The 72089-nt window shown below is 36.8% G+C and overlaps 1 long non-coding RNA gene across 2 annotated transcripts; it reads right to left on the bottom strand.

The window, feature by feature from the left end:
• Positions 1 to 28721: 28721 nt before the first annotated feature.
• Positions 28722 to 53471, bottom strand: LOC149783182 (uncharacterized). Of its 2 annotated transcripts, XR_016413573.1 has the most exons (5): positions 53135 to 53471; positions 52080 to 52879; positions 32649 to 33441; positions 32169 to 32393; positions 28722 to 30230 (listed from the first exon to the last, which is right to left on the bottom strand). It is a non-coding gene; the product is annotated as an uncharacterized LOC149783182 (long non-coding RNA). The 2 variants fall into 2 exon arrangements; XR_016413572.1 differs by lacking the exons at positions 52080 to 52879; positions 53135 to 53471 and adding an exon at positions 33697 to 33847.
• Positions 53472 to 72089: the final 18618 nt, after the last annotated feature.

Genomic DNA, 72089 nt, shown 5'->3' with positions numbered 1-72089 from the left:
GTTTCCTACCTTAAATATTCTCAGCATGTTGTTTTAATGTTTTCTAATTTCATGGTGTTTGTTTTTGGAATCATATCATTATATGTTTTTATCTTATAGGTGTTGTGTAATGTTGTAAAGCGCTTAGAGCTTCTAAAGATTAGGCGCTATACAAAGTCCTCATTATTATTATTATTATTTTTATTATGATTCGGGTCTCAAATAATGAAGCAACAGCTTGAAATGCATATAAAAAGACTAACTCAAAACTATAGGAAATGTTCCCCACACCACCCCATCTCTCTCTCTCTCACTCTACCTGTTTTAGCTTTCGTAACTCTCTTTAATTTTTCTTTAATTGAATGAGGATAAAATACGTATTTTTTGTCAGTTATTTGAAAACACAAATATGTGTATCATTATAGCACATAGCAGATAGAAGAAATCCTGTCAGTCATTAAATATTAATATATGTAAGTATGCAAATGACAATGCCAGAAACGATGGTTTTCATTGGACATTGTGATTTTAGAAACTTTTAACCTAATTAATTTCAACATTCAGACTTATACTAATCGAAATTAATTATTATATTATTTGACCGGTAGTGTATATACTTTAACCGTTACTAATAATTCACTGTACGGTTCATTTCAGCATTGGTAATTACATTTTATTTTGTTTGCTATTACACTTTTTGAAGTACGATTTAAAAATAGACCACCATGAATGTTGCTATAAATGTTTGATGGCGTTATCAGATTTCGTGGATTATTTGAATAGAAAGATCGTTATTATTAGACTAGCAGTTTTGTTGTTGTTATTATTATTATTATTATTATCGCGAGTTCTATGTTATCTCAGTAGTGAAACATTTTTTAAAAATTTTTGTTAGCTCCATCTATCTTATACTTATATATACTGTATGACCATAATTTACTAGTTTTACATCACCGGTTGATTTTGGGAAAATGTCAGGAATGCTGAAGAGCACATTTCTTCAAAAATACTTTCATGAATATCTCTGTTTCTAAACAATATATAAGCCCTATTTTCTCATAAAGAATCTACATCTTCTTAAAATTATTATCACTGTAACAACTGGGTAAACCAGTTTGTCGTCTGCTAAAGTCCAATAATGTTATGCAAGTGTTAGTTCACATGATTCCCGTATTTGTCAAGGGATCGAATTTCTGGTAGCAAAGAAGGGTCAAAATGTGAATTATGTTAATGTTTTTGTTTACTGTTGGCTTTCGCTACTGACAGCTGCCGAATTAAAAGCTTTGTTGTACACGATTTATTACGTTTCATTAAAACACCGGAGTTGTTTAAACAGTCTTAGGTCAACATGCACTTTCATGTTCATGCTGCTCGTCTTTTTTTGGGGCACCAGACAGATGCCCCCCACCAGTTCCCCAAAAAAAGGAAAAGTTGTTATGTGGTCTGTATCCCCCGAAGGTGTGTATGTTTGTATTATTTATAACAGAATTTTGATCAAAAATTTGATTTTTTGAAATTTTTGATGGGGTATTTATTCCCTAGTGTTATCTAAAGGGTTGTTCATCCGACACTGCTTTAGACCCCGGTGTCGAAATCCCTTCCCTTGTTTGTTTTGTGATCTATGCCAGAGATCTCTAAGTCCCATGTGTGCTATATGTGTATGCTATGTGTTTGTGTGCTATATGTTTCTATGTTGGGACGGCTTCTATAGTCAAATTTCCCCAGTTGTCTTCTCGAATACTTGTTGGCTAATAATTTTTTATTTCATTAATTATATTAGATTTAATTTTTGAGATTTGATAGAGAAAACGGTGTGATATTTTGGTTTTTATAAATGAAACTTATTGTTTTAAATGATTGATCATGTGTGTCGTTTTCTCTCTATTTTTTGTTTCCGAAGGAGAGGCTTTGACCGGTGAAGGCTCCACATTTTTCTTTAATTTCTTAATGTTTCACCTGCAGCGGAGTGTAGCTCTCTCCATTTTGTTTTTTTTTTATAGAAAGTGTAACACGAAAGTTCCAAAAAGTTTTTATCTTGAGTATTTAGTATAGGTTTTGTTAGTATTGTTAGTTTTGTTTCTTCTCTAAATGTTATTATTCCCATGTTTCTGTTCTGTTTGTCCATTTCCTCTGCATGCGTTTTTCTGTCACTATTTTGCAGGCCTGTTCACTTTGCGTAGCGCCTTGTGACTTAGCCCTGCGACGTCTATGCAACTTAATTCTCCCATGCAGAGGTTCCCTGTATCCCTTTACTTAAATGTTGAAAACGTGAGGGGGAAAAAAAAAAAAAAATAATAAAATTTTTCCTACCTACCACTCTCTCGTTCTCCATCCTTCCTTTACTTTTTCTTCCCTTTCTAAAGGAACATTTGGAATTAAATTCTTTTTTGAGATTTCAAGAGATATTTGGAGGGAGATGGGGGTTGTGCCCCGGCGCCCTGACCCTTCCAGGTCAGTTCTCTCGAAGACCCCACCCTCCCTCTCCTCAAACCCAACAGAAACAATCCCAAGAAACTAAGATGAGTATGGTCAGGCGTATTTCATTTTTAGTATTATGCTTGTTAAATTTATCCTAAGCTTCAAGTAAGAATTGGGTGTGTGATGGGGGCAGGGTCATGGCTGGCATATGCGTTACCGCTGATCGGTACTACCACAGACCCCGCCCCCCTTTTCCCTCATAACCGCAGAATTAGTGTTAGAAGGCTCTAGGTTAGTATATTCAGACGTTGCTTTGTTTTGGTAGATCTTTATTGTTTTTCTTATTTGGAAATCGTAATTATTTGTCCACAAGACATCACTGTTGCTATTATATAATTTATTATTTTTAAAACAGTTTTATTATCGTAATCTACATCTAGATATAAAATATTTTATTTATGATAATTATATGTTTTGCTAATTTCCGTTATTAACATAGTCCTATTATTTTTACTTTTGTCGCATTGGGTTATCGTATGTAGTTTGGTGAAGTTGGCCTTCTTACATAAAGGGCATTTTGGCATTATACTAATCATACGTCGTTTAATTGCTTCTTCGCCTGTAAGCCAGGCGTCGTGTAGATACTTGAAAATTATGCTTTGTATTTTTACAGATCTTATTTTTCCCCAGTTTTTCCCAAGTTTTTGCCCAATTTATCCCCCAGTTATTCTGCTCTACTCAACATATTATATATTTCATTTCTTCTTCTCTGATCCATGCATAACTTTGACTTAAATCTAAATTCCATGATTCCATTTTGTCTCTATATTTTAAAAGTATTTCTTTGATGTATCTAAATTTTCTAGGTACTTCCAGTTTTTTTAGTGAGCTTATTGTTTTTATATATATCTGGTCGGTTTCTCAATGTGAAACCAAACCAGTATATATATAGTGCTTCCCATGCTGTGACAGGGTCTGGTTGTATCTTTTTGAATCTGTTCATTATATTTGTTAGTTTTAGTAGTAGGGGGCTTGGCAAACCCAAGCCCCCTCTACTTCTGTCTCGATATAGTGTTTCTTTTTTTACGTAGTGCATTTTAAAATTCCAAACATAGTCAATTATTTTTTTATCTATCCTATTTAAAACTGTGTTATTTATATCTATAGATTTAATTATGTAATTAATATTGGAGTATAGGTATGTCTTTGCCACTTGAGTCCGCTCCATGATGCATAGTGGCGCCATGGCCCAGATTTCCACATTTTCTCTTATTTTCTTGATTGTTTGTTTGTAGTTTTCTATGGTCTCTTTTTTCCCCAAATGTACCCCTAGAGCTTTTACCGTATCTCTTTGGAGGTGGGGGGGGGGGGGCAGCCCGGGGTGGTTGCCCCTCCATTTTCCTATTTTTAAAATTTCAGTCTTGTCGTGGTTTATTTGTGAACCCGATGCTTTACCAAATTTTTCAAATTGTTCTTTTAAGTGTTTGTAACATTTGCCCTCCCTTATAAAGTTGATGCAATCGTCTGCATGTTGGAGCATTTTTAGTTCTATTTTTAGGTTAGGTATTTGTATACCTTCAATTTCTGGGTTATTCCTTATCTTGTGGCCTAAGATTTATATTGCCATTACGTATAATAGCATTGATAGTGGACATCCCTGTCTCACTGATCGTTGTATTTCAAATTCTTTTGTGCATTTCCCATTTACCTGTACACGTGAAGTTATCCCTGTTTATAGAAGTTCGGTCCGAAGCCAAATTTTTTTAATACACTCTGTATATAGTTTTGTTCTAATCGGTCAAAGGCTTTTTCTTGGTCGACGAGTACCATAGTACCCTTCGTACCTGCTTCGTTTACATAATCTATTATGGTTTTGATATTTAAAATATTATTTTGTATATCCCTCCCTTTTCCCCCACAGGTTTGGTTTACATTTATTGTTTTATTTATCCCCCCCCCCTTTACTCTGTTTGTTAGTATTCTGCTTAAAATTTTGTAATCTGTATTTAGAAGTGATATTGGTCTCCAATTCTTTATCGCGTCTCTATCTCCTTTTCCTTTATATATCAGTGTAATAATCCCCTCCGTCATTGATTTAGTCATATGTTTCTTACTTAAAAATATATTATTGAATAAGGCGTTTAGGATCGGCGTTAGTTCACCGTGGAATTTCTGATAGAATTCCACGGTTAGTCCATCTTTTCCTGGCGATTTTTTCTTAGTTAGTGTAGCTATGTTCTTTTGGATTTCTTCATCTGTGATAACATCATCACATATGTCTCTATGTTCTGATGATATCCTAAAGCAATCAACATTATTTAAATAACTATCGATTGTGATGGGATCTATGTTTTGTGTAGTGTAGAGTTCTATAACGTAGCTAAAAATATTGTTTAAAATGTCTTCTTTTTCCGTGTAGGTTACATTGTTTAATTTGAATTTGTTCATAATTTTTCCACACCCTTTTCTAAATTCTTCCCTTTTGTACAAGTCGTTTGCTTTATTGTATAATTCTGTAAATTTACCCGCCCCTGTTATTCTTCCTTGGTACTCATCTTCTTCGATTTTTTTTAATTTTGTCTGTCAGTTGTTTTTTTACCTCGTCGTTTTTTGTCGTTTTTTGTAATGTTGATTTAAGTTCATTTTTTTTCTTTTTTTTTTGTTTCTCCGCTCGTCTGTTTGAGTATTGAATCGAAGTTCTTTTTATTTTGTTTTAAGGATATCCCACTCCTTTATTATGTTTATATTTTCTGCATTTTGGAAGGTTTTAATTTCTTCTTTTATTAATTCAATATATTCAATTTCGTTTAAGATTTTGTTGTTCAATTTCCACTGTCCCGGTCCCCATTTTTCCCTTGTCCTAATTTTTAGGTCCATAGTAACCATATAGTGATCTGATAGTTTCGTGTTAGTTATTGTTGTATTGATATAGGTTAGAGTGTCATAATAATTGCCACAGAATGTGTCAATTCTGCTTGCTTGGTTTTGTTTGTAAGTAAACGTGAATTCTCTCCTTGGTAAGTTGAGTTTTCTATAGATGTCCTGTAATTGATGTTTATTCAGTAAGTTTATCATATCAGTCCTGTGTGTTTTGTCGCTTGCTGTTAAGTCTTTCGTTCTGTCAATTTCGTCCCCTGCCCGATTGAATGCTCCCCCTATAATTAGGTTTTCCATTGAATAAGATTGTAGATAGTTTGATAGATGCTGCTCGTCCATTCTCAGCAACAATCCGAGTTCTACTCCCCTTATAACAGTTAGTTACATATGTATTTTTTTAATTCTTGTAAGCTTATCTTGAACTGTTCATGACAAGTATATGCCATTATTAGAATATGTTTAAAGTCTTACTGATGTATCAGAGTAACTCCCCTTTCATATCCTGGAATCTACATGGCATCTGTTTATCAATCGTTTCCAGGAGTCATCTGATTTAAGCTTGAAATTAAATGCATTTTAATATAAGGCAAAGAACAACAAATAGACTGAAATAATATATTGAAGGTCATTGTTTTATTTACATATTTGCCAATCGCAGACTTCATTGCACTCCATTATTCTATAGTTGGTTGTTGTTGTTGTTGTAGGATTAACGCCATTTTTCAGCACACGATAGGCTATACATGGCGGCCAGTATTGGTGGTGGAGGAAGAACCCGGGAAAATCCAAGGAAAGAACCACCGACCCACGAGAAGCTACTGGCAATGCTTTCTCACATACCCATATTGGCTGAGACCCGAACCCACGCAGACAGGGGTGAGATGGCAGTGATCCGTAACGGAGAGTGCTTTAGACCATTCGGCCACTCGGGGCCCCTCTATTATGGGTAACAAGAGAACAGAAACTCAAAAGAGAAGAAACTTCTAATTTTGAATCATTTTGAATCATGAACTGAGTTGTCTGATTTCATATAATCTGAGACGTAACTAAACAAGTTTTAAGATCATTTTGATCTGCTTAAATGAAAAATATACTTTCTACAGCCACATCACTCAAATGTTTGGTACCATTCTGGTTGTATAGACTTTGCACCCCATTCAATCACCTATATCTGACCATATCGGATATGTACCGAAATCTACGCAAATCTAAAAAAAAATAAAAATATTACAACCTTGATAGTAATCATATTGATATTTTACAATCAGCTGATCATTACCATCAGAACAGTCTGTTCAGATGGTGCAGTAAGTTGAATGATAACACTTTGTCAGTGCTCTTCCGTATCTGGCAACAATAACAATCCTTAAAGTTTTACACATAACACACAGATATAAATGAACATTAGCCTGTATATTATATAATCATTTATGTAAATCTCATAATAGTGAAACGTTTCGTTCGTTTTGTTGTTTAAGTTATTTTCTCCCGTGTTAATGGAGTATCAGACAAATGGGGTTGAAGGGTTTTGAGATATATGCCTGTGTTTGGGGCAGGGGAAAGGGTGACTGTTAATAAGTATGTTCTGCAGCGGAAGGGGTCAATATCGCTTGATGACTATGACGTTTATGCATAGTATGTTGAGCCAGTCATATTAGAAGATGTGTTAGACGTAAAGTGGGTGGTATGCCATTTCAAGCAGAGCCTATATCCACTTAACATTGCGAAGTGTAACTTATTGTGGTGTTGTTCCACGTGGCGCAACTTGTGAAAAACTTACTTACCTCCTTGTTTTCTGACAGGACCGATGTGATATCTCATGATTGTGACAGATGATCCATTCCAGACTCCGAAGCCACGTGCGAATTTGTGAAGCCACATATTGCCACATTGGTACAAGGTATTTCATTTGAATGAACAAAGACGCACATGGGTTACCATTTTTACACATATTATCAACTACCTTTTGAATAGTGAGATTCAGAAGTGCATATGTCAGGCCCGCATGAAACGTAACATAATCGCACACAACTTACAACAATTGTTGATGTTCAAGATTTGGATGATATCGATGCTGATCGTACAAAGTGGAATCCAGTCATTCCAAACAATGACATGGATGCTAATATTCCAATTATCTGCAGTTTGATTGGCTGAAATCAGAATTTGAGACACATGCTTATATTTGACTATTAAAGTAGTTTAGTATGTTAAAGTCTGCTAAATTATAGCTGCTGACACTTTTTTGTACTATTATTAGAGTTAATTATTTACATTTACGTTAGACAAGTATTGTTTACGAGTTTATGTAAACTTCAAGCTACGTATTATAGTTGATGTTAATGTTTTCCTACTTTCGTTTCAAGTATTACTTTGGTTAGGATGTTTCGTTAGATAGGCTTTGTTTAAATTTGTGCTTATTATTAATGAGTGTATTAATAACTTCATCTTTCAAACTTCAATTGTCCCATCTATTCTTGAAGGGTGGTGACTCACCAATGTACATACAACAGTATGCTGTGTGACGGCGTGACGGTTAGATGGGAAGTGGGTAGAAAATCAACGATTTTTTGCTTACCTACTTTATGGACTACACCGAACATCATTATCACCCTAATGATTTATAATCATCAAAGTTATTGTTCTTAGGTGAAACTATTGGATCGATTAAATATTATTGTTAACAGTTTTTACCAGCAAACCATAATGTCGTTATGTTTCATTTGTGCGTGAAATATCATTCTACATTATAATTTTATTCTCTCTGTTTTGTTAACCTTGTTTAGAGATTAGTGTAGATTTCGGCTGATTCGGGTAATTATATGGACTCCTTACAGATGGGACTTGTCACCTGACAGCCGAAAGATGTTCACAAGACATCGTTCCCCTGATAAAGGTTTGTGGATTAGTCAGTAGCTAAGGACAAGCTGAGAAATGTGATATAGCAATGGTATATATTCCATTTAATATATCCAAAATGGCTGTGGCAGTTACCATGATTCATTCTAGAATAATGTGGGTCTCTCTTTTGACTATCCGATACACAGCCTGAGACAAAAAGCCATATAAAGTTGCCATCCATATCTCGTAACATATACGCTATATATTAATGTGTATAAGGGGAAATATTGTTCATTTTTTAATAGCGTGAAAACATTTTAATTTGTCATGAAGAATGGTACATTTTGCTTACCTTAAAATATGTGGGCATTTTTTAATTTTATATAATGTTTTAGATATTAACTTGACAACTTTGCAATAGCTGTGGGATTACTCCAATTTCCAACCAACTAAATAAGTTAACACCTTTTATTTTATTTCTGCAAACACAAGAGCAACAAGTGCCATGTTTATATTAAATGCATTAATTTGATTATGTCTAAGATATTTCACTTTGAATTGTTGAAGTGTAATTAGATGGTATTGCTCATACATTGCATTATTAAGTGCTTTACAAATTTAATCTTTAATACTTTTCTTATTTATTGTGATGATTTAGTATCATTTCATTTTTAGCTTTACTTTCTGAGTACGCAGACGAATTTGAATGTTTGTGATCCGCTAACTCTTTTAACAGCTGCTGTTCTAGTACATTGAAGGCATTAGTCAAAACAATAGAGCAAACAACATTTTACCTTAGGTTGTGAGTGAAATCAAGTTTACATTGTAGAACTCTGACTAACGTTGTATGATGGCCAGCAGAAATATTGATTCACGTTCAGTTTTCAAAGCTGAGCCAGTTTTTGGTTACAAAAAGTTAGTTGTGTTAACATATGAATTGTACGTCATGGGGACAAAAGTGCGATAAAATATATTAAGTACAGTGTTGAAGTCAAGATTGTAATTGATACTAGTCACTAAGTTTAATATATCGTTACCACATTTACCGTATAAGAATGAGAGCATGATATGTACACAGGCCTTTAATAGCAAAATGGATTTGTTATTGGTGTTTATGTCACCGAAACATAATGTTGGTATACTGCTCTCCACGTTCAACTCCTCCAGGTTTTAGCCAATATTACATATCCCCTGGAGAATAAAACGGACAGTAACACTTGCATGTTTATTTCTACTCTTAAACCATCTTTAGTTTTAAAATCCCCTTCTTATTCAATGTATTTTTTTTCCTTTGATGTAACAATTTATTAACGTGTGAAGAGTTCCATTATTTCCTATTTAGTTTTATATATCCTTACATATAATAAATGTTTCCAAACTAAATTTAAGTAAACTGTAATGTTAGCCTATCCGTTGGAACTGTTGCTGTTTTTTATCTAGTTCGAAGATAATCATGCTATCACAAAACGGTTTGGTTTCTGAGTACATAAGCCAATTTGTGTTACGAACTATATGTAGCTCACTGCCCAGAAGAAGCCGATTGGCTTTGATTGAACAAATGGGGGCATGAACTGAAGTTATGATATTTAAGCTGCTCACGCTTCTGCAGGTAGGTGATCGTGCCCACTGCCTCGATGGTAATGCCATTTACTACGATTGTAGGCTCCACACAAGGCTTTCTTCGTAATAGCGATTGTGAGACCATAATTGTAGCAAGCTGTGTTGTGGATATTGGAAATATAGTTGATGCTGGTGACCCGAAGATTGTCTTCAACGTATCTTAAACGTTCTTCACGAAAATTCTGTCTGTGTAGGGATGAATCACATACTTGTTGTTCAGCCATTGTTATTTGCAATTAGGTGCTTGAAGTGGACAGTCCCTTTGATGTTGTTGAATGCTGCCACCCTAGATGATAACATGCTGCCTTCTAAAGGAGGGTTTGTTGCTAATGTTTCAAATTTAACAGTCTCTGAAAGGCAGCATGGTTATCATCAATGCACAGGGTCTCTGAATGAAGGCCAGGACTCATTGACTTTCATGGAGTTTGCAAGACTTGTTTCTATTTGGAAACACACTTTCTCCACCAATCTCTATTTCCCATTCTCGCCTATCATTTATAGACATTATACATTACGCATTCTGTGTAATGGTTGGCCTTGAGTTCGTCTGCTACATTTTGATGTCCAAACTAATTCGAGTCACGCAAATAACACTAGAAAAAAACCAGCAAAGGCGTCGTATACAATGAATTAATTCTACACACACTGATTTGAAACAGAGGCAAATCATCGATATGTTTGAAATATTCTACCTGAGATTCAGTTGTTTGAAACGGACTGATTACCAGGAACAAGTACCACTTTAGAATGGGACATCATTGACTATTGCTAGGCTCGAGATTACAATCGAGACACGTTTATCACGTGACTTATACTCCATGAATTCGATATATATGAACAATATCTAATGAATCAAGTGTTTAGATACTGTGTTTTCTTTACTTTTGCATATATATATATATATATATATATATATATATATATATATATATATATATATATATATATATATATATATATATATATGGTTCCAAGGGTTGTCATCGCCGGTGGCGGATGTGGGAGATAGGCACCCACTTCCCTTCGAAATCTCCCAATGGCTTGCTTATGATAGAGCCTCTGACAACCAAATCCAGTTCCAGGCCTTCACGAGTGCGGAACCTGCTTAAAGTGAGTGGAGACGGGATAACAGGCGAGTTTCTGGCGCCTCAAAACCAGATGCACCGGGCAGATGGGTCTCGTTAACCTTGGGTGGTCGCCCACCTAGGAGAAGGTAAACTCCGATTTCAAACCTTCGCTGCCTTGCGACTATACCCTCTCGTGGGGAAGTCTAAGGGAGTAAACCCCAACAGAAAATCCGGAGACGGAGACTCTAAGGCGACTTGGCATTGACTTCAGTGTCATCTTGGCAACTCCTGCGACTCGGCTGGTGCCATGACGTATCGGCTTGTCCTTTCCATTGGATCCATCAGCTGCGTGGAAGGGGGGGATCAGATGCATGGGCAACAGTTGATTCTCCATATAACTCTGCCCAGGCTTGCGCCCTGGAGAGGCGGTCAGCCATGAAGGCTGTGCTTCTTACCGCTACCTTCCACAGTGCTGACTGAGACACGGACCACTCTGCAAAATGAAGCTTCAGCCGAAGAAGATCCACGTCTCTAGGCATAAGGTAAACCACGCATTGATGTGAGAACAACATCATATCCAGACAAGGCTGGGGAATTCACCTATGCTCTTTCCAAGACGGTCTATTCAGAACCACCCAACGGCAGTGCCAAAGAAATATGGGATCACATCAGAGAGACTGTGTACAGCACAGCCACACGGATCTTTGGTAAAAAGCAATCAAAGAACAATGACTGGTTTGAGGCTCACTCTACCACACTCATGCCAGCCATAGAAGAGCGTTGCAGTGTTCACATGCAATACAAGCGATCCCCCTGCCAGAAGGCACTACAGGCACAGAGATCTACCAGAAGCAAAGTGCAGAGATTAGCACGGCAGTGTGCCAATGCATACTGGTTTCAGCTCTCTCAGAGCATCCAGTTAGCAGCAGATATTGGAAACATCAGAGGCATGTACGATGGCATAAAGAAGGCAATTTGTCCCACGAAGAAAGTGACAGCACCCCTGAAGTCTGCCACAGGCAATACCATCCACAACAAGGGCAAGCAGATGAAGCGTTGGGTGGAATACTACTCCGAACTGTACTCCAAAGAGAACCAAGTGCCCAATGATGTCCTCAACGCCATTGAAAACCTTCCTCTCATGGACGAACTGGACGAGAAACCTACTGTAGACGAGCTAAAGAAGCCCCAGGGAAGGTAGACAACACAACAGAACTCATCAAGTGCGGATGTAGCGTGCTGCTCACACACCTGCACGACCTCCTGTGCCAGCGAGGGTGCAGTGAGACATGAGAGACGATAAACATCATAACCCTGTGCAAGAACAAGGGCGACAGAAGCGACTACAACCAACACCTACATATCACTTCTCAGCATCGTGGGTAAAGTTTTCGCACGCGTCATCCTAAACAGACTAGAGACGCTTGCTGACAGAGTGTACCCAGTGTCTCAGTGAGGGTTCCGCGCAGAGAGGTCTACAATCGACATGATCTTCTTTGTCAATCAACTGCAGGACAAATGCAGAGAACAACACAGACCCCTCTTCCTAGCCTTTATAGACCTCACCTAGGCATTTGACCTGGTCAGCAGAGACGGACTCTTCACAATCGTGGCGAAAGGTGGTTGCCTTCCAAAGCTGCTAAGCATGATCCAGTTCTTCAACGATGATATGAAAGGCACAGTGCAGTACAATGGCTCAACATCCGACCCCTTTGACATCCGCACTGGAGTTAAACAGGGCTGCGTCCTTGCCACCTCGCTATTCGGCATCTTCTTCGCAGTCCTGCTCAAGCACGCATTAGGGACGTCCACAGAAGGGATTTACCTGCACACGTTATCAGATGGCAGACTGTTCAACCTGGCACGACTGAAGGCAAATAGCAAAGTGAGTGAAGTAACCATCAGGGATATGCTCTTCGCAGACGATGCTGCTTTAGCCACCCACACAGAAGCTGAGCTTTAGCGCCTGATGGACCGCTTTGCTAAAGCATGCGATGAGTTTGGGTTAACCATAAGCCTAAAGAAAACAAACGCAATGGTTCAGGACGCGGACCCCCCAAGCATCATCTTCAACAACTACAAACTTGAGGTGGTGAGTCAGTTCATGAACCTCGGCTCTACCATCACCAACAACCTCTCGCTCGATGTTCAGCTCAACAATGGGATCGGAAAGGCGTCAACAACTCTCTTCAGGTTGTCGCAGAAAGTGTGGAACACCAGCATGCTGACCCTGAACACTAAGATCACCGTGTATCGTGCCTGCGTGCTAAGCGCTCTCATGTACGCCAGTGAAACCAGGATTCTGTACGCCTCACAAGAGAAAAGACTGACCGCCTTTCACATGCGATGTTCCGATGCCTACTCGGGATCACCTGGAACGATCGAGGAAGAAACAGCGAGGTGCTCGAGCGAGCCAAGATTCCCAGCATGGTCACACTCCTCCGCCAACGTCGCATCAGATGGCTGGGCCATGTACGTCGGATGGATGACGGACGGATCCCCAAAGACATTATTTTATCGGAACTCGCCTCTGGCAAAATGTCGATCGGACGGCCACAGCTCCGCTTCAAGGATGTTGGCAAGCACGACATGAAAGCCCTTGATATCGATGTCAACACATGGGAAGAGCTCTCTCTAGACAGATCAAGCTGGCGACATGCTCTGATCACTGATCTGAAAGCCGAAGAGGACAAGCTCAGCTTGCTAGCTGATGAATGACGATAGCAGAGGAAGAAGAAGCAGTTCCAACCAACACCAGACGCAACCTTCAAGTTATGCAAGTGCAGAAGCGACTGCCACTCCCGCATTGGACTACATAGCCACAGCAGACGCTGCACAACCACCAACCGGGACATCTCTCATAGAAGCAGTTCCATCGTCTCTCGAGACTAACGGATGCCAACAACAACAATATATATATATATATATATATATATATATATATATATATATATATATATATATATATATATATATATATATATATTACATGTTTAGTGTGTTGTAAATCCATTAATGTCATGCTATGTTCCTATCTTTATTTGTGTAATATTGAAAAATAACTGAATGAAATCTCTTTTGAAGAGGAAATAAGGAAAATTAGTCAGTCAGTCATAGATACATACATACATACATACATACATACTAACATACATACATACATACATACTGGGTAAAGGGGGCTCTGGATAGAGGTCGTACCTTTGTTGGCGGGCAGCTTCATGCTCTGAGTGGACGGACACACTGGTCCTCATCCATCTTCCCAATCTCTCACGAGAGCCTCCAAGAAGGAATTATTCCTGTGATACCCCGGTACACCGTTTCAGCTGTGGGGTCAAACGACGTTGAGGGAGTGATGTTAACGCTGCATCACTAGGCGTATAAACGTGTACAGAGAAGTCACCGGCTAGGGCGGAAGGTCTCTACAGATGAACGGCCACTCGTTCGTGGCCAGGGCGCACCATATGTATTAGTGGATTGCGGCTCTGGGAGAACAGCTACAGTTCGAAATAGCAGGGAAGGCAGATCTCTTCAGTCATGGTTGGCCATCTGCCTAGGAGCGGGAAACTCCGATATAAAATCTACGGCCTGGGGACCTCGCTGTCACCGTCCTGGCTTGCTAGGCCATGGCAGATGAATCCCATTGTTTAAAGGGTGGGGCCAGTTTTCGCAGTCTGCACTCCATCTAAAAGGTCCATTGCGCAGGCATAAAGGAACTGCCTAATGTCTACTGTTTAGGTTCGAGTCTATCAAGCACTGCAGCGATGGGAAAGGGGCGAAAACGGCAGGTGAAAGATGTCACTCGAAGCCGCAGTCCCATCCCTGCATGCAGGTGACTCAGGCCTTTGGCCGTCTGGTGTTGATCCGGAGACAACACCATCACCCGGCAGCAGCCTGATTGACCAAAGAGCCTTTTGTAGGGACACCACTGCTTGCTCCGCATGGAGAGGAGCCTAGACAATATGGCATAACCAACGCTTGTCGCCTTACCCCCCCCCCCCCCCTCCCCCACCCCGGTGGCATGCCGCAGCCAACAGGCATCTTCCAACGGGGTCAGAACTTAACAGAAAAAAACAAGGCATGCCAAACCTGATTCACGTCGTGGCAAAAGACTAAACGTCGCTTGTTGGAACATCAGAACAATGCTAGATTCAAGTGACAGTAACAGACTAGAACCGCACTCTGCCTTAATCGCACACGAACTCTCTCGTCTTGCAGTTGACATTGCTGTACTTAGCGAAGTCCGCGTTTCAGAGGAGGAAATGTTGAGAGAACTCAGCGCTGGATATACCCTGTACTGGTCAAGAAAACCAAAAACTGAAAAACGACTTTCAGGAGTGGATTTCATGGTCAAGGACTCAATCACCACCAAGTTAACAAACCTTCCCAGTGGTCACATCGACCGCATCATGTCCATGCGTCTCCCGTTATGGAATCAACAACACGCACAACTGACTTGGTGTTCGTCCTGAAACAGATCCAGGAAAAATTACGAGAACAAAACAAAGGACGGTGCATCATATTTGTAGACCTGATGAAGGCATTTGATACGGTGAGCAGAATGGGACTGTGGAAAATCCTTGAATAACTCGGCTGTCCTATTAAATTCCTTACCATGGTCATCCAACTACATGAAGACCAGCTTGGTCATGTCAGAAACAATATCGACCTGTTACAGACCTTCTCCATTGCAAATGGCGTGAAACAGAGCTGCTTTTCAGCCCCCACACTGTTCTCAGTCTTCTACAGCATGATGCTCCATAAAGCAACAGAAGACTTTGATGACGAAGATGGCAACTATATCCGATTTCTGACTTATGGCAACCTCTTCAACTTAAGGCGACTTCATGTCCTTACCACGACCTTGGAAAAACTGATTAGAGAACTTCTCGTTGCGGACGACACAGCCCTTGCTGCCCACACGGAGGCTGCCTTACAGTGAGTAACATCCTGGTCTGCAGAAGCTTGCCAGCTCTTTGATCTTGTGGTCAGTCTAAAGAAAACTGAGGTACTTCACCACCCTGCTCCCAAGGAAGAGTACCGACCACCAAGCACCTTCATTGACCAGACAGAGCTGATCGTAGTCCACCAGTTCACCTACCTGGGCTGTGTAATATTCACTGATGCCAAGATTGACAAAGTAATAGACAACAGACTGGCCAAGGCACATAGCGCCTTCGGCAGACTCTATAAAGGAGTCTGGCACAACGCCAGTCTCAAGAGTGATACAACGATCACCGTCTACAGAGCTGTCGTACTGACCACCGTTCTATATGGCGCCGAATCCTGGGTCACCTACAGCCGCCACCTCCGCCTCCTTGAACGCTTCCATCAGCGCTGCCTCCGCACCATCCTCAACATCCACTGAAGTGACTTCGACATCAACAATGAAGTCCTGAAACAAGTGAGAATCAATAGCGTTGAGGCCATGTTCATGACGATACAGCTTCGCTGGGCAGGGCACGTTTCTAGGATGGATGATGATCGCCCGCCAAAGATGACACTGTATGGTGAGCTGTCAACTGGCCACCGTGATAGAGGGGCACCTCAAAAGAGATATAAAGACACCTTGAAGAAAAACCTCACCTCTTCTGGCATCGATCACCGCCAATGGGCATCATAATCTGCTGACCGTGAAAGTTGGCGACGTACAGTTCACCTGGCCGCTGACACTTTTGAACAAAACAGGCAGGCCATCTTGGAGGAAAAACGATGGAGAAGAAACAACCGGGAACCATCAGCAGCACCCACCACAACCCAGACATTCCCCTGCAGCCTTTGTGGACGGACGTGCCTGTCACGTATATGGCTCTTCGGCCACCAGCGCGCGTGTAACAGACATGGACATAACCCTTCCTTATCTTCGCAACCGAAGTCAAGCCAACATACATACACACATACATACATAAATACATACATACATACATGCATACATACATACATACATACATACATACATGCATACATACATACGTACATACATACATACATACATACATGCATACACATAATAGCATAATTGGCAAACATATTCCTAAATGCCCACACAAATCGGTGTGGTTTCTATTCCAAGGTTATAGTTAAGCATGCAAAAATATATGATTAATGTACTGACTCTCGCTGTCATTTTAGCAGTTTAAGGCAAATATGTAAGGAAGTTTGGGGGCACATTGTACCAAGGAATATTTATTTCCAGAACTGTTTTAGAGATAATTAGATGAATGTATGTACTAACATGTTTCATGTTGCGAAGGGGTTAGTTGACGCCGTATGTTTCTCATATTTGTTCTTGTGTTTTGTTGTGCCTCATGATCTTGTATTATATAATATCCGTGTTTCTATTCACTTAATGTAATTCTTCCTGAAGAAGTAACAAAGTCAGTTAGTCAGTCATACATAAGCACACGCATGCAAACATGCATACAAAATATAGATATACATGCATACATTTGACATATAGAAAGTCACAAATATAGTTTTTCTTTTCCTTTTTGTTGTTATTTCGAACTGAATGTTGACACAAACAACACAGACGCACTTACATTAGTTGCATCATTAAGATCATCAAACAAATATTTAAAGAAAGTCAGTGCCGTGTTAATATAAATGCTAGCAAGCTCTGGCTACATAGTTCAATGAATGAGGGAATTGAAATGTTTCGTTTTTTCAGTAAGTTAGCTGACTCTTATTTTTGTCACTTCGATTCTTTCTTGTGTTTCATGATTTTGTAGTATGATTAATTAAATTAATCTGTTGTAACCTGTATTAGCATGATAGTAAGTTGTAAAATAAATGTTGATATAGCCTTATAAGTGTAGAATATACTTGAAACAATCCTATTCGAAATGAGGCTCATTTATTGAATTCCAGAATGTTATTTCGAGACTGCATCAAATAAGTTTCTCTAATCAAGTAGTGATCAGACGTAATTTGAGATGAATCATATATTTATACTATTCATTGAAATTACTAAATTACTTATGAGGGGATTTGTTGTTGATAAAATTAGAGATAATGATAATACGATAGGTCAGCAGAACATGAGCCTTAAGCGGTCACTCTCAGCTCTTAACCTAGGACCGTGTAGATCTGATTTTAATCTGATTGCATGTAATAACAGCTAGGATACATAAGCAAGTCTTTCTTGTAAATAATGTAATGTACAATCACAATTTATACTCTGTGTGTACGTGTGTGTGTGATTTGGAATTTTAACCTAGCTTTAAAAAATATCAGTGATATTGCTACGATGTCTACAGTGTGACAGTTTATAGTGATGTCTAGCACTGAGGCATCATGCCGCAGACATGTAGCATGATGTCTCACCAGTGACATTATCTTGACACCAGGCCGACCAGTCATAACACTATCCTCTTAATGCCGAGTGCCAAGCGAGGCAGCTTTTAGCACCATTTTTATAAGTATTTGGTCTGACTCTGCCGGGGAACGAACCCATGATCTCCCACATCCTAGACGGACGCTCTTACCACTAGCAATCTTAAAATCACTATGCATCAGTTGTATTGCATCACTGAATTCTTAATGGCCTATTGATACCTGCCCTACTAGCATGTAGCAAACGTTCTGTAAAATTGACTGCTTACTAACAAGCATGTACACTGGGGTCTTAAATGCATATTTGAGTTATTTTTAAGCTGCCAACTGTCTCGCAGATCATATTCCTATCTAACAATCATTCAGCAACTCTCTACATATTGTAACCCTTATGCAATCAACACTCATTATTGTCGCCCAATACCGGGTGAGGTGGGGGTGGAAAATTAATAAAGAAAACTATGAAACCTTAATTTCATAAATAATGAGTGACTTTTAAAACAGATATGATGTTTGGGAGCAAAAAGACATACCGAACAACTACAGTCATTCACACCGGCATTGTTGATAGCTTTAGAGACGTCATTTATATTTGTTTAAACTATCTTTATTGATGTAAAATGGCATATTGTTTGCTTTTGCACATCCTCCACATTTTCACTGGTGCTAGCAAAGAATTAAGAAGGCTCTCGGAACAAGTCTTGTTACTCATTTCCAAAAGTATATGAAAATGAATGGCTGATTAATTGATTGACTAATTGACTGATAGTTTCTTTGGTCGATTGGATGATTAACTTTTAATAGTATATGACACAAGAAACGTTATAAAATAAATAATGAATATATATTGTTTGAAGACACGTAAAAAAAGTTGACACAACATCTCTGGAAGTATTCAATCCAGCATCCTTCTGGTCACAAGCGAGGCACACAACCTGATGTGCTGCCGCTGCGCACAAATAAATAACTACTCAATAAACGTCCACTTGGCAGCGATAATTCTCTGTTATCTAAACTAAACATGACTATCCAACAATATCTCGTTGCAACATCCAAATCATACGATCAACTGTTTGATTTTTCTGCGTATTTTATAAGCAGCATGCGTGTTATTTATCGAAACTTACCTATTGTGTCACATTATTTTTTGTTGTTCTCAGTTCAGTTTCGTACCCGTGCCAGAGGAAGAAAGAAACAAAAGAAATAAGGACATAAAATTCAGACTGAAAAAACACATTACAGCCTTCTTACTTGGTATTGCTGAAATAGTCCTCGATAAGTTTTTAATAACTGTCAGTGATACCGTTAATCCAATAATTAAGATATTGGCTCCAAATGTAAGCACTCTATATATACAACGAATGAACTCCCTCTCTCTACCATCGACGTTGCACGGGCAAATAGCACTGACGTTAATGGTTTTGATCTGCATCCTTTTTTCTCAAGTAAATATTCCTTACGATGATTGCATATATATGTGTTGTCTATTTTTGCACACTACATTAATTAAGACTAATAGTAATAAAAAACAGTTTTACGTGCAAAATAATTATAGATTTATATAACCGGCATAACGATTCTTTTTCCACAGATTAATTATTCAAAATTCATACTAGATCAACTATTATTTATCCTAATCGTATAAATGTCGGCAACTGATTAATTTTTTTTTTATAACATGACGTTCATTATTAATCACAAAGATACAATAACTATTAATGCTTTATCTTTTTTTCGTGTGACTGGCTTGTACGAAGTTGTATCGAATGTCACAAATCCTGTCCAAAACTTTATCACTGATGCATCGTGCTATTTCATACGGTTAGCCTGTCCCACCATACAGTTAGCCTGTCCCACTATACGGTTAGCCTGTCCCACCATACCTTTAGCCTGTCCCACCATATCTCTCTCACTGTATGCTACAGACTTTAAGTTTCTATGGACATCATAAATTAGATGAAATCTGTAAATCGTAGTTGTGCAGTCCTTCGATTATTTTATTTCCTTGGGATGTTTTTTTTCTTCTTTTCAGAAAATCACTGATTATTTAGGAATGAAACTTCATTCTGATATAAATATATGATCTGTCTCTCGCGAACAAAGGAAAGAATGAGTAAACAAACAAACAAACAAACACACTTTAGTCATGTCGAGTCCAACATTGCTCATCGCATCTGAATTAGCTATATCTCAATCAGTTTTACGTATCTGCATTATAAATTCATATTAAACGGAACTATAGTACATACAGGAATAGGCTTCGAAAAAATATCCATTGAAATAAGGATGTCCTTAATAATTTCTTATTTATTTTCCTAAGTTTGCTAACATGTATAATGTGGTAAAGGTGCATGAAATAAAAGTCAATATATATATATATATATATATATATATATATATATATATATATATATATATATATATATGTAAGATAGTTAATTCTAATAATAATACATACAATGTTTCACACCTTCTGTTTTGATAACTTTATTAAATCGCATAGACTGTAAACGTGCATAGCTTTTGGCTGTATTAAATCCATATATTATGTCCTTCCATGCTGACTCTCACTAGGACCAAGAAAACCAGGTTTTCAGGAAATGAAATTTAACCGTTGTTTGAGATTTCTAAGACTGTGTCCACGAAATATTCTTTATGTTTTCAAAGAAAAAAGAAACCTCACCCTGAATAATTAAGTGGAACTGAAAGCTTTTCTGTCCCAGATGTTTGATATGTTTCCAATTCAGCGAATATGTAGCTTTCCCAAACCACTTTCGTCATATATGTTAATAAAAATACTGCTTTTGTTTGATCTAGTTTACCATAACAATGCTAAATCTGTCAAAACATCATACACTCAGAGGAATTATGAGAACGTGTAAAATGTGGACCTCAAACATATTTTATTTCTTAACAATAAATTGCTCAACAAATAGTTATTAAATAATGTTTGATTGTATTTTTCTATCAAATCGTCAATTTTTAAATTTTCTTTACTAAGAATATATTTGATGCCATGCAACTTGCAAGGTCCCCCACGATTCCATGTTTAAATCTTCACAGCTTCCACTCGTATACCATCTATTCAATTCTCACAGCATCATTTGCATCACATTTGGCTTTCAAACTTGAGTAAACGGTAAAGAAATCAATACTATCCAAATATAATTCATTGAGTGCTCGTCAAAAAAAAAAACAAAAAAAAAAAAACACGTTAATGTGGTGTTGTCAACTCACTAATTTATAAAATATTTAAAATTGCTTATGTTAATACCATGTATATCAGGGCCATTCAAAAGTTCAATGCTTTATAAGCCTACATAGAGTGTGAAATACATGCTCGAATGGGAAACTTCTGTCTAACGGTGGAACAAGTCATGTCAAATCTGAACGGACAATATGTCAGAATGTTCCTAGTAAAACTTACGTGCAAATTGGTGCAGCTTTTCTTGACAAGTTCAAAATATTAGTTATGAACTGACGACAGGCGAACCACGCCGGACGATACATAACGATGAACCATAATACAATCTCCCTTGGTCTTGGTACCAGTTACGATAGCAAAATTCCAGGTCTGTCAGAGCAGAGTATGTGAAATTATGGTGTTATGAACTACTGCAAAAAAAACAGTACTCTTATACAAATAAGTTTAATTTATGGTAAAATGACATACAGGATACTCGTCGAAGTGGGAAAACAAATTAATCAGATGGATCATACATTACTTCTGCTTAAACATTTACTATTTGTATGATTTTATTCTTCACTGCCTTTTGTCATTTTAGAATCATGCAATGCGAGAACTACATATATTTTGAAATTTAATTTATAAAGCACATATGCAAAAGCTGCTATCCAATTGCTGAGTTCTTTTACTGTGAATCAAATAAACGTTTTATCTTTAACAAGCAAACACAGAGATTGCTTTGTCCACAAGACTTTGATGGTAAAATGAGAAACATTCTCGAAAGTGAAAACTTAATATCTGTATTCGTAGATGTTATGTAACTGCTTGAGAGACCCAGAAGTTCCATTCTTGGCAAAATAACCTCGAAGGAGCGTACTGAAATAACAACATTTATTTTCTGATTATATCTCTATGTACGCTAATAAAATTTGTATATATTTTAATATCTATCAGAAATGTGCACATCGTCCTGGTCAATCTGCAACTTCGCAAAGACATGTCCTGAAATACGACATGGTGTATTATTTTACCGATGGGATCATATAAGGTGTATATAAAGAACTTATGTCCATTCCACCGTCTCCACCCAACAGAACTTAAGAATGGAACACAACCCCGGCCATAGATATGTTGTTGGATGAAATTAGATCCACGTTGTACATAGGGATCTCCGTAGTTTTGGGAGCTTCTTCCATATAGTTGTGCAAATACATTCAACCAAAAGGGGTCCATATTATATTTCTTAACATAATGAACCCTTCCAATTAGCGGAATCGAGGGACACGAGATCGATGAAAGATAAGTCGGTTACGATAACGTTATATACCAGACATAAAGAGAATTAGTGGTGAGAGTATGCAAATATACTTGTTTAAAGAATGAGAGCAAATGTTTTAATCTAAACCCTGCCTATCATCAGTATCTGCGTTGCATGTCAGTATCGTCTCTAGTTCTGACTTTCAAAACCGCAGGCAAAACCTTTTCCTTTTCTTTATTTCCTTCGTTTTTCATTTTCTTTATTCCCTTTCTTTAAGGTCATGACAACAAAATGGTTATCACCTTATAAATGTCATGTGAAGGTACCTAGCTAGAAAACCCATTATTATTCAGCCGGTAGTAACCCCATATCTTATATCATAAATGCATTTAAAGGCTGTGTTTAAAGATTCCATTATGAGGGTTGCGAACATTTTGTTTTAAACATATTATCTTTAAAAAAAGTTATTGGATGTGGGAGATGAAGAACGGTGAGACATATAATTTGCTTCATTTATTCTCATACATCTGCAATAAGAATTGAATCGTATCCATATGCTACGTCATTAATGTCGTCAGAATATATTTAAAATAAATAGGAAACTACTTTCATTACTTGGCTTCATTTTACTTGTCGTTTGGATGTACTCATCTTGAGTGGGTGATGTTAACACTGCATCACTAGGCGTATGAACTTGCACAGCGAAGGCACCGGCTATGGCGGAAGGTCCCTACAGATCAATGTTCGTGACCAGGGCGCACCTTATGTATTAGTGGATTGAGGCTGTGGCCGACCAGGTATGGTTGGAAATATCAGGGAAGACAGATCTATTAAGCCATGGTTGACCATCTGCCTGGGAGAGGAAAAAAATATACGGCCTACGGACCTGGCTGTCACCGTCCTGGCTTGAAGTGCCATGGCAGTTGAACCCCATGTTTAAAGGGCGGGGGCCAATTTTCGCAGACTGCACTCCACCTAAAAACGCCATTGTGCAGGCATGAAGAAACTGTCAAGACCTTAGAAAAAATTATTACAGAACTGCTCTTTGCAGACGACAACGCCCTTGTTGCCCAAACGGATGCCACCTTACAGTACGTAACAACCTGCTTTGTAGATGCTTGCCAGCTCTTTGAACTTAAGGTCAGCTAAAGAAATCTGAGGTAATTCACCAGCCTTCTTCCAAGGAAGAGTGCCGGTAGCCAAACTGTTTCATTAACCAGACAGAGCTGAATGTATTCCACCAGTTCACCTACCTGGCTGTGTTATCTCCTCTGATGCCATGAGCGGCAACAGACTGACCAAAGGAAGCAGCGCCTTCTGCAGATTCTATGAACGAGTGTGGTACAATGCCTGTCTTAAGAGAGATACAAAGAGTTGTCGTACTGACCACTTACCTATATGGCACCGAATCTTGGGTCATCTACAGTAGCCACGTCCACCTCCTTGAATGCTTCCATTAGTGCTGCTTCCTTACAATCCTCAGCATCCACTAAAGTGACTTCGTCACCATCATTGAAGACCTCAAACAAGCAGAAATCACCAGCGTTGAGGCTACGCTCATGAAGGTACAGTTACTCTTGGCAAGGTACGTGTCCAGAATGGAGGACCATCTCCTGCCAAAGATCGCACTGTATGCTGAGCTGCCCACTGGCCTACGTGATGAAGGGGCACCTCGAAAGAGATATAAAGATATCTTGACAAAGACCCTAACCACCTGTGACATCGATCACCGCAAATAGGCACTACAAGCTGCTGACTGTGAAAGATGACGCCGTACAGTTCACCGGGCCGCTGCATGGAGGAAAATAGATGGCGAAGAAAAAACCTGGAACCGCTGGCAGCACCCTCCACAACCCAGATATTCTCCTGTACCCTCTGTTGACGGACGTGCCTGTCACGTATTGGGCTCATCACAAAATAGACTATCCCATACACCACAAAAAATACTATCCATAGCATTTAACTATAACTTTTAACACCCCCTAAACACTATATCCCAAAAGTCTAGTATCTTATTTCAGAATGTAAACGAAGAAAATGAAATCTAACAAAAACGACTATCATTTATTTATATATATATATATATATATATATATATATATATATATATATATATATATATATATATATATATAAAATATCCATCACACTACTATGCTTTTCAGCATATCATACTCATTATCCGAAACGCCATGTGTTCGCTTAGAATACATAAAAACGCTATCCATCACACCACTATATCATCTAACATCCCTATTCTATTCAACATCCCATACATACAATATCCCAAGTGACAATTGTTAGCTTACAGTTTAAGAGAAGAAGATGTAATCCCACACAAATACTTTCATCTACCTTATATACCATCCAATATTCAATTACGCACTCTATCCGAAATCCCTCTCGTTAGCTTAGAATGTAAGAAAAGGAGAATAAATCTCACAAACAGAATAACGAAAATTCACCTATACCATACCTCACCCCTTACACACACAACACCTTGTGTTACCTAAGAATGAAAGAGAGGTAGATGAAAGCAAACAAAACATACACACCTTATATACCATCCAACATCCCATACAAAATCCATTACACCATCTAGACCATCTTCCACCTAACACATCATTAAACTAACGTCCTGTGTTTGCTTAGAGTGTCAGAGAAGGTGATGAAATTTCACAAAATATAACATCCCTTAAACCACAAAAATACGTTCCATCACACCAACTATTCCATACAACATATCATACTCAATCTCTTAAATGCTTTGAATGCAAGAGAATGAGATGAAAAATCACAAAACACCAAAAGGATACTATCAATTACATCAATTATACCATCCATCATGCCATACTCACTATCCAGATGGCCTGTGTTGGCTTAAAATGTAAGGGAATGAGATAAACTCTCACAAAATGGAGTATCCCTTAACCAACATAAAATAATATCCATTGCATCAACAATACAATCAAACACCCCCTAAATACACTATTCGAAAACGTCTAGTGTTTTAGCGCAGAATGTAAACTAAGAAGATGAAATCTCACAAATAGACTATCAGTTACACCATATATAAACTATCCATCACAACACTATGCATCTCATACCCATAGTCCACAATTATATGTGCTGGATGTAACAGAAGTGGGTGAAATCTCACAAAATATCCCCCATACACAGCAAAAAGACTATCCATCACACCATTATATCATCTAACATACATATTCTATTCAAAATCCCATACACCCACGATCACAAGTGACCATATTTAGCTTAGATGTTAAGAGAAGGAGATGAAATCCTACATACTCTCACATACCTTATATACCATCCAACATCCCATTATGCACTCTATCTAAACAGCCATTTGTTAGCTTAGAATGTAAGTGAAGGAGAAGACATATCACAAACATATTAACTAAAAGCAACGCATATACCATCCTTCACCCCTTACATACACAACACCTTGTGTCTGCTAAGAACAAAAGAGAAGTAGATGAAAACAAACAAAACTTGCACACCTCATATACCATCAATATGGAGATAAGACGAAAAACTTCAGTGGCATGCATCCTTCTTACTTTGACCATACTATCAAGATCATAGTCAAATAGAATGTGCTTTATTGTATTTATTACCATTTGTTTTGGTGTATATTTCCAAAACCCAAATCATGGACATTGTTCATATAATTTATGAGTCATTATTAAGGTAAGTAAATTCATTCTGCAAACTGATCGATCTCAAACTTTCCTCTTGGTGTCAAGGTCACACGTGTTGCAACAATTACTCTGATCGTGGGATCACATGCAGGCACTGACCATGTTTTCATTTTCTTCCCTTATTATAACTCTTTAAAGTATGTGCATAGAATTGACTGTTACCCGACGCACTTGAAAAATAGGCAAATATCCTCCTGCCCGATTTCGAAATTCAGAAATGCTGCTTTAAACGTCTGGTATGCTATTGGATATGCATATTACACGTGTTCTTTTTATAAATAGATTGTGTTCTTTCTCTTTATTTCAATAGTACTATTTAATTTTCATATGCTGCACGCTTAATTAATACACAGTGTAATAGTTAATCGACACCAAAAGATTTACATAATCTAATGACGAAACATTAAAAGAAACTTAAAGTACAAATGAATTCGAGTGATTCCTTGGCGCAGTGTGACATGACAAACTTGTGAATGAATTACTTGAGCTTCATAATGATAAAATCCCATAGCAAATAAAAACAATTACAATATTTACAAAGTATAAACATATATAATCACTTTCAACTAAAACTTTCGCAGATTTTCAATTACTGTGACCTTGGCAAGAAATTCCTTATGGTCTCCTGAGCGTGCAGATGAATGATTTGTCATAGAGTATGATGCTTCCTGACCCATAGTGTGAGAGTATAACAAAGGGTTTAGGACATTTTAGCAAATGGAAATAGTTTAACCAAAACCTTAAGGCAAACTGCCTATCACTAGGACATGAGCACCAAAGTAATGGGACAAACATGGCGTAGAATGAAATCTCTAAACTTCAAAATGATCTGTGCCAGGTATTAATAGAAAGTATTGAATGCTTCGATAACTATATATAAATGAAAAATTTTGATTACTTCCCTAAGAAGCGATTGAAGACAAAAATGACCGCTGTCTATCTTGTTTCCATTAAGTCAGGCTGATGATAAATTATCTAAAATTTAAACAAATAGACGTAGACTGTGCGATGGTTTCTCTGCATAAAAGAAAGAGCGAATAATCTCCTTGAGAATCGCATATAATACAAGAACAACATCTCATGACGAAAAGTATTTTTGAAGCTATTAACTCCTATAACATGCATCATGGACCAAACCTGACACGATTTTATAACGAAACGAGTGGAAAAAGCTATTATTTGCAGTTTTGCTTGGAAGCTAGGTATGCATTGTGTTCCGTAGTACACGTTTGCTTTACTGGTCAGAAAATTTCTTTCAGACCTGTCAAAAAAAAGGAGCCGGTGTTTACGAAAACCTTAATGTCCGAGTGTGAGGAGTGCGTTCAGTAATGACGGTGTTATACATGGAATATTTTTTAAGCGCAGAAGACTAACCCTTACTACCAAACATCCACTTCTTATTTATGCATCGTGTTTATCAAATACGTAACCATGAGTATTATTTGTCCTTATCAAATCAATATGTAATGCATATTGTCAAGTCAATAGGTCGACATGAATGTCCGACATAAGCTGTTTTGTGTATTTTAGATTGTCTAAGCCATTCACAACATGTCTTGGGTGGCGAGATTTTCTGTGCAAAAAGCAAACTTGCATCCATTGCTCATGGCGTGCTATCACTTTAAACTTTTTATCTTTGCATGACAGGGCCATTCAGTGGCTGGTCATAAGGTAGGATTTTTAGGCTAGCTCTTAGATAAACCCGCCGCGCTTGATATCTTGAAAGTAGTCCCGATATCAAAGACACTTTTTGTATAAAACATGTTCAGCTAACGCTTCAGAGTTTGTAAATAAAGCGTAAGTTCCGTTGGTTTCCAGACACAATTCTCACTCTAAGCTGGATATATCTAGATAGTTATGTTTGGGCTAAAAATCAGAGTGCAAAGTATTGCATCAGGCATATTAGCTTGATAAATTAAATGACGTTGTGTAGATCGTAATCTGTCTGATATTGACAAGAACAATATACTTTAATTGTCATTGTTTAAAAACAATTCTAACAAATGAATGTAACCTTATCATCTTTACACGTATAACCCAACACACTACGGTTAACGTTCATGCCAATTACATCCAGAGAACTGTACGTGTGCATGCATGAATGTATGTAATTGACTATATAATTACGTATAATCAGGAAACACTAATGTAAATGTAATCTTCCAATCATTCGATATGCGGATGTTCCACTGATTTATATCAAATTACACTGTAATATCCCCAGGTAGTACAGGTGTTCAAGCAGCATGGTGCCCGTGGAGTAGAAAACATTGATTCGTGACCAAACTGCTGAGACTCATTTGGGAATGAATTGCAATAAATGTGACAGTCACAGATATATTTGATTTTTTTGTGAAGTTTTACTGCAATGTATACAGTCAATAACGCCCTTTCACAATATAACATAAACATCGGTATTTGATGATTGACTGTTTGACTTTATTTCTTCTTCAACAGAGATTAAAGCATGAAAATCAGTTTCACAGTGGTACAAGAACGTGTAAAACACAGAAGCAAAGTGAAAAACAAAAAGAAGCAAAATACTACGTCAACTAAGGCATTTGCAAAACGAAATTTCTTAAACTAAATATTGTCATATAGTTTTGTCTACAGAAATATCATAATTAAATATATTTAGCTTAATATGATACTGGCCTTTTTGAACATTTGTCTGACGCTCTTCATCATAAAAAAATGTAAGTAAATCTTGGATCTATAATTACGTGATTGACAGTAACTTTGAAACAGTAAATCAATGATTGGTATTGATGGATAGGACTATGTTTGAGATTATTGCGATAAGTATTCCTCCTGAGTGCGATTGATACGTCTAAGCAATTATACGAAACTATCTTGACACACTGAAGAACCACAAATGGAAAAATGATTCAAATGGCAATAATAGGTCCTTTCTGTATTAAATGACATGACTGACCGTATGTTTGTATGTATCTCTATAAGCATGTATCTATGTATATCTTTCCCTTAGTGTGTGTATTTAAAAACGTATATACACGTGTAAGTATATTTTATGTCTGCTTCATTGGCTTAATGAATGCCTTTATTTCCCATCAAACAGTGGTTTGTCAAATTTAGGTAAACAATTATATAGTTAGTGACATTAGCCCTATCTTATTCCACATTATCGAAATTTTAATTAACTGAAACATCGATATCACTGTTATGTTTGTTAAATTTCGTGCAAATGTATTTCGTACATTCTGATCCGCTAAACGTGTTAATGCTGTTCTAGTTTTACTAACTGCCGCCATTTCTGACGAGGAATCGACATGGTTTGAACAAATCCGAAATACCTTATATTTTCTATAAATAGTCGGTGTTGAGATGTTGTTTCAATGCTTCTTTTACTTTTAGCAACGGTAACCATATCAGTTAAATGATCGATACACTGAGAGGTTTTAATATACGGTTTGATAAAATAAAATGGGTGAATATTATACTTTTATTACAAAAGGAACAAGACCTCACATAACGAAGAAGTAATCTCAAAGAGTAACTCTAACAGAACCAGGAATATATCACTGCACAGCTTCCTTATTTACCTAGGGTTCAATTTCAACACTATTTTCTCCATTATGTAGCGAGCGTTTACAATAGCGTGTAATGTCAGAAAGACATGGATAAAATAAATCAATGTACATAACAAGAGAAATTATATTTTGTCCTGACTGCTAGCGTCTTTGAAACATCAATACAACAGTAGTGTCTTATAATTAACAACAATATACAGTGAATATTCTTCCATCGGTCTATTGTGGTGACGTCACAAATGCTCACAATTATGAAAGCTGAATATTGGTATCCGTAACTGTTTCTTAACTGCTTGGTGATCTAAAGTTCCATCCATGGTTCATGAAAGCACAAAATAGCATCGCGCAATAACGACCCTTGTTTTCTCATATGGTCTGAAAAATAAAATAGTTCATGTTTTAATGATGATAATATATCGGATATACCTCTAGCCTAGCAGGAACTAATGCGTCGCCAAACAACAAAACTTAACTCTAGTGACCCGCCCAATTAATACATTTTCTGAGGAATGTTTGTGCCGCCACTGGGAATATTGCATCTTAACAATTGTCGGAGATGCTTATGAGGGCTAAACAAACAAACAACGATGACCTAATACAATATTTAAAGAAGTTAAATGGTGATAGGATACCATTTATTGGTGAGACAACCCTAAAGCAGGTAAAGCATCGGGACAAAGTGGCCCATCGTGGAATCGTCGGACGCACTAAAGTTAATCCTCCCCAACAAACATGTAGTAGCCAACCAGAGACCAAGAAAGCACAAGGACATCCTAGTCAGGGCGATGCTAACACCCATCACTAATCAAGACCAAAATAGTCAATCCGGCCCCTTGTGGCGATAAAACTTGCAAAACCTGTCAACATATGATAGAGATCAGGACTTCTTCCAGCACAGTGACTAGAGAAAAATTAAACATACATGATTCAGTCAAAACGTACAACACAGAGAATGTGATTTGTCTCATCACATGTAAGATCTGCAGCCTTCAGTATGTCGGAGAAACTGAAAAGCTACACAAAAGATCAACCTTCAAAGATCTGACTGGATTACTAAGAAACTGTAGAGAAGCCTGGTCGCAGAACACATGTCTTCCCCATGCCACGCTTTTAGCGATATAACACTTATTACAATTGCCCACAACCTGAACTGCGGAAGCAGGAAAGAAAAGGAATTTTACTGGATACGCCGCTGAAGAACATTGAAACCAAGCGGTTTAAACCAAGAAGACTAGAAAAAGGCAACCATGCACAAAAAAAATTGTCTTTTGCAGCCGACACATTTTCTATTAAATATTTAAATAATTTTTTTTAATAACCTATGACTATTATAACAATTAGATATTCGTGACATAAATTGCTCTTTCATAAATTTACATCAAATAACAAATTTCGTTATGGCTCATCACTTTCCAGGACAATACAAATATTTTTCAGTACCATTAACAAGCTGAAATAAACTAGTTGAAACATAATAAAGATAAAAGGTTTTATTCCTGTAGAAACAGCAATGTAAAGTTTCCCAAACATAACCGTTTTTCTGTTTTAAACGTTTGTCCTGTCCATGTTTTGTACTTGCCTTTGAAAAAGATTCATTAAAGAGTCTACAGCGCTCAGGCAACTTAGATACTAGTTTCTCACTGTTCGGTGTCAGGTTATTGCATTTAACTTAGTCAGTCCCTGATACACGTGATCCCTTGCTGGATCCAATGCACTTGAAAGGATTGTTTATTCACCATATGATTTGTATTCTTTATATATATATATATATACATATATATATATATATATATATATATATATATATATATATATATATATATATATATAGATATGGTCAGCAAATCTATGCACTACAATACACTGTTACTGGAACATTTCTTACGGGGTCTAAAAACATAGGCTTATCGTCTTATGTATATCCTTTTCGACATGGATTTCGAATTCTGAAATATATGTCAATGAGAATTTAAAAAGACCATTAAAACAATATTAAATATGTCCATTAATTAAAATATGTAATTACATACCCAAATCTTAATTGCAAGTACTGTATATGAGAACTCCAGTTAAATAGTGATATGGCCAAATAGAGGAGATTATTCAAACGGTGGCATCATGCTACACATACTATTACCACCACTGTATTTCTGTAATTTGAGTCACTAGAAGTGACAGTATAAAGATTTGGATACATTTGAGACACGAAAAAATTTCGTTTTCAAACCCAGACTTTTACTACTACAAATAATATAAATAATATTACTATCTTTCGGAAATATGTTAATGATGTTATCATAAACACAGACTTACGGATTCGATATTTAATTTCCAAGCCAGGGCCAAGGCATCGAGGCCAGAACGTGGTAACGATGGATGATCTCCGTAACGTGCTTCTCCTGAGAAGCATATCCAGCGACTAGTCCACTACGTTCTATTGTATTACACTGTCTCACGGGATTGGTTGCGCAGTTCTCCATGACAAAAACAGAGTTCCACGAACGAGTGTAAGTTGTACAAGCGAATGAGGACCTTGACCTACAAAAGACAACGTATTGAAATATAATAAAGAAATGCACATTGATTGTTACTTACACCATTAGGTTCGTGTGATCGTTTCTTGTGAAACAAGAAATATATTTTGTGCTCCCTATCTGTCACAGTATAAGATCTTCTAATTCGGATCATCATCATTCCTTTGATATAACCATAGTAATATAAACTTGTTTTGACTATTATTCCTGCTAAATTTCTTTTGCTCAATAAATGCAGAAAATATATATGTGGTCTTACCTTGTTGTCGGCAGCACAAAATAGTCTATCCTTTGAGAGGAAGGATCTGCTGTAAATTACATGCAAAGCATGTCCTTATATACACACGGACTGTCATTCTATATCCTGGCATATTATATATTCTACATCCTGGTATATTCCTACGCATCTCCAACGGTGTACGTCATAGCATTGTTCAGCAAAATAATCTCGCCTTTTGTATTAACACTTACCTGTAATGCATGGGTTGAAGTTCAAGTAGAACTTTAAGATATCTACGTAGGTTAGTCGACAATGAATACCTAAAGTACACTGACATCAATTCGTACGTAGGCATTCGCTCAGTTATAATAACAAGGTGTGTTTACTTTGGCGGCAGTATTATCTAAATGCAAAAACTTTCTTATATGCCACTGCACGTGGAGTGATAATTTGACAGCACATTTACATCAACCTCTCTTTGTTGATATTGCAGGAAAAGCATGAATATGTTTCAGTTTCAAATGTCGCATAATAACAATCCACTATTCATTTTGTCATCGTAAAATGTTGCAGCAACTTTTTTTAATGATTTCGAATGCTACTAAAACCCATAACAAGGTCATCAAAATGTAAAATGATTTAAAATTCATGAACTGATATCTTAAAAGTATACAGTAAGTAAATGGTGGAAAATTCATTACTTTATATTGTATATAGGAATAATACTCTATTGTATTACACTGTTTCATGGGATTTGTTGCGCAGTTCTCCATCAATAAAAACAGAGTTCCACGAACGAGTGTAAGTTGTACAAGCGAATGAAGACCTTGACCTACAAAAGACAACGTATTGAAATATAATAAAGAAATACACATTGACTGTTACTTAAACCATTAGGTTCGCGTTATCGTTTCTTGTGAAACAAGAAATGTATTTTGTGCTCCCTATCTGTCACAGTATAAGATCTTCTAATTCGGATCATCATCATTCCTTTGATATAACCATGGTAATAGAAACTTGTTTTGACTAGTATTCCTGCTGAATTTCTTTTGCTCAATAAATGCAGAAAATATATATGTGGTCTTACCTTGCTGTCGGCAGCACAAAATAGTCTATCCTTTGAGAGGAGGGATCTGCTGTAAATTACATGCAAAGCATGTCCTTATATATACACGGACTGTCATTCTATATCCTGGCATATTATATATTCTACATCCTGGTACATTCATACGCATCTCCAACGGTGTACGTCATAGCATCGCTCAGCAAAATGTGAGGGCTATTGAAGACGTGCAGTCGAAAAGAGAAAAATTTGGTATCACCGATGGAAAAGTGACTATTCATATGGCATTTGTTGTACTTTCATGGGAAGAAGACGATGACTGCACTTGATCTGCTTACCGTTAAGTGTACCTAGCACGATGGACATAACAGCAGATTTACAAATGAAAGGGAGTACGTGATGGGAAATATCTATGCTGGGACACAAGTGGTAGCTGACCAGATTTTAAACAACGTGTGTGACGGATAGAGAGAGAAGCATGAACTTTGTCCTATTTGATTGGTTGTTACTTGTTTTGTTTTAGCTTTTTCATATAAATGAACACTAAATGTAAATACGTTGCATAGGAAGTGATTTTAGAAAGGAGTGATTTTTAATTTTAAACAGTAGTTTACTAGAACCAAGAACTAAATTACTCGTAAATAGGTTTGTTTCATGTGCAAATGTTTATGTATTAAATGGATAGTGCTTAGACCAAAACACAGGCCAGAGAGAGCATGTTTATACTTGAATAAATGTTTTGAACCCATACAACAGACTTTTCTTTTTCGAGTCTCTATTCTATCGTGAGTCTTTCTTTAGAACATTTCTGTCTTCTTTTCTGTGTGTTTGGATGTGTATTTGTTTGTTTCTGTATGTCTATGTTTGTCCCTATCAACCCTTTGTCCCTACAAATACATTTCACCCTATAAAACGTTTCGACCCTATAAACACATGACGTCACCAATGTTCAATTCCCATTGATCTCCAGGCGACATTCCCATGTTAAATTCCCATTGTCGCCAAAGTACAAACCCCCTATTTTAACGTTAAAGTCCCATTGTCGCTAAAGTGCCCCACTTAACTACTGACAATTGCCTCGCTAGGATGTCTACATTAAGAGGTTAGTGTTAGGATTCGTCGGCCTGGTGTCAGGGTAATGTGACTGGGTGGGACATGATGCAACATTTCTGCAGCATGATGCCCCAGTGCTAGACATCACTATAAACTGCCACACTGCAGACATCGTAGTAATATGACTAAAAATTTTTTATAGGTATGTTAAACATCCAAATCTCATACACACTTAAATATGTGTATCGGTAAATCGAATACATTATCCAAACAATGAAATCTTACTACTACTACTACTACTGCTATAATCTGAGTCACATCATGTGTTAGAATTAAGTAAGCTGGGTATAACTAAGTCACGAGAAAAATAGTTTTCGACCTAAAAGTTAGACTAATACAAAATAATATTAATATTAAGTCATTAACGTAATAGTAAATACCGATTTAGTGACCTGATATATAATTTCCAAACCAGGGCCAATGCATCTTGGCCACGACATGGTAATCATGGCCAATGCATCTTGGCCACGACATGGTAATCATGGTCAATGCATCTTGGCCACACATGGTTATCATGGCCAATGCATCTTGGCCTCGACATGGGAATCATGGTCAATGCATCTTGGCCACGACATGGTAATCAAGGTCAATGATCTTGGCCACGACATGGTAATCATGGTCAATGCATCTTGGCCACGACATGGTAATCATGGTCAATGATCTTGGCCACGACATGGTAATCATGGCCAATGATTTTGGCCACGACATGGTAATCATGGTCAATGCATCTTGGCCACGACATGGTAATCATGGCCAATGATCTTGGCCACGACATGGTAATCATGGTCAATGCATCTTGGCCACGACATGGTAATCATGGCCAATGATCTTGGCCACGACATGGTAATCATGGTCAATGCATCTTGGCCACGACATGGTAATGATGACTAATGCATCCTGGCCACGATGAGGTAATCATGGTGATACTTTTCACTGCGAACTTCTTGTCCATCCGCAACATATTCATCACAGGCTCCATTCGAGTCTAATGCATTCAAGTGCTTCAGATAATCGGTTGCGCAGGTCTCCATGAAGAAAACATAGTTCCACCACGTTGTACAAGCTCTATCAACTATGGGGAACTTGAGCTACAAAAGACATCATACTACTGTATGAAACAGAATTCTAATCCATTAGCTTTCGTATTTTATCTTTTGTAGATGGCAAAATAGCGACATGGAGTTGATGTTACTTATTATATAAAAATGAATATATTGATTACATAACACAGAGTATCTTAGCCATCATCCAGTGTGTCAAACAAATTACTCTTAATTCGTTTTTGAAGTTACGGTATTTTTTTTATCTTGTTTCCTTTTCTCTATAATCAGCTGTATATGATATATATATATATATATATATATATATATATATATATATATATATATATATATATATATATATATATATTATAGCATAGGAATTGTCGTGCACAGTGCGAAACGTAATATTTTATTTGTGTTAACGGTTCAAATAATTCATTTATTCAAACGTAAATAGATGACTTGCTTGAAACGTGACAGTTAAAGTCTAAAAATTAATTAGATAAAGATACCTCGCAGTTAAATGGACGGTAGGAAGGAGAACCTGAATTCAGAAGGTGATTGAGGGAGAGTACAGTGTAAAAGAGGCAAAGACAGAAAATGAGAGAAGAAACCCAACAAAAATATCTAACAAGTGTGCTTATTCAGTTCTTTGAAAATAAATTTATTATCTAGATTTGTATGCACAAATGTATAATCTTATTTTTGCAACTGAATATTAACAATGCCTTACATCGTCAGATAAAATTGTATATCTTTGAAAGGAAACAAATATTTTTCTTCATTATTTTGAATGGAAGTCTACCTACTAGAAGCATGAGTATTTTAAAGTTCCATTTTAACGATTTCTCAAAGTCCATTACACTCTCTCCAGCTTTAATTTAAATGTTTCTTAGCTGGCATTATACACAACCCACATATCTTAATTCTTGTTCAATGTTGCGCAGTTACGTGTCACGACGCGTTAACTTTACTGTTTTATCTGCCACATGTTTAAACAGATCAAAACACGCACACAGCTGTCCATGCAAGAAAACATGACCAAGTGTACTTCAAAATATGTACCGTAAAGACTGTTTATTCGGTTACACAGTTTACGTCATCATTTTTGAAGTATGTACTTTCTATGCGGAATTTGATTTTTATTACCTTATAAAAGACAAATGTTAGATCCAAAATCTGATCTTTATATCAAAACAAAGAACATTAAACTATCACTGATTGCCTGATGTTATTTCCACTTCAAAGAGAAAATGCATAGAGTTCATCAAAATCAGAAAAAGATACAAGATCTTGAAACACAAAAAGTGACATATTGAAACACAAAAGGAGCTAGAGGCTGCGTCAACTAAAGACATTTTAAAATGAAACCTCTCAAAGTACATGCAGTCACATAAATATGTCTGCGGACATATCAGAACAAAATGTCATTTAACTTAGTATGCCACTGACCGTCCTTCACCATTTGCTTCATAACTCTAATCATGGAAAGAATATAAGTACAAAATCAGTAAGCAGAATTTGAGTTTATTTTGAAATAGTAAATCCAATCGTTGTGATTATTGCTATAATTATTCATAAGTTATACAATTATAATTAACTAGCATGACTTTATAAAATATCGAGAATTGAAAAATGTATACAAATGGTTCCAATTTGTGTCTTTCTTGCTACAAAACAAATAAATTCACGTATGTGTGTATGTATGTTACACGTATGTACCCATGTGCATCTGTGTGCGTGTGTGTGTGCATCTATGAGTGCATGCATGCATGTATGTATGCATGTATGGATGCATGTATGTGTGTGTATATATGTATGTATGTATGCACGGATGTATGCATGCGTGTGTGTGTATATATGTATGTATACATGGATGTATGCTTGCATGCATGTATGTATGTATGTATGTATGTAGGTAGGTAGGTAGGTAGGTAGGTAGGTAGGTAGGTAGGTATGTATGTATGTATGTATGTATGTGTATGTATGTATGTATGTAAATATGTATGTATGTATGTATGGATGGATGGATGGATGCATGCATGCATATGTATGTATGTATGTATGTATGTACGTATGTATGTATGTATGTATGTATGCACAATAGCATAAGTTCAAACTAGCCGAAAACTTTCAACGTCGGCGTTATTCTTCTAGATTTGAAACAAATCTAATGTTTCGCTGTTCATGTTTAGTACCATGAAGCATTTTAAACGATAGATCGACAAGATTTTCATTAAACATAGAGACCTTAGACTTTATATAAATATTTAGATTTGAGAAGTAGATTGTGTGCTGTTCTAGTTTTAGTAACAGCTAGTATATTAGAGTACTGTTTGCCATTCTTTGAGATTCCAAAGCGCAGTTTCATAAAAGCGATTGCTTGAAGATTATTTCGTGCAGGAATAATAATTATCACAATGTGGTCGAAACCTTTATTACACAAAGAACCAATGATTCACAAAAAAAAAATAAATTAGGCCAATGTTAAAGCCTGCCTGCGTGCCTGCGTGCGTACGCACGTACGTACATACATACATACATATGCATGCATGCATGCATGAATGCATGCATCCATCCATACATACAGACATATTTACATACATACATTTACATACATACATACGTGACAGAAGCCCTACCTTATCACTTCACTGTTTCGTCATTTGCACCAGTTAAAAAAAATGTTTCTCACGAGATTTAAATTATGAGATTATATGCCAATTATTAATGGATCTGATAAAACATATGATTGTGCAAACAGTTTTATCGAAGAATTGCAAATATATCAGAGGCTGCAAATTGGTCCAGCGATTCTTCAAATGTACGAAATGTCAATTAGGAACTGACAATGAGTGATGTAACAAAGACAAAATGCCATGCCATAGATTTATTGAGCTAACAAATGCAACTTTTCGTTCAGGAAAGAAGCAAAACAAATTGACGACTGAGAATGTATAGTACTCGTATACATGGGAGTTGATTAAAGGTGAAAGTCAGATAAATTCGGAAATGTTTATTTTAAGCCTCTCTTGCAGGTGGAAATAACTAACAAGTAAATGCAATGAACATTTGTCCACCGACTGCCATGTTGAGGTCATAAAAGTTTACAAAAGTAAAAACTAAATAATCGTGTCCTTGTATGTCCCGCGATTGCCTGACAGTCCCATAAGTTCCATCCTTGGTAAATTAGGCACGAAGGAACAGCATTTAACAAAGACATTCATTTTCTGATTATGTATCTATATCTGCTAATCATATGGGATCACGGTATCAATTGTATTCCATATATCTCAATCCTAATGTTTTGTGAAATAAATATACTTTCTATCCTACCTCAGTATGCATGTCATACACTGTCATAGAGAACAATGTTAGATTGTCAATTTGACAAAGGTGGCAGGGTACAGTTTCGTTAATTGACCCCTGGCAAATTTCTTAACTTAAGGCAATGGTGTGACTTTTTCAGCTACTATTGTTTACTATTTATAGATATAGATATATTTGTGAACTAGGTGTTTCGAGCTTGTGTTGTTCTTGAAATTGATGTCAGGCATATACACCTTCCATAGTTGATCTGCAGTATGTTGATAGTGAAATACCAATAGTCGGCTAGGAAGAAGAGCTATCCTCCCATAGCAGTAGACACGTGGGTTCAAGACTAGTAGAATATCTCAATAACGGCTTGGATGACAACTATTGTGAATTGTATTAAGCTATTTAGTAGACAATGTTTTTCAACATTTTCATCCAGGGAAAGGGCTTCCGTTTGCACTGTGAACACCACATGCTGTCAAGAATGGCCTTCGGATGTGAAAAATGCATGTATAAAATAGCGGTTGGGGTGCATAAACTTCTGCTATCAACTGCCATTGACGTATCTGGTCAAGTTGATAATATTCTTATGCTTTGTTTTAATATAGGTATCTAAAAATATGGACCTTCTTTGACTTCACTTGTGTATTTGATTTTTTTATGATTTTTTTATACTAGGTCGCTGATTGCGGCATTAAATTTGTACATAAAAACTGGCCCCTGCCGCCAAAGACAAAATCAGTTACTCAATTGCATTAATGAGATATAACACTGCTGGAACTAGACAGAGGAAAGAGTCATCTAGCCAAAACAGACACATTTTCATTAATGTGTACCAAATTTGAAAAAAAATCATCAAAAATACAAAATATGATCTAGATATGAATTAACATAATCTCACATGTTGCCAAGAGGCTCAACTTTTTTTAAAGCCCACCAGAAAGTATCACTCTTACATCATGCACCAATCACAGCTTGATGTGTTATTTATTTCAGAATGAGAATTTCCCTACACCTTAAGCTCCGCCTACTTGGCGTTGTACAGTTGGTACTGTTATACCATATATATATATATATATATATATATATATATATATATATATATATATATATATATATCCTAATTTTTTATCATTCAATTAATCAGAAATTAATTAACACACTGTGTCATGATCAATATTCATTTCCACAGGAACATGTTCTGAAATATAAAATGTTGCATCTGTTTTAATGCATGTATCGGTAGCGTAGCAATAAATTCTATCGATCCTGCCCTAGTAAAACTTAATTCTGCTATTCGTATTACATACATGGTTAGCACTCATATTTCATACAGCCACTTATTGGCTTCCAGGTCATTTCAATTCAGTCTATGTTTATCCAGCACTTACGAGTGTAAAATGTGGAATTTCAATATATCACTGACTATAATAATAATAATAATAATAATAATATAAACAATAATACAATTTTGTGACTCGTCTTTCTTAAAATTTCTTATTAATTTGTACTAAGACTATTATGTTTATAAGAAAGTTTTTTCTTGTTTGTATTTTGATGTGATGCATCATTTAAATATAAGTATACATATAAGTATACATCTGGCTTTTTATTCATGCAATCAGCATGTTTATGACCTTACTGTACATTACTCTAAAGGTATTCCCCATCCTCTTTACTTCACAAAATCTAACACGATCACGGAGATTAATTAATTTTAGCGATTTGAATGCTCAGTGATAACCATGCTGAATATTCTGGTAAATACTGTGTCAATCACTCCATCGGTAGAGGGCGTCTTTGTAAAGACGATAACGATATCTCACTACGCCAGAACAGCAAAAACTGCATGTTGAAGCAAATTTTATTTTAACATGACAAGATGGTTGAATTATCCTCTAAAAGTTGATATCCCATTCAATGCCAAAATCAACAATACCCGACAAGTCCCAGAGAGTGAATGAATATTATTCAGAAATATACGTTCAAATAAATGTGATCAGTAAGGTACAATATAATTATATGTAAAAGAAGAACTCGCGATTAAAATCTGTGTTCATCCCAAGGACTCCAACAGTACGGTACGCTTTTTTCTATATCAAGCAAATCTAACTCATTTTTCAAACATTGCATGATATATCCTTTTACTTGTATACTGTTATAAATTTACTGTATAATCAAAAGCAGTAAGTGGATGATTCATTATATTATTTTCTTATGGAGATACACCTTATGTGAGTATATGCCACTATTAAGTAAAAGCAAGATTTCTTACTTTCAACACAATTTTGAATCATGATTGGCTGAAGAGGTGCAACACGATTTCTGGGTCCGCAATCGCCATGAACAGTAATTACACAGTACGAATGTAACAAAAACAAGTGTTACCTCTATTACCCTGAGTACACTGTGTCATTGAGTAACGAAATATAGACATTAGTTTCTGTTTTACATGACCACCTTTCTGTACAAGAATATATTGAACTCAACATAACATTACAACTAGTACTAATGATGCAATGTAGTTTAATGCGTTTTGATTTTATTGGATTTCATCACCATCAGAATAATGAACCAGACAGGATCCGTCATTTAGATCTACGCCAACACAAACACAGACCTACGTGGCAGACGAGCTATCATCCATAAGAAAATTAGAAAAGCAATTGCGATTACAACAAGTACCATAATATTTGGCAATATTCCACCTATATCCATTTTAAACTGATACTCAAATAAATGCATATTTCCTTTTACAGTTGCTAATATTGGTACAGTTTCGTAAACCAGACTTGTCAGTAAAACAACATGCTACACTCCTCGAGTATTATTTTGCCGCGACTGCTAACTACTGGATATAGTCTTATTTATATCCCGTTTTATATTAATTTTGAACTCAACAATCAATACGTGATTAAAATATCAAAGAATCTATTCCATATTATTTAATGTTTTAATTGAATGCTATATCGGTAAACCATACTACTCACATCGTACTTTTACCCACCATACTTATAGAGGAATCATTTTTGCTTGATGAACGTAATGTACACGAGTAATGTAGTTAAATATGTATATGTCCAGAAATGTAGATTCTCCAAAACACTGGCATCTTACTCCTAACGCTATCATTACTTTTACTACTACTACAACTACTACTACTACCACTACTTCTACTACTACTCTGTTTCCGTAAATTGTATCACATGATGCAACTTTATTGTACGTTTGGTAACTTTGAAACATGAAGACATTTCATTTTGAAGTTCAGACTAGGTCTATAAAGCTGCCATTGCTACTCTTCCGTGATCTCAGTCACTGATGCAATAGTAAATACCTACTTACAACCTGATATTTAATTTCCAAGCCAGGGCTAAGTCATCGAATCCATAGCGTAGTAACGAGGAATTTTATTCTTCGCAACCTCCATTTCCGGATCAATGTACCTAGCGCATGATGCACTCGAGTCTGTTGGATGAGACTATCTCGTATACGATTTGTAGTACTCCATGAATAAAAGAGAGAGTTCCAGGTAATGTTGCAAGTTATACCAGCTTAGGAATTGATAGTTGATAATGTTCTAGGGCACAGCCCATCTGTCAAATTTCAGGGACTGAAGACAAACTTTTATATTTGAGAAAGAATTGCATAGCGATGAGTAATATACACTATTACGCAAATGTTCCTTTTCTTGTGATACAATAAACGTTTTGTATGCCCCCGTTGCTTCAAAACATGAGGCCTTAATTCCGAATATATTCAGCACCCTCTCTGTCTCTCTGGCGATTTTATTCCATTCATTCAATATAATTTGTATCCTCCACGCTTTATTCGGACTGTAAACGGTAAAAGAACCGATCCCCGTTTCTGTCCTGACAACATCCAAATGTTTTTATATATTTGAAAACCAGTATATTGTTTTATAGCATTGACAACAAAACCAATTACTTGCAAGTTTTGATAAAAGGTTGATCCCATGATGTGTGTGCTTTTGATTGTATTGAGTCTTTTATATGCGTTGGTATGGATGCACAGAATGTGAAATATTCTCCGATAGAACGTTATTATCATCAACCGAAATATTTGCTATACGAAAGGAAGGAGATTTAATTCCTTGTCAATAAATCAGATACGTAGGAAAGAAAAGTCTCTTACCTTGTTATTTTAGCACGAAATCTTCTACCCTTTGAGAGTTTGGATGTGGTGAAAATTGCCTGAAGTGCATGTCCTTTTATACGCACGAATAGTCGTTAGATCTTCTGGTGTTTTACCACGAATGTACCTCAGTGTATTACATAACGCTGTTCACCAGCACCATAATAAACTGGCTTTGTGCATTACCCATTATACGTAATACATCGTTTAAAGTAGACTGAAGTCTATACATATTTACTTATTTTCAATAAATGTATGCAGTTGATGTTGCTGCAATTAGTCAAACTTCAAATCGCTTTTCGATTTCTTCTACTGTAATAAAATTCTTCACTTCACAAATGCACTTCTAAATCAACAAGAGTTTTTAGCACACCCCATGTTTGTTAACATATCAATAACCTTGAATGCCTGTTAAACTGAAATGTTAGATAGTGACAACAATAAAAGCTTTAGTTCCTATATAAATCTTTTACAATGATATATTTTAGCGAGAGATGGTATGCTTTCAAATCTTACTGAAACCAATAAAGTGGTCTTTGCATTGAAAATTTAACATTCATTAACTTCCATGCGAGAAATATCTTGTGGTAAATGCGTGTGGTCAGAACTAGTGAATCATTCAATACTTTACATTTAGTAAAGAAATAGAGGATATTTTTGTCATACGTTAATATCTGATATATTTCATCGTGTGGTACCAAAACGCGATATGTTAACGAGCGGTGTAGCCACAAGTTAAAGTATACCGTTTTTGGTACCACAAGATAAAACATATTCGTCATTAACGTAGAAACAGAATCTTTTCCTTTTATTTTATAGCAAATCTGCTCCGAATTTGATGTTTACAAGAACAAACTCATACGTAAACTCTCTCGGCAGAACACTCACTTCCACCACATTTTCGTAATCCGCAAAATTTTTATAAGTTGATCCTACATAATGAGTCAATAAGTAGGACGATCCAGATTAATATTTCGTTGTTTTATTATGGTTCGCACATGTACATTTCGCCATCATCATGGAATCTTACTATTTGAAACTTAAATTACTTATTTCTTTTCTCCAGTTGGTGAAACGTCCGTTACTGAAATCTTTTTCGCATTCAGTCAGGAAACTATATTATACTTTGCTGCTTGATCTCTGTCTCATCTACGTATAGAGCCGTGTCCGATCTGCATTATTCCAAATGGTCGCAAGAAAGTAACTGTCGAATTTTCAATTTAATGTAAGTATTTTTCTAGAATATCTAAGCATATTTAATGATCTTTCATATGTTTATCTCCCGAGTAGATCAAAATGTAACATTTTATATCTTTTCAAGAAACCAAGTTTCTTTATTATATTTTCAGGAAAGCCTACCTAGTACATGAGTGATTACTTTTAAATTTGCTATTTGACGAATAGGCAAAGCTCACTCACCCATTTGCAGCTCTAAGTCAATACTTTTCTTACCTGGAATTCTAGAAGACCCATATCTCTTAAATCGTTTAATACTGTTGAACAGTTACGCGTAACGAGACGAACAGTCATATCACTTATTCTTTGCTCCACGAACAGTAAAACAAGTCCACGTTTTATAGTAAAATTAGCTTTATTAAGCTCGTTACTTCCCATAGAATAAGGAATGACAATCTTCTTTTTCTCTTGTTTTCTTTTACTTTTCATCTACAATAAAATACATTTAATACAACCTACATCACAATACCGTCCACATCACAGTACTTATTTCTGCATGTACATATTAATTAATCTCCCAGTACGTTGAGTAACAATGAACTTACAACCTTTAATATTTATTGTCATCCGTATAGATTTAGTGAAGTGAATAAATCTAAACGCTAACTTAAAATTACAGCTATAATTCAATCAGCGTTTAGAGCAAAATAAAACAAACAGAGATGCAGGCACATAAGGCCCAGTTAAAGATAAGCAGATTGATACCTATTAAGTGTAAAAGCTTATCTGTGTACTTTACTTCCATTGGAATATATATGAACAGTTTTCGCTTATAAATCAGAGAGCAATATACAGAGTACATAAAAACTGATATCAAACATATATAAATCTAGATACCTTACCGTGTGGAAAAAATGTCAGGATCACATTTGGTCTTTGCAACAAGATCATCAAATATTCATATAAAACTGTAACGATATTGGAAATAATAATTGCCTTATATATATATATATATATATATATATATATATATATATATATATATATATATATATATATATATACATTTGGTATTTTGGTATACACTTACATTACAATTTACTGGCAAAAATTTTGAGTGATCGCCCATATAAGGAACAAAAGCATTTTGCCCGTTACCACTTCTGTGCTGCGCAAATACATTACACAGCTTTTGAGATCACCATGTAATTAAATGCCATGTCAAGTATAAACATTTGTATTCCATCTTATTTCTTAAGCGAAACTACTCCAATATCGCCAAAATAGTTCACGAGTAGCAATTTAAAGTGATCATACATTTCGTCTTTAACAGTTGATAGCTTAAGTTAAATATAATCTAAGATCAGAAAAAGACGTACATTTTACAAAGAAAATATTACGATTGACTTAATAATAAATGCAGACAATAAAAATATTCACCTCACAGCAATCATGTCACCATCATGCATCAGAAACAGTCTATTGGACTGACTGTTTATCACCACCACTCTATTCATCCTGTATTGTTTATACTACTAATATAACTGACCAATAGGAAAGTTATATATCAATTGTCTATAATTAGAACAAAGCAAGACGAATCGTATTCACAGTATCCTAGTTGCTCAGTGTGAACAAAACAAATTGAGCAGGTTATTCTGGTTCAAGATTTCTTGTTGTTGTTGTGGGGTTTAACGCCGTTTTTCAGCACGATAGGCTATACATGGCGGCCAGTATTAATGGTGGAGGAAGAACACGGAAAACCCCGGAAAGAACCACCGACCCACGAGAAGCTACTGGCAAGCTTTCTCACATGCCCACATTGGCTGAATCTTAGACTCGAACCGCCGCAGACAGAGATGAGATGGCAGTGATCCGTAACGAAGAGCGCTTTAGACCACTCGGCCACTCGGGGCCCCTCAAGATTTCTTTCAAATCTGTGAAAAATAAAAGAGACGGTGTTTACGAAAACCTTATTGTCCGAGTGTGAGGACTGCGTTCAGTAATGACGGTGTTATATATGGAATATTTTTTAAGCGCAGAAGACTAACCATTACTACCAAACATCCACTTCTTATTTATGCATCGTGTTTATCAAATACGTAACCATGAGTATTATTTGTCCTTATCAAAGCAATATGTAATGCATATTGTCAAGTCAATAGGTCGACATGAATGTCCGACATAAGCTGTTTTGTGTATTTTAGATTGTCTAAGCCATTCACAACATGTCTTGGGTGGCGAGATTTTCTGTGCAAAAAGCAAACTTGCATCTATTGCTCATGGCGTGCTATCACTTTAAACTTTTTATCTTTGCACGACAGGGCCATTCAGTGGCTGGTCATAAGGTAGGATTTTTAGGCTAGCTCTTAGATAAACCCGCCGCGCTTGATATCTTGAAAGTAGTCCCGATATCAAAGACACTTCTTGTATAAAACATGTTCAGCTAACGCTTGAGAGTTTGTAAGTTCCGTTGGTTTCCAGAAACAATTCTCATTCTAAGCTGGATATATCTAGATAGTTATGTTTGGGCTAAAAATCAGAGTGCAAAGTATTGCATCAGGCATATTAGCTTGATAAATTAAATGACGTTGTGTAGATCCTAATCTGTCTGATATTGACAAGAACAATATACTTTAATTGTCATTGTTTAAAAACAATTCTAACAAATGAATGTAACCTTATCATCTTTACACGTATAACCCAACACACTACGGTTAACGTTCATGCCAATTACATCCAGAGAACTGTACGTGTGCATGCATGAATGTATGTAATTGACTATATAATTACGTATAATCAGGAAACACTAATGTAAATGTAATCTTCCAATCATTCGATATGCGGATGTTCCACTGATTTATATCAAATTACACTGTAATATCCCCAGGTAGTACAGGTGTTCAAGCAGCATGGTGCCCGTGGAGTAGAAAACATTGATTCGTGACCAAACTGCTGAGACTCATTTGGGAATGAATTGCAATAAATGTGACAGTCACAGATATATTTGATTTTTTTGTGAAGTTTTACTGCAATGTATACAGTCAATAACGCCCTTTCACAATATAACATAAACATCGGTATTTGATGATTGACTGTTTGACTTTATTTCTTCTTCAACAGAGATTAAAGCATGAAAATCAGTTTCACAGTAGTACAAGAACGTGTAAAACACAGAAGCAAAGTGAAAAACAAAAAGAAGCAAAATGCTACGTCAACTAAGGCATTTGCAAAACTAAATTTCTTAAACTAAATATTGTCATATAGTTTTGTCTGCAGAAATATCATAATTAAATATATTTAGCTTAATATGATACTGGCCTTCTTTGAACATTTGTCTGGCGCTCTTCATCATAAAAAATGTAAGTAAATCTTGGATCTATAATTACGTGATTGACAGTAACTTTGAAACAGTAAATCAATGATTGGTATTGATGGATAGGACTATGTTTGAGATTATTGCGATAAGTATTCCTCCTGAGTGCGATTGATACGTCTAAGCAATTATACGAAACTATCTTGACACACTGAAGAACCACAAATGGAAAAATGATTCAAATGCCAACAATAGGTCCCTTCTGTATTAAATGACATGACTGACCGTATGTTTGTATGTATCCCTATAAGCATGTATCTATGTATATATTTCCCTTAGTGTGTGTATTTAAAAACGTATATACATGTGTAAGTATATTTTATGTCTGCTTCATTGGCTTAATGAATGCCTTTATTTCTCTTCAAACAGTGGTTTGTCAAATTTAGGTAAAAAATTATATAGTTAGTGACATTAGCCCTTACTTATTCCACATTATCGAAATTTTAACTAACTGAAACATCGATATCACTGTTATGTTTGTTAAATTTCGTGCAAATGTATTTCGTACATTCTGATCCGCTAAACGTGTTAATGCTGTTCTAGTTTTACTAACTGCCGCCATTTCTGACGAGGAATCGACATGGTTTGAACAAATCCGAAATACCTTATATTTTCTATAAATAGTCGGTGTTGAGATGTTGTTTCAATGCTTCTTTTACTTTTAGCAACGGTAACCATATCAGTTAAATGATCGATACACTGAGAGGTTTTAATATACGGTTTGATAAAATAAGATGGGTGAATATTATACTTTTATTACAAAAGGAACAAGACCTCACATAACGAAGAAGTAATCTCAAAGAGTAACTCTAACAGAACCAGGAATATATCACTGCACAGCTTCCTTATTTACCTAGGGTTCAATTTCAATGAACATATTAGCTCCAACCTTTAACCTATGAGATCACATGATATTTAAAGAAGGATCCTTTAATGCATATGTTGGTGTCAAACAGCTTTATTGGTGAGTTTCAAATATATCTCAAGTTGTAGGTGTTCCTTGCGGCGATAGTGACCGACTAGTCTTACTTCGAAACAACAAATGTGCACCAGACTGTTTTGGATGAATATGTAAGGTTAGTTGATCAGATATCCTTCACATTTCGTGTATAGAATAGATTCGCATACGGATTAAAGTACTCAAATCTACATACTATTTTTAAAAAACATAAACGTTTGTTTATTCGATCAAAACATGTGTGCATAAACAGTGAAGTTAAATATGACAAATATGTAATAGGTCTTGATGGCAGAATGCTCTGAATAAACGCACTTGAAAATTGATTTTTGCTGGCAAACTCGAAATATCAATTACGAACTCACGACTTACCGACAAAGAACCAATATAAGCTCGTTCTGCCTTGCGGTCACTTGAGCTTACAAACAACTATTTCTTTTACAATAGGATACGCACTCTCAGTGATAAAAATAAGAATGACTAATGACTATGTTTCTTTACCTGGCCAAACATTTTCTGGAACGCTATTTTCTCCATTATGTAGCGAGCGTTTACAATAGCGTGTAATGTCAGAAAGACATGGATAAAATAAATCAATGTAGATAACAAGAGAAATTATATTTTGTCCTGACTGCTAGCGTCTTTGAAACATCAATACAACATTAGTGTCTTATAATTAACAACAATATACAGTGAATATTCTTCCATCGGTCTATTGTGGTGACGTCACAAATGCTCACAATTATGAAAGCTGAATATTGGTATCCGTAACTGTTTCTTAACTGCTTGGTGATCTAAAGTTCCATCCATGGTTCATGAAAGCACAAAATAGCATCGCGCAATAACGACCTTTGTTTTCTCATATGGTCTGAAAAATAAAATAGTTCATGTTTTAATGATGATAATATATCGGATATACCTCTAGCCTAGCAGGAACTAATGCGTCGCCAAACAACAAAACTTAACTCTAGTGACCCGCCCAATTAATACATTTTCTGAGGAATGTTTGTGCCGCCACTGGGAATATTGCATCTTAACAATTGTCGGAGATGCTTATGAGGGCTAAACAAACAAACAACGATGACCTAATACAATATTTAAAGAAGTTAAAGGGTGATAGGATACCATTTATTGGTGAGACAACCCTAAAGCAGGTAAAGCATCGGGACAAAGTGGCCCATCGTGGAATCGTCGGACGCACTAAAGTTAATCCTCCCCAACAAACATGTAGTAGCCAACCAGAGACCAAGAAAGCACAAGGACATCCTAGTCAGGGCGATGCTAACACCCATCACTAATCAAGACCAAAATAGTCAATCCGGCCCCTTGTGGCGATACAACTTGCAAAACCTGTCAACATATGATAGAGACCAGGACTTCTTCCAGCACAGTGACTAGAGAAAAATTAAACATACATGATTCAGTCAAAACGGACAACACAGAGAATGTGATTTGTCTCATCACATGTAAGATCTGCAGCCTTCAGTATGTCGGAGAAACTGAAAAGCTACACAAAAGATCAACCTTCAAAGATCTGACTGGATTACTAAGAAACTGTAGAGAAGCCTGGTCGCAGAACACATGTCTTCCCCATGCCACGCTTTTAGCGATATAACACTTATTACAATTGCCCACAACCTGAACTGCGGAAGCAGGAAAGAAAAGGAATTTTACTGGATACGCCGCTGAAGAACATTGAAACCAAGCGGTTTAAACCAGGAAGACTAGAAAAAGGCAACCATGCACAAAAAAAAAATGTCTTTTGCAGCCGACACATTTTCTATTAAATATTTAAATAATTTTTTTTAATAAACTATTATAACAATTAGATATCCGTGACATAAATTGCTCTTTCATAAATTTACATCAAATAACAAATTTCGTTATGGCTCATCACTTTCCAGGACAATACAAATATTTTTCAGTACCATTAACAAGCTGAAATAAACTAGCTGAAACATAATAAAGATAAAAGGTTTTATTCCTGTAGAAACAGCAATGTAAAGTTTCCCAAACATAACCGTTTTTCTGTTTTAAACGTTTGTCCTGTCCATGTTTTGTACTTGCCTTTGAAAAAGATTCATTAAAGAGTCTACAGCGCTGAGGCAACTTAGGTACTAGTTTCTCACTGTTCGGTGTCAGGTTATTGCATTTAACTTAGTCAGTCCCTGATACACGTGATCCCTTGCTGGATCCAATGCACTTGAAAGGATTGTTTATTCACCATATGATTTGTATTCTTTATATATATATATATATATATATATATATATATATATATATATATATATATATAGATATAGATATAGATATGGTCAGCAAATCTATGCACTACAATATACTGTTACTGGAGCATTTCATACGGGGTCTAAAAACTTAGGCTTATCGTCTTATGTATATCCTTTTCGACATGGATTTCGAATTCTGAAATATATGTCACTGAGAATTTAAAAAGACCATTAAAACAATATTAAATATGTCCATTAATTAAAATATGTAATTACATACCCAAATCTTAATTGCAAGTACTGTATATGAGAACTCCAGTTAAATAGTGATATGGCCAAATAGAGGAGATTATTCAAATGGTGGCATCATGCTACACATACTATTACCACCACTGTATTTCTGTAATTTGAGTCACTAGAAGTGACAGTATAAAGATTTGGATACATTTGAGACACGAAAAAATTTCGTTTTCAAACCCAGACTTTTACTACTACAAATAATATAAATAATATTACTACCCTTCGGAAATATGTTAATGATGTTATCATAAACACAGACTTACGGATTCGATATTTAATTTCCAAGCCAAGGCCAAGGCATGGAGGCCAGAACGTGGTAACGATGGATCATCTCCGTAACCTGCTTCTCCTCAGAAACATATCCAGCGAATCCTCCACTACGTTCTATTTTATTACACTGTCTCACGGGATTGGTTGCGCAGTTCTCCATGACAAAAACAGAGTTCCACGAACGAGTGTAAGTTGTACAAGCGAATGAGGACCTTGACCTACAAAAGACAACGTATTGAAATATAATAAAGAAATGCACATTGATTGTTACTTAATCCATTAGGTTCGTGTGATCGTTTCTTGTGAAACAAGAAATATATTTTGTGCTCCCTATCTGTCACAGTATAAGATCTTCTAATTCGGATCATCATCATTCCTTTGATATAACCATAGTAATATAAACATGTTTTGACTATTATTCCTGCTGAATTTCTTTTGCTCAATAAATGCAGAAAATATATATGTGGTCTTACCTTGTTGTCGGCAGCACAAAATAGTCTATCCTTTGAGAGGAAGGATCTGCTGTAAATTACATGCAAAGCATGTCCTTATATACACACGGACTGTCATTCTATATCCTGGCATATTATATATTCTACATCCTGGTATATTCCTACGCATCTCCAACGGTGTACGTCATAGCATTGTTCAGCAAAATAATCTCGCCTTTTGTATTAACACTTACCTGTAATGCATGGGTTGAAGTTCAAGTAGAACTTTAAGATATCTACGTAGGTTAGTCGACAATGAATACCTAAAGTACACTGTCATTAATTCGTACGTAGGTATTCGCTCAGTTATAATAACAAGGTGTGTTTACTTTGGCGGCAGTATTATCCAAATGCAAAAACTTTGCACTTTCTTATATGCCATTGCACGTGGAGTGATAATTTGACAGCACATTTACATCAGCCTCTCTTTGTTGATATTGCAGGAAAAGCATGAATATGTTTCAGTTTCAAATGTCGCAGAATAACAATCCACTATTCATTTTGTCATCGTAAAATGTTGTAGCAACTTTTTTTAATGATTTCGAATGCTACTAAAACCCATAACAAGGTCATCAAAATGTAAAATGATTTAAAATTCATGAACTGATATCTTAAAAGTATACAGTAAGTAAATGGTGGAAAATTCATTACTTTATATTGTATATAGGAATAATACTCTATTGTATTACACTGTTTCACGGGATTGGTTGCGCAGTTCTCCATCAATAAAAACAGAGTTCCACGAACGAGTGTACGTTGTACAAGCGAATGAAGACCTTGACCTACAAAAGACAACGTATTGAAATATAATAAAGAAATACACATTGACTGTTACTTAAACCATTAGGTTCGCGTTATCGTTTCTTGTGAAACAAGAAATATATTTTGTGCTCCCTATCTGTCACAGTATAAGATCTTCTAATTCGGATCATCATCATTCCTTTGATATAACCATGGTAATAGAAACTTGTTTTGACTAGTATTCCTGCTGAATTTCTTTTGCTCAATAAATGCAGAAAATATATATGTGGTCTTACCTTGCTGTCGGCAGCACAAAATAGTCTATCCTTTGAGAGGAGGGATCTGCTGTAAATTACATGCAAAGCATGTCCTTATATATACACGGACTGTCATTCTATATCCTGGCATATTATATATTCTACATCCTGGTACATTCATACGCATCTCCAACGGTGTACGTCATAGCATCGCTCAGCAAAATTTGAGGGCTATTGAAGACGTGCAGTCGAAAAGAGAAAAATTTGGTATCACCGATGGAAAAGTGACTATTCATATGGCATTTGTTGTACTTTCATGGGAAGAAGACGATGACTGCACTTGATCTGCTTACCGTTAAGTGTACCTAGCACGATGGACATAACAGCAGATTTACGAATGAAAGGGAGTACGTGATGGGAAATATCTATGCTGGGACACAAGTGGTAGCTGACCAGATTTTAAACAACGTGTGTGACGGATAGAGAGAGAAGCATGAACTTTGTCCTATTTGATTGGTTGTTACTTGTTTTGTTTTAGGTTTTTCATATAAATGAACACTAAATGTAAATACGTTGCATAGGAAGTGATTTTAGAAAGGAGTGATTTTTAATTTTAAACAGTAGTTTACTAGAACCAAGAACTAAATTACTCGTAAATAGGTTTGTTTCATGTGCAAATGTTTATGTATTAAATGGATAGTGCTTAGACCAAAGCACAGGCCAGAGAGCCCATGTTTATACTTGAATAAATGTTTTGAACCCATACAACAGACTTTTCTTTTTCGAGTCTCTATTCTATCTGTTTTTCTTTCTTTAGAACATTTCTGTCTTCTTTTCTGTGTGTTTGGATGTGTATTTGTTTGTTTCTGTATGTCTATGTTTGTCCCTATCAACCCTTTGTCCCTACAAATACATTTCACCCTATAAAACGTTTCGACCCTATAAACACATGACGTCACCAATGTTCAATTCCCATTGATCTCCAGGCGACATTCCCATGTTAAATTCCCATTGTCGCCAAAGTACAAACCCCCTATTTTAACGTTAAAGTCCCATTGTCGCTAAAGTGCCCCACTTAACTACTGACAATTGCCTCGCTAGGATGTCTACATTAAGAGGTTAGTGTTAGGATTCGTCGGCCTGGTGGGACATGATGCAACATTTCTGCAGCATGATGCCCCAGTGCTAGACATCACTATAAACTGCCACACTGCAGACATCGTAGTAATATGACTAAAATTTTTTTGTAGGTATGTTAAACATCCAAATCTCATACACACTTAAATATGTGTATCGGTAAATCGAATACATTATCCAAACAATGAAATCTTACTACTACTACTACTGCTATAATCTGAGTCACATCATGTGTTAGAATTAAGTAAGCTGGGTATAACTAAGTCACGAGAAAAATAGTTTTCGACCTAAAAGTTAGACTAATACAAAATAATATTAATATTAAGTCATTAACGTAATAGTAAATACCGATTTAGTGACCTGATATATAATTTCCAAACCAGGGCCAATGCATCTTGGCCACGACAAGGTAATCATGGTCAATGCATCTTGGCCACGACATGGTAATCATGGTCAGTGCATCTTGGCAACGACATGGTAATCATGGTCAGTGCATCTTGGCCACGACATGGTAATCATGACTAATGCATCCTGGCCACGATGAGGTAATCATGGTGATACTTTTCACTGCGAACTTCTTGTCCATCCGCAACATATTCAGCACAGGCTCCATTCGAGTCTAATGCATTAAAGTGCTTCAGATAATCGGTTGCGCAGTTCTCCATGAAGAAAACATAGTTCCACCACGTTGTACAAGCTCTATCAACTATGGGGAACTTGAGCTACAAAAGACATCATACTACTGTATGAAACAGAATTGTAATCCATTAGCTTTCGTATTTTATCTTTTGTAGATGGTAAAATAGCGACATGGAGTTGATGTTACTTATTATATAAAAATGAATGTATTGATTACATAACACAGAATATCTTAGCCATCATCCAGTGTGTCAAACAAATTACTCTTAATTAGTTTTTGAAGTTACGGTATTTTTTTATATTGTCTCCTTTTCTCAATAATCAGCTGTATATGATATATATATATATATATATATATATATATATATATATATATATATATATATATATATATATATATATATATTATGGCATAGGAATTGTCGTGCACAGTGCGAAACGTAATATTTTACTTGTGTTAACGGTTCAAATAATTGATTTATTCAAACGTAAATAGATGACTTGCTTGAAACGTGACAGTTAAAAGTCTAAAAATTAATTAGATAAAGATACCTCGCAGTTAAATGGACGGTAGGAAGGAGAACCTGAATTCAGAAGGTCATTGAGGGAGAGTACAGTGTAAAAGAGGCAAAGACAGAAAATGAGAGAAGAAACCCAACAAAAATAGCTAACAAGTGTGCTTATTCAGTTCTTTGAAAACAAATTTACTATCTAGATTTGTATACACAAATGTATAATCTTATTGTTGTAACTGAATATTAACAATGCCTTACATCGTCAGATAAAATTGTATGTCTTTGAAAGGAAACAAATATTTTTCTTCATTATTTTGAATGGAAGTCTACCTACTAGAAGCATGAGTATTTTAAAGTTCCATTTTAACGATTCCTCAAAGTCCATTCAACTCTCTCCAGCTTTAATTTAAATGTTTCTTAGCTGGCATTATACACAACCCACATATCTTAATTCTCGTTCAATGTTGCGCAGTTACGTGTCACGACGCGTTAACTTTACTGTTTTATCTGCTACATGTTTAAACAGATCAAAACACGCACACAGCTGTCCATGCAAGAAAACATCACCAAGTGTACTTCAAAATATGTACCGTAAAGACTGTTTATGCGGTTACACAGATTACGTCATCATTTTTTAAGTATGTACTTTCTATGCGGATTTGATTTTTATTACCTTATAAAAGACAAATGTTAGATCCAAAATCTGATCTTTATATCAAAACAAAGAACATTAAACTATCACTGATTGCCTGATGTTATTTCCACTTCAAAGAGAAAATACATAGTGTTCATCAAAATCAGAAAAAGATACAAGATCTTGAAACACAAAAATTGACATATTGAAACACAAAAGGAGCTAGAGGCTGCGTCAACTAAAGACATTTTAAAATGAAACCTCTCAAAGTACATGCAGTCACATAAATATGTCTGCGGACATATCAGAACAAAATGTCATTTAACTTAGTATGCCACTGACCGTCCTTCACCATTTGCTTCATAACTCTAATCATGGAAAGAATATAAGTACAAAATCAGTAAGCAGAATTTCAGTTTATTTTGAAATAGTAAATCCAATCGTTGTGATTATTGCTATAATTATTCATAAGTTATACAATTATAATTAACTAGCATGACTTTATAAAATATCGAGAATTGAAAAATGTATACAAATGGTTCCAATTTGTGTCTTTCTTACTACAAAACAAATAAATTCACGTATGTGTGTATGTATGTTACACGTATGTACCCATGTGCATCTGTGTGCGTGTGTGTGTGTGCATCTATGAGTGCATGCATGCATGTATGTATGCATGTATGGATGCATGTATGTGTGTGTATATATGTATGCATGTATGCACGGATGTATGCATGCGTGTGTGTGTATATATGTATGTATACATGGATGTATGCTTGCATGCATGTATGTATGTAGGTAGGTAGGTAGGTAGGTAGGTAGGTAGGTAGGTAGGTATGTATGTATGTATGTATGTATGTATGTGTATGTATGTATGTAAATATGTATGTATGTATGGATGGATGGATGGATGGATGCATGCATGCATGCATATGTATGTATGTATGTATGTATGTACGTACGTGCGTACGCACGCACGCAGGCAGGCAGGCAGGCTTGCACGCACTCACACATGTATATATGTATGTATGTATGTATGTATGTATGTATATATGTATATATATGTATGTATGTATGCACAATAGCATAAGTTCAAACTATCCGAAAACTTTCAACGTCGGCGTTATTCTTCTAGATTTGAAACAAATCTAATGTTTCGCTGTTCATGTTTAGTACCGTGAAGCATTTTTCACGATAGATCGACAAGATTTTCATTAAACATAGAGACCTTAGACTTTATATAAATATTTAGATTTCAGAAGTAGATTGTGTGCTGTTCTAGTTTTAGTAACAGCGAGTATATTAGAGTACTGTTTGCCATTCTTTGAGATTCCAAAGCGCAGTTTCATAAAAGCGATTGCTTGAAGATTATTTCGTGCAGGAATAATCATTATCACAATGTGATTGTGTCTAAACCTTTATTATACAAAGAACCAATGATTCACAAAAAAAAAATAGTTAGGCCAATGTTAAAGCCTGCCTGCGTGCCTGCGTGCGTACGCACGTACGTACATACATACATACATATGCATGCATGCATGCATCCATCCATCCATCCATACATACATACATACATATTTACATACATACATACGTGACAGAAGCCCTACCCTATCACTTCACTCTTTCGTCATTTGCACCAGTTAAAAAAAATGTTTCTCACGAGATTTAAATTATGGGATTATATGCTAATTATTAATGGATCTGATAAAACATATGATTGTGCAAACAGTTTTATCGAAGAATTGCAAATATATCATAGGCTGCAAATTGGTCCAGCGTTTCTTCAAATGTACGAAATGTCAATTAGGAACTGACAATGAGTGATGTAACAAAGACAAAAAGCCATGCTATAGATTTATTGAGCTAACAAATGCAGCATTTCGTTAGGAAAGAAGCAAAACAAATTGACTACTGAGAATGTATAGTACTCGTATACATGGGAGTTGATTAAAGGTGAAAGTCAGATAAATTCGGAAATGTTTATTTTAAGCCTCTCTTGCAGGTGGAAATAACTAACATGTAAATGCAATGAACATTTGTCCACCGACTACCATGTTGAGGTCATAAAAGATTACAAAAGTAAAAACTAAATAATCGTGTCCTTGTATGTCCCGCGATTGCCTGACAGTCCCATAAGTTCCATCCTTGGTAAATTAGGCACGAAGGAACAGCATTTAACAAAGACATTCATTTTCTCATTATGTATCTATATATGCTAATCATATGGGATCACGGTATCAATTGTATTCCATATATCTCAATCCTAATGTTTTGTGAAATAAATATACTTTCTATCCTACCTCAGTATGCATGTCATACACTGTCATAGAGAACAATGTTAGATTGTCAATTTGACAAAGGTGGCAGGGTACAGTTTAGTTAATTGGCCCCTGGCAAATTCCTTAACTTAAGGCAATGGTGTGACTTTTTCAGCTACTATTGTTTACTATTTATAGATATAGATATATTTGTGAACTAGGTGTTTCGAGCTTGTGTTGTTCTTGAAATTGATGTCAGGCATATACATCTTCCATAGTTGATCTGCAGTATGTTGATAGTGAAATGCCAATAGTCGGCTAGGAAGAAGAGCTATCCTCCCATAGCAGTAGACACGTGGGTTCAAGACTAGTAGAATATCTCAATAACGGCTTGGATGACAACTATTCTGAATTGCATTAAGCTATTTAGTAGACAATGTTTTTCAACATTTTCATCCAGGGAAAGGGCTTCCGTTTGCACTGTGAACACCACATGCTGTCAAGAATGGCCTTCGGATGTGAAAAATGCATGTATAAAATAGCGGTTGGGGTGCATAAACTTCTGCTATCAACTGCCATTGACTTATCTGGTCAAGTTGATAATATTCTTATGCTTTGTTTTAATATAGGTATCTAAAAATATGGACCTTCTTTGACCTCACTTGTGTATTTGATTTTTTTATGATCTTTTTATACTAGGTCGCTGATTGCGGCAGTAAATTTGTACATAAAAACTGGCCCCTGCCCCCAAGGACAAAACCAGTTACTCCACTGCATTAATGAGATATAACACTGCTGGAACTAGACAGAGGAAAGAGTCATCTAGTCAAAACAGACACATTTTCATTAATGTGTACCAAATTTGAAAAAAAATCATCAAAAATACAAAATATGATCTAGATATGAATTAACATAATCTCACATGTTGCCAAGAGGCTCAACTTTTTTTAAAGCCTACCAGAAAGTATCACTCTTACATCATGCACCAATCACAGCTTGTGTTATTTATTTCAGAATGAGAATTTCCCTACACCTTAAGCTCCGCCTACTTGGCGTTGTACAGTTGGTACTGTTATACCATATATATATATATATATATATATACATTCTAATTATTTATCATTCAATTAATCAGAAATTAATTAACACACTGTGTCATGATCAATATTCATTTCCAGAGGAACATGTTCTGAAATATAAAATGTTGCATCTGTTTTAATGCATGTATCGGTAGCGTAGCAATAAATTCTATCGATCCTGCCCTAGTAAAACTTAATTCTGCTATTCGTATTACATACACGGTTAGCACTCATATTTCATACAGCCACTTATTGGCTTCCAGGTCATTTCAATTCAGTCTATGTTTATCCAGCACTTACGAGTGTAAAATGTGGAATTTCAATATATCACTGACTATAATAATAATAATAATAATAATAATAATAATAATAATTAAAACAATAATACAATTTTGTGACTTGTCTTTCTTAAAATTTCTTATTAATTTGTACTAAGACTATTATGTTTATAAGAAAGATTTTTCTTGTTTGTATTTTGATGTGATGCATCATTTAAATATAAGTATACATATAAGTGTACATCTGGCTTTTTATTCATGCAATCAGCATGTTTATGACCTTACTGTACATTACTCTAAAGGTATTCCCCATCCTCTTTATTTCACAAAATCTAACACGATCACGGAGATTAATTAATTTTAATGATTTGAATGCTCAGTGATAACCATGCTGTATATTCTGGTAAATACTGTGTCAATCACTCCATCGGTAGAGAGCGTCTTTGTAAAGACGATAACGATATCTCACTACGCCAGAACAGCAAAAACTGCATGTTGAAGTAAGTTATATTTTAACATGACAAGATGGTTGAATTATCCTCTAAAAGTTGATATCCCATTCAATGCCAAAATCAACAATACCCGACAAGTCCCAGAGAGTGAATGAATATTATTCAGAAATATCTGTTCAAATAAATGTGATCAGTCAGGTACAATATAATTATATGTAAAAGAAGAACTCGCGATTAAAATCTGTGTTCATCCCAAGGACTCCAACAGTACGGTACGCTTTTTTCTATATCAAGCAAATCTAACTCATTTTTCAAACAGTGCATGATATATCCATTTACTGGTATATTGTTATATTTGTACTGTATAATCAAAAGCAGTAAGTGGATGATTCATTATATTATTTTCTTATGGAGATACACCTTATGTGAGTATATGCCACTATTAAGTAAAAGCAAGATTTCTTACTTTCAACACAATTTTGAATCATGATTGGCTGAAGAGGTGCAACACGATTTCTGGGTCCGCAATCGCCATGAACAGTAATTACACAGTACGAATGTAACAAAAACAAGTATTACCTCTATTACCCTGAGTACATTGTGTCATTGAGTAACGAAATATAGACATTAGTTTCTGTTTTACATGACCACCTTTCTGTATAAGAATATATTGAACTCAACATAACATTATAATTCGCTAGTACTAATGATGCAATGTAGTTTGATGAGTTTTGATTTTATTGGATTTCATCACAATCAGAATAATGAACCAGACAGGATCCGTCATTTAGATCTACGCCAACACAAACACAGACTTAAGTGGGAGACGAGCTATCATCCATAAGAAAATTAGAAAAGCAATTGCGATTACAACAAGTACCATAATATTTGGCAATATTCCACCTATATCCATTTTAAACTGATACTCGAATAAATGCATATTTCCTTTTACAGTTGCTAATATTGGTACAGTTTCGTAAACCAGACTTGTCAGTAAAAGAACATGCTACAGTCCTCGAGTATTATTTTGCCGCGACTACTAACTACTGGATATAGTCTTATTGATATCCCGTTTTATATTAATTTTGAACTCAACAATCAATACGTGATTAAAATATCAAAAAATCTATTCCATATTATTTAATGTTTTAATTGAATGCTATATCGGTAAACCATACTACTCACATCGTACTTTAACCCACCATACTTATAGAGGAATCATTTTTGTTTGATGAACGTAATGTACACGTGTAATGTAGTTAAATATGTATATGTCCAGAAATGTAGATTCTCCAAAACACTGGCATCTTACTCCTAACGCTATCATTACTTTAGCAGCAGGGGGGCGAATCGGACATTTTGTCCAATCGTTATTTTGCTTAATTATTACTTTCTGCAACTCAACGATCTAGTGTCGTCAGCGCCTGGTAAAAAAAAAACGACGTCGTCGTTGGGGGATCGTCCAAACGTCATTTGGTTTAATTAACACCTTCTGCGCGCCGACCCCCAGCGTCGTCAGCGTCCGGTAAGCACATCGACGACCGCGTCGATGTCATTGCCCCCCTCTGCTGCTAAGGAGTTGTTTACAATGAAAATTATTTACAACTAACCGAATATTTGGTCAAGTCCGATACGATATCGTGTCCGAGGATCATGTAAATTTATCGTCACGAATCCATGTGGGGTCGACTGAGCATGACTAAAAAAGTTTCGAAAAACATTAAAGTCCATGTCACCGCCGCACCATGTCTGCCAAATATTTCGTAGCGTGTGTGTATCAACGCCGTTGAACACAGCAAGAATATTACAGTTGTCTCTAATTACTTTTGGAATCTGAGTGTATCGTTGAGTGACATATATCACGTCAGTGTTTTTATGCCTGCCTCTGGAAAATATCCTAGCTGGGTTTTTTTGATTGTCTAACATAACATCATCGTACACGACTAGATTGTTAACGTCGCCGTCAATATCATCAATACCCGGTGCATCATTGATATCCGTAATAAACTCAATAACATTTTTTTTAGCGATCGCTGATGCATTCTCGTTGAAATCTTTCAACACCTCGTAGCATCGTTGATCATCTACGCTAGGAGCAACCAAATACAACTTATCCCACTTCATCCATCTCATTATTAAATTGAGTAACAATTGCGTCTTGCCGGATCCAGATGGTCCGATGATAATCATCCGGATCGAGTTTGGTAACGCTGCAACATGCTTAACTGGTTCTCTTGTTTTAGTCGCCGAAAAATCAATTATATTCATATCTCTATACATAAATTATGGATCTATATTGTGTGAAGTGTAGAGTACGTACTGGCACAAATGATATGACAACCGCTACAACAAGAAATAACAGATCGGCCCTTACTGGCAAGTGTGTACAATGCGGTACAAAGAAATTTAGATTTATTTCTATTAGACCCGGAGATGTTTTAAAAAAAAGCGAGGAGGTGACATCGCAGCCAAATTGGCAAAACTCCCCGGAACACCGTGGGCAAAGTATCCAGGAGAAAAACACCTCCCAGGATATAGCTACTGTGGCCCCGGAACACGATTAGATATTAGACTCGATGATCAAAATCAGCCCAAACCCGGTGAGTATCCAATAAACGCTATCGATAAGGCGTGTCATGCTCATGATGTTGCTTATAAAAGTAGCGATCTGCAACAGCGTCATATCGCGGACGTAAAATTAATTCACGCATTAAATGCTATTCCTGATAAATCCGTCAAAGAAAAATTGGCCTCATGGTTGGTAAAATCGGCTATGAAAGGTAAATTAATGATTGGAAGCGGAGCTTCTGGCGCTGGTAATTGAAAACGATAGCGTTTATAATAACAACATGGAATCCATCTATTATTCTCCTAGAGGATACTGGAAGGGGAAGGCCGCAATTGGTAAGCTTGCAAGCGCTGCAAAGGTAACAAAGACCACTGCGGCTAATTGGTTATCCAAACAGGCTATATGGCAAATTTATCTACCACCGCCTAAACAAATCAACTTTTCGCGCTTTGATGTCAGCGTACCTAATGAAGTTCATCAGGCTGATATACTATTTTTGCCGCATGACAACGGTTACAAATACGCGCTAACCGTAGTTGATGTTGCGAGTCGATACAAACAAGCGGAGCCGTTAAAAACAAAGTCGTCAACTGAAGTAGCCGCTGCGTTTGAAAGAATTTATCGAAGAGGCCCTCTGCGCTGGCCAAATCTATTACAAGTTGATCCCGGTAGTGAATTTCGCGGCGCTGTTTTATCAACGCTGAAACATCATAGCGTCGCGATACGACGAGGTCATACTGCGCTACATCGTGATCAGGCAATTGTTGAACGATTCAATCGGACTCTCGCTGAACGGTTATTTGGATATCAATACGCGAAGGAATTCATCCAAGAAAAACGATCTCGTGAATGGGTTAAAAGGTTGCCAGGTGTAATTGCAGCGTTAAATAACGAGATTACCCGAGCAATCAACATAAAGCCCAGCGACGCGATTAAATACGAGTATATACCCGGAAGATCAAAAATAGATAGCGTTTCCAAGCCGATTCTCGGCGATGTCACTGTCAGATATCTGTATGAACCAGGAGAGCTTGAAGGCGGTAAAAAAAGAGCTACTGATCCTATTTGGAGTGTTACCACACATAACATATCAACGATAACACGATCAACTGGTAGACCACCGATCTATAGACTGGATTCAACTGCTCCTCAGCGCGGATTTACACGCGAGCAACTACAAGTGATACCTGACGATACTCAATTACCCCCGCGTGGTCTTAACTAGCGCCGTTGCGTCTATTGCACTCAAGACAGGTCAACCTCACATTGTTTTTGACATGACCGAGACTGTTATCGATCCTATCCACGGTAAATTGGCGAGTGTCTTTATCCGAATAACGCCAACTCATTATACAATTGCAACTCGCGCAGTAATTATTCTGTTGTTGTCGTAGCGAGATTATTAATTCGGCATCAATATCAAAACGCCGCTGTTTTTTTTTATCCTGTTGGCGGTAACCCGAGAGTTTTCTATCAATGACGCTTGCATCGATGGTGACTTTGTCGCCGGCTTCGTCAGTGACTCCGTCACCGGCTCCGTCAATAACAATTCTTCGAAGCTGATTTATCCTTCGTACTCTGGACACTGCAAGATAGACTAGATTCGACCATTCGATGCGATTATCAACTATCCAAACAATTGTGTCCGTGATGGTTAGTCCCTGCGAGGAATGTATTGTTGTTGCGTATCCTAGCGTCCACGGGGATTTATCAGCACGTAGCGCGTCCTCGACGACACCGATATCAACGAGCACGATATCATTCAGCACGAGAATTTGTTTTTTTGTCCCCGACGCTGTCGGGGCTGGAATTTCAACTTCAATGTTTTGCCGCCGTGTCTCCGCGGGTCTATAACATAACGGCACTGGACGCGTTGGAAACTTTTCCTTATGCAACGTAAACAACTTTTGCTGAAGTGTGTCTCTGACTATCTTTCTACTCGCTACAATCAAATCGTTTGGTCTCCATGTTTCCCAGAATTCATTCAACGGCGTTTCCGGAATCACCTCGCGGATTATTTCACATTGAATTCTATCCGGCTGTAATCTGATTAGTTTTTTAACCTCGCGCAGTTGTTCATCAAGTGCTCGGTAATCAGTATCGGTTTCTTCATAATAGTCTACGAACCCGCTCAACCAATCATGTGGACCCTCGCCGACAAATGGTGGTGGTTGGCCATGATCCCCACACATGATTACCGCTGTATTCGCGCGCAGCAACCACTCAAGAAACATTTGTAAAGTATCTAACGAAACAGTACATATCTCATCCCAGATGATAATGTCGGGAATAAATTTTTCACCCATTCGATCAGGATTCCACTCACCGCCGCTGTATCGAAAGAAGCTGTGATAAGTAACGGCGTCAACATTTCGTTGTTTTATCTCTCGCGCTAGTCTATGGGTCGGTGTAAGCACGATTATACTTGCCCGCGTTCGAAATAATTCAATTGCCCGAGTCGTCTTTCCTGACCCGCCACAGCCGCTTAAATAAACCGTCTTGTGTCTACAAATTGGATCAGAACACGATGGTGCATTAGACCATTCTGACAATTTATCACCGCGTAAGTAGTTGTTCTCAACGGTGACATCTGCTGACGGGGAATAATCGCGTCGTATTTCATTTTTAATTCTCCATGTACCCCAACTCTCGTCCGGACTAGTAAACTCGGCTACGTTTCCCTTATACGCTACGTCAATATAAAATGAATCAACGGCTACTCTAACCGCGGTATCGGGAAATCTATTTATCATCGAGAATAAATTGATAGCGGCATAACCCAGCATAGACGCCCTCAAATGTGGATACGCCGGGCTGTCTCCATCGCTGTAGGTAACAACTGTACCCAACCTCGTTCCATTGGACAAGAAAGCTGTTTTGCAGTTCACGTATCTATTTTTTGCCACTGCGTCCTTGATTACGAAATCATATTCTGCGTCATCTATAATCAGCCGTGAGCAATATCGTTTGTAGTCGCAGTTTTTTCCACCTTGTGTGAACTTACCAATTATTCTTCTACCGAGATCTTTTGCCTCGCGGTTTCGTTGGTTAAATATCCTCCTGGACCATTCGATGATATATTCCTCGTCGGCATTAATGTTTTTTCTGGACTCGTCAATTATGCTATCTAGACGCTCCGGTTCTGGTAACCAGACTTCAGTCTGTGCCCGGTATGATATAATCGCGTCACTGACAATCAACGAAACTAGCATGTTACAATCAATCATATACCGTAGCAGCGCTATTGGCAGCCACTTCTTTTCAGCCATGTGTCTACCGATCCAAATATAGCAACAGCGATGGAGTCCTGCCGCGAATTCAAATGATACTATGCGAGCGAATCCGGTTAAATCAAAATCAGGCAGTGGTCCATTAATAGCAACACGAGTCATTTCATGACTGGGGTGTCCAAATCGTTTGAAATACTCAGCGGCGGATCCATACCCGAGAAAACTCGCTGGATAACAGGCAACCATATCAACCGAGATCATAGCGTCGCGGTTGTATTCAGTGTTCCATAGTCCACCGTGATAGTATTCCAAACAACTGGATTGTACATCCGGTAGAAATTCCCTGCGCGTTGGTCTCCACGCATTTTTCCTTGCTGCAACATGAGCTACAACCGATGGAATCGTAAAACAATTTGTTAGCAGTTGTTCATCATGCTCTTCAAATTCCATGGCGGTTTTTTTCATCTTGTTGTGAAATGCTTCAGTGCGATATAATTCACCGTTTGGTCTTACAAACTGATCAAAGGTATCCATGTCGTTTTCAGCGCTGCGAAGTAACCACATTGATACAGGGTCGTTTTTACACAAATAAGCTATAGCATCAAATAGTTTCCTCTCCGCGAGAAAACCGTCCTTGGAGAATTGTTCTCCCAGGAATTCTTCGGGTATATACTTTACTGTTCTATCTCGTGGAAATATTGTGATCGCGGGCGTCCATGCGTGTTCGTTATGATCAATAATTTTGATTGGGGCTCCCTTCGATTTATACTTCGATTCGTATAATACTTCACCGGTTATCGTTGTAACGGTTATTGGAAATCTCAACGACGTTTCTAATCTCGCTATGTCGCTGATGGTTGCTCCACGCTCTTTTACGGTTAGTTCCCACTGGTTGATTTTGCTACGTCGTAAATCAGTCAATTTGTTTCCTCGACATGCATTTATAAAATGCTCTATTATTCGTTCTGCTACACAATTTATCCCCGTTGACTGTTTCATCGGTTTCAGTTTTCCGATATCAGGTTTCTTATTTAACGGGTATATTCCATAAACAACTGCTGTTTCAGGATACGCTCGTTCACAGTATAGTCTGTCAATTCCTGTTAACAACCCCGGCTTGGAGTCGCGGCTGACAGTGACTGTTTTCTTGTCGCTGAGAACTGGTTCAAATTTATCACGTATGATCCAATCGCCTGATTCCACCCGGACAATGAATTTTACTCTGAAGAAATACCTTTTACTGTCAAGTTGTGATATTATCATTGCTGCGCGGTTGTCGTTCATGGTAGCATCAACAACGCCATCAATTCGAAATGTTGACCAACTATGAGATGCACCATCACGTTTGAATTCATTGATACAATCGCGTATTTTATTTAACAGGGTTCTATCGTTTATTAACGCTTTTGGTGTGTCCTTGAGGACTCTATCGAGATTGAACTTAATATTTTTCCGGGGCTTAATTGCTGCTAATCTCTCGAACTCATCCATATAATTAAAACAAGTATTTAAATGAAAGAATATAGTATAATGAATCACTGCAAATGGTTGATGATTGGGTCGACAACCCCGTGCAATAAATCATGTAGAGGTGAATTCTGCGGATATCATTTACAAAGCGTTCGTAATGGTTCTCTTGGCCCCCTACCGTGCTTGGTTTGCCACGTCGGTGTAAGAGGAAAATCCCAGTTGTGTATTAATTGTGGCGGAAAGCGATACAGGGAACTAAAACGCTATTATGACAAACGAATTAAAAACGCCGTCATTGACCCCACCGCTGACTCCGTCATCAAAACCCCCCAAGACTACGTTGAAAGATTCATAATTAAACCAAATAATAAATTAGACAAGTAGTATTATTATACAAATGGACCAAGAATTTCAGCCGCACCCCCTGCTCGTCAATTACGAGGCATCTCGCGACGGTATTGTTAGAAACCGCAGACTGAAGAAGCCGGTTGGATGGAAAAACAATCACGGGTATTTAATGTTTACTGCTGGAGGGAAAAAATATCTCTGTCACAGAATCATCTATGAATGTTTCCACGGATTGATCAAAGATAGTCTCGTTATTGATCACATTGATTCTAATTATCAAAATAACAGACTGTGTAATCTGCAAGCCATCTCTCAGAGTGAAAATAGTAAAAAAGGCCAAACTGGTAAATACTCAAAGAAAGCAAAACCCGTAAAGTCATTTGATACAACAACTTACGAGGAAAAAATATTTCACTCCATGAATGAGGCAGGAAAATATTTTGACATTTGTATCGCCTCAATACAATTTGTTGCAGAACGAATATATCAAACAGCGATCTCAAAAAAGACGGGTCATAGAATTCGATTTTCATATATAACATCAAAGGGAGATAACTCGTTTTGTGATAGCGTCGCATGACAAGAGTTATGTCCCTTGAAGTCCAATTAATGTTGCGATTAATTAATCATTTTACGATGAAAACTAATGAAATACACGCTATTATCTAACAGCTGTATTCTTTTTTTTAATGTTTTATTCAAATATTTGGTTTCATTTAAATGCCGTGAAACACCATTAATAAGTATTTAAGGGTTTAACGATTCAAGGGAATTCAAATTAACACACACCTTGTGACTGACGCCGCTGTATTAGTCACTTTATATACAAGATGACTCGTTATAAGCCTGGGGCTTTCGAAAGCCAATTCAACTAATCAAAACTAACCCACGCTCTTGACCCGGGCGTGTGGTTGTCTTTTGTTCACAATCATGCAACCGGGTTAATTTAATTGGGTTGCTTTTGATTGGTTGAATTGGCCGTAGAGTTCCGCCCCGCCGTTTTATGTTTGTGCTGTCTTGTGCCGTCCCATCATCCATCAATCATTTCATTGTAAATATATTCATCCTTAATTAAGTACATGTAGTGATGTCCCCCCAAGCATATCTTCTGGGCGGTCTACGATGACGTTTGTCACCCTAGGCCTCCCTCCCGGAGATGTATGCTTTGGGGTTCCAAGATGTGAATGTCCTTAATTAAGTATATGTATATGCCTGCAATCTGCCACAACACTCGAGTGGAGATTTACGGCATTGTACTGTCCATGTATGCCTGTAATCTGCCACAACACTCGAGTGGAGATTTACGGTATTGTACTGTCCATGTATGCCTGTAATCTGCCACAACACTCGAGTGGAGATTTACGGCATTGTACTGTCCATATAATTTTTATTAAATTTTAAATTTAAATTTTTGATATTAGAAATAAGATGTTTATAAGAATATGGATTCCCAAGACATTAATAATATATTAGCCGAGATTTCAAAATTAAAAAATCAAGGAATTGAATTATCTGATAGTCTCGACAGCGAAAAAATATTATCCGATTATGAGATTATTAACGAACAATCGAAACGGGGGCGTTTTACCCTGGCCCGCGAGTACTTTTTTATAAAACGATTACAACACGCGATTAATGAGAACCTGTACCACAATGACGCAAATGCATTCATTGGACTATTCACTGCCGTTGAAATAATACGAAAAAAACTCGGACGTGTTTATGAACGGCGCCTCTTCTTCCTGTACTTGAAAAGATAGCAGCAGAGACAGAACAAACACAGCAACGGATAAAACAACTTTCCAGTGATATAAAAACCCAACGAGAGTATGAACGATTAGCTGATATTGATGATTCTGAACAGGGTGATGTTGGTGAACTTCAAAAAATTTCCACTCAAAAAGGAGTCCCCTTTATAGATAAACTCACTGAAGGGGCTATAGCACAAATAAAACGACCTCAATTACTGAAATCCGACGAGTATAGGGTTTTTGGTAGTTTTGCCGCTCAAAGCTATCATTCAAGAAAAAACTTTTTAAAAGACGAGTATAAAAACAGTAATATAAAACGAGATGACTGGGTTAATTGGTTGTATAAAACGAATAAAGAGATTGATCGCTTGGATACAAAAGAATTGGGATATAAAGAATTTAAAAAAGGAATTGATGATTATGATATACGACAACAACAAGAAATACTACAACAGCAAAAAGAAGAAGTCCGAGAAAAACGTCAAAAAAAAGCTGGTTCTAAAAAAACAAGCGGAGAGGGGTATCCAAGTGGTAGTGGTCTAGTTGAAAACGCTAGTGTTACCTGCCCTAATAGTGTTCTCAGTGATATATCACGGCTGGAAGTACTAATCGGAGGAAAACGAGCCGGAAATAACTCTACGGAAATAATCAATGAGGCCGCTGATATTTGCAAGCGGTTATTTGCAGGCGGTATTATGGACATTAATGCATATCGAACGCTCATAGACGAACTCGTGGATGATTAATTGGAAAACTGGTGTTTTTAATAAGGATGATCATACACTACAACCACGATAAACCAGTACTCGTCTACGTGGTAAACTCGCGATTGCCTGTTTACCGCGCGTACTATGGAGATGGTCTCGGGAGCACCATTGCGGGGTTATTTACAAGAATGGCTCCAAAAGTAGCGCCGTTAGCCAAACAATTAGGAATGAAGGCTATTGATGTTATTCGTGATAAGGGAATCAGCGCCATTGGAGATGTTGCCGGAAAGGCGCTTTCAGCCGCGCGGAACAAACTAATGTCATTGGTGAAATCCAAGAGATTTTCAAGAAAAAAACAGATGTCATCAACGATAGTGATGCCTGCAAATGTCAGTAAAGTAATAAATAACGCCGTGGAAGAAAAATTAGAGTCGTTGGCGACGACTCAGTCGTTGGCGACGACTCCGTCGTTGGCGACTTCGCCATCCGCCGATGCGGCAACCAACGCGCTCATGAACGCGATAGCGGGAAGTGGTTTAAATTCAAAGAATTTACGACGAAAAAATCGCAATTGAAAACATCAACATGATAAATAATAGAATGTTTGCGCGTACCGCTGATCCCGCGTTTGATATGGACGCCCCAGTGCGCAGGGATGATTCTGTCCGTGATTATCAATATTATTCTTATTATGCAGCGCAACCCGACCTACGATCGCGAATTGAACTTCAGGTCCAAGATACCAGTAAATACTTTCTGCCGTGTGAAGCGTTTATCGAAATTGAGGGAGAACTCGTGACAAATGCCGCCGATAATGCACCATACGCAGATGACCATCGTGTTCGAGTTGGCTTCGTCAACAACGGTATCATGGCGTTATTTGAGAGCGCCAGATATCTTATTGACGGGCGAGAAATTGAGTCAGTAGAACGCGAGGTTGATGTTGCAACGACGATAATTGGGTTGGCGAGATACTCGGATGACACTGGTCAACAGTGAAATCATTACTGACTTGAAAAGGCCCTAATCTGTAGTATTTTGGTGTGCCGAACACGAATATAACCGTGAAAAATTTGTATTGGCTCTTGTTTTGAAGATATTCATATACCTCATTTTCTATGTTTCACTGTGTAAATTTCTCCAGTAGGACTGCAGCAACATCCGGAATAATGATGTAACATTGCATAATACCATCATGCTCACATCATCCACAGTTGATTGCATCATTTTCTGATGCAATGCAATACTAATGCCATGCGGCTGCTGAAGTAAGTTGACGTCAGCAGTGTACTATACATGTGTAGGCCTATTATACTAATGCCAGGCGGCTGCTGAAGCTGACGTAAGCAGTGTACTATATAAAGCCCAATCAGATAGGTTCAGCATTTAAAATATTTTAGACGTTGTGCGAGACAGTTCAAGCTACTGTTACATAAAACTTATTATTTTATCCATTTACGTACAATAAAGAACAGTAATGCCTCGAAAGTGTGTTAATACCGCGGACAATTTTTGCTATATTTGTGGGGAAGTGACATTTGCCAACCAGAAGAAAAGTATCAATTCTCAAGTGAAGAAGGCATATCATCTTTACTTCGGATGCAAGGTTGGTGACCAAGACAAGCCTTGGGCTCCGCATATATGCTGTGCTACATGTACAACACAGCTTTCACAGTGGTTGAATTGCAAAAGGTCATCAATGCCGTTTGCAGTCCCAATGGTGTGGAGAGAGCCAAGCAACCACCTAAATGACTGTTACTTCTGCTTGGTTCCTCCTCTTTCTGGCGGAATAACGAAGCGAAAGAAGTCGAGAATAGTCTACCCAAACATTCCGTCTGCATTGAGACCAGTTCCACATGGTGAGGGACTTCCTATTCCAGAACCTCCAGCAGAATATTCTCTTGATTCATCTGACGAAGACAAA

The sequence above is a fragment of the Sinohyriopsis cumingii genome, chromosome 14 (genome assembly GCF_028554795.1).
Source record: "Sinohyriopsis cumingii isolate HCF-2022 chromosome 14, ASM2855479v2, whole genome shotgun sequence".
In the NCBI taxonomy this organism is placed as follows: domain Eukaryota; kingdom Metazoa; phylum Mollusca; class Bivalvia; order Unionida; family Unionidae; genus Sinohyriopsis; species Sinohyriopsis cumingii.
Note: the sequence above shows the minus strand (reverse complement) of the source record. Positions and strands in the feature narration are given on the sequence as shown.